Below are 72,089 nucleotides of genomic sequence, written 5' to 3' on the forward strand. Positions count from 1 at the left end.
GTTGATTTCCCAAAAATGAAATAAAGTACGATCAAGTTTTTTATCGATTTCCGCAATGTCACGCCAACTCACAACTCTTTGATGAATACGTTGGAATTTCTCATAATGTATGATTTATATTATTATGCATCAAGTTTATTTGGAAAATTAGGATGCTCGATTTTCTTCCGGATTCCTGAAGGTGATTCTTAGTTAGTCGAAATATTCTATCGTGCTAGTATAATGTTTTACAAAATCACATTTGATCTCTTTCAGTTATTTTTGTTCATGTTTAGGACGTTGTCTTCAAAAAATTCGTCAATTGATGTATAATAATCGAAGGTTTCTGTGCAAATACACAAAAAACATATTTTAGCTCAGCAAATAGATGTTATTTATAAAAAGCACAATTCAATTCAGTAATTATGTTGAAATTAATGATATAATCAACAAAGAACCTATATTTGAAAGGAAAAATCAAATATTCGTTATTCGTTGTTCACAACATCGCAATCAAGATGTTATCCCTGAATTGCTGCAACTAATCAAACGAACGCAAACGCCTACTAACGTTTATTTTTGTGATTTTCATCCACTACCGGTGTATGCGTACGCATACAAACAAGGATCCGTGGAGCTTGCTGCAATTGATGGAAAATATGGAATTTCCCAATGAAAATCTTAGAATTTTCGTGAAAACTGAATATACATTAGACGTAAATATTGCGTAGAATGCTCCAGTATATTTTTTGAATCACTTAGAGCGTATGCACAATGCATAGGTAGGTTATGAATAAAATTAGGAAAATCGTAAAATTTTCATGGAAAAGTCGGAAAATTCCATCAAACTAAAGTTCCAATGTGTGCTTTAGAGAAATAGAAACACACTGAAATACTAAAAAGAGTATGTCATCGCTTTATTTTCGAAGATATTAGCGTGGAAACGCACGGAAGGCAAAAGTTTTCCCGGTCTAAGGTAATGCATTCGGAAAATCGGGAGAATTTTCACGGAAAATTTCAACCAGATGAAAGCTGAATAAATTCTGCAGGGATGTATGTTTTTTGTTTTGAGGTTTTAGTTAATTTTCTCATCCATTTTCTCGAAAAACTAACTTTTTCCTACTGTTTTGCGACGCGAGTTACGATGGCCTTAAAGTTATTAAAAAATAATGAGATGTCTACAAAAGTCTGAGCCACGCGCGCGCTTAGCAGATAGAGACTAACTTGAAATCGAACATGGTGACCAGCACTAAAAGCTCATCGGGTTGAATCGAAGCTTTTAGACTTTTGTTGTGATCAGGGTCTGATTTGATGATGGAGTTGTGTTGCTCGACAATAGAGTTAATTTCGGTTATTGCTGCGATAGTGGTAATAACGGAGTTGGCTCGTTGAGTATGGGGCTTGATGACTCCTTCTGATAACTAACTAGATATCGGGTTCAATTCCTGATCAATCAAGGATGTTCTCGGATAGGAACATCCCTTGATTGCCTTGGGCTAATGGTAGGAAACATTCAATAAAGGGGTCTGATGTGGATGATATAACTCGACCGGACTCTGCACTGCCACTAGGCTCGTCACTTCTCACCTTAGCAGGTGGTAGTACCGATGTCTTGGTCAGGCGGGAGGAGTCTCACAGAGAATTATCGGAAATGGAAGCTATTGGGTTCAATTCCCGATTCTATCAAGTATCTTCCCGGAATTGAAATTTTCTTGATGGACCCTGGTTGTTGGCGGGATATTCGAAATGTATCTGGTTACGTTCTTTTGAAGGAAAGGCTATGTCTGCAAATTGAACCAGTCCGTTTCTTTTTGTTAACTGGTTTTGTTATGGATAAAAATATTAATTATCTTTTAGATAAATCGTTCAGCTCACACCTTTGTAGGGGTATGAGGTGGGACCGTCATCATCAGATGTGGTTGGCGCACTCTCAGAGGAGGACACCTTGGGACCCTTACGAGGAAGTCTAGGGGAGGCAAGATTTCTTCGCTTCCTGGACTCCCCCGGGTTAACAAAAGATGTTCCCTCTTGTGGATTATCAGATTCTTGCTCAACAGGAGCCAAAAGAGCAAAGGAGTTTTCGGAAAGGACAGATGGCGAAGCATTCTTTAACATTTCTGCATAAGAGCGCTTTGAGCGTTCCTTGAGGGAGCGCTTAATTTTATCCCCGCGCTGTTTGTACGCAGGGCATGATTTAAGAGCATGCGGAGGGCCCCCGCAGTAAACACACTTTTCAGTGTCTTTGTCACAAGTCATTCTTATGCTCTCCACCGCACTTGCCACATCGTTTTTTATTGCCACAATAGGTGACTGTGTGGCCCAACTGTTTGCAGTTGCTGCAGTTCATTACCCGCGGTACAAACAGGCGCACAGATAGGCGAACTCTATCCAGAAGGACGTAATTTGGAAGAGACGATCCGGCGAAAGTCACCCGAAGCGAGGCTGATGGTATTCTTTATCTCCAGCGAGCGTGTGCAATTTCTTACAGTCTAATATTTTCACCGACTTTAGTAGCGGGTTTTTAAAACAGCCAGCCCCATACTTCAGCACGTCCTCGCATGTCAAACTCGCCTCGGTTATGACCCCGTCGACCTCTACATCCACACACGGTACATACACCCTATAGTGCTGCGTAAAGCGGGTACAGGAAGCAACCCCGTTTGCCTGTGCGAGGTCGCTAACAACAATTTTTAATTTGTTCGCGCGAACCCTTGTAATCTGGGTCATGGCCGAGTAATGCTCTGTAAGATCACGTGATATTTTCAAAATATCAAATGATTTATTGGTGGTTCGGAAGTAGACCACAAATGGCCCAGTCGAGTTCTCTGGGTATGCTTTTAGGCGAGGGGGTTTGGTAGGAGGCTTATCAGGGGATGTTTCATCATCCATATTATCATCGATGGGCTGACCATCATGGGACATTTTAGCGCGAGATCAGCACTTCGCTCAAAGAACGATAAAAAGAGCAGTAACGGAATGTATCAAGGGCAAAACAGAAAATAATAGTTGAAGGGAAACTGGTACTTATCTTTTCGATGCCGATGACCTTCGCTGGGACTGGCTGACAATACCAGCACGACACACTTTGTTTTCGAAACAAAGGCCTAGCAATCACAACTGGCTTTGACACTGCCCTGAGCACTGGACACAATAAAAACTGAGCCGGGGAAGGCGACTGCGAAAGCACTAGCACACGTCTTATCCGAGCGCAAGTCGAACAACGAATACTTGCGTAACTTGTTTTTCTCATTATTTTGTTAGATTTTCCTGCGGATAACTAACAATTAAGCGAATAAAAAAGAAGTCGATTTTTTTACCCACTGCACCAGACGCCTCCTTAAGTACACGGCAAATAAGTTACGAAGAATTCAAAACAAAAATTGGAATCAGCCGAAAGATGTTTGGCCTATCCTAGTCATAGCAACAACGCTTTTGGTAAAGCATGATTTTGAGATTATTCACATTTAAAGCAAAGGCGCCACGCCCTCTGCCCACGGTGAACAGCGCCATAACTTTGCTTCTACTACTTATACCTCTATAAAAATTTAAGATATATTCTAAAGAATTTATACATTAAGATAAAAGAATAAAAAAGTTTGACTTTTTGACCGACCTCATCATATATAAACCCTTAACGCAATAGTCCGAAACCCGATAGGCTTATTACCCTACATGTAAATCAGCAAATCAATTGTAAAAATATCTTAAAAGTGCCAGGACACAACCTGTGGCTTAATTGTATCACAACGTAGTGTGCCTTGTCTGTTTTTCAAACAGGGTGATATAATCGAGATAAAACCGTTATATAATCGAGGGTGATATAAACGAGTATTGATATAAACGCATAGTGATATAATCGAAACATTACTGTAATTGAAATATACAAAACAGTCGTTCGATGCCCTGTGCGTGGTTGTTCCGCGGTGGTGCCGGGGGAGCCAAGCTCCTTCAGGTCGCATATTTCAACAGTGCATGGAATAAAGACGAGTGTGAGAAATGCTGCTCCGATCGCATGCGGAATATGTAATATTACATTTGAATATCATAAAAAAAATTTTGGAGTCACATTAAGCAAAAACATATTGATTCGATTGAAGGCATTGAACCATCATCATCGGTGTCTGTTGAATGCCCAATATCCGATCCGAGTATGGATATGGAAGTAGAAGACGGTGAAAGCCATGAAAGTTCGGGATCCATAACAAATCCCCATTTCTATGATGAACCAATATGTTTAAATGAGTTAAAGGCGCAGATGGCGGACACTGTAACATCGCTGCGAGCTAATTTGTCTCTTCCGGGAAGCGGAATCGTTCCTCGAAACTAGCATTAAACTTCTTAACAATTATCAGTGCTATGTGTTGGCTGAGCTACGACGATTTCTACAACAGATGTCGATTCCGGAAGATAATAGGAATGTGGTTGATTTCATCAACTCATTGGAGCTATCTGATCCCTTTTCTGATGTTAAAACTCTTCCTGACAATATATCGTATCTGTCCTTTAAAGCAAATGGTGCCGTTCCGATTCCGCAAAAAATAGTTCTAGGACACCGTACAGTGACTCAGATAGTCCCTCGTTCTTGCAATTCGGTAGCAAAAAAATCCGTTCGCAAGGTGGTGAAAGACGTTTTACATTATATTCCGATACATGAAATGCTCGAACTTATTATGCGAGACGAAGCTGCGCACTGTAGTGTTCTGTCAGAGATCCCCAGAAGTGATGGCGTTTTGTGTGGATTCAAAGACGGATTAATCTTTAAAAGCGATTAGTACTTTCAGAAATATCCGTTTGCTCTTCGTATTATTCTTCATCTGGATGAGGTAGAATATCTTAACCCTCTTGCTTCGCGAAAAGGCAAAAAGAAACTAACAAATGTTAGCTTTAAACTACAAAATTTCGAACCAATTGTTAACTCTTCACTTAGTCGTGTATATTTGTCTCTTGCGGTACAATCGAACGTTCTTAAAAAGTATGGCTACAAAAGAGTATTCAGCAAACTGCTGGAAGATCTCCGTTCATTAGAATCAGATGCTGGAATTAGGATCAGATTGAAAGACAACTCGCTGTACACACTACGTGCTGTTGTGGTAAACGTAGCAGGAGATACAGCAGCGCTTCATGAACTTTTCGAGATCATGGGTCCTCAATCAAAACTATTCTGCCGAGTATGTTATATTTCGCGGGATGGCTTCAGGAATGGTCCGTTTGGAAATGTTTTCCCACACAGGACATCTGAATCAATTCAATCGGATTTATTCGCTGTGCGTGAACATAGAAAAATGACCAAGGAATGTGGTGTAATAATGACTGTTGTCTACACGTTCTACGTTTCTTTCACTATGGTAAAATAAGATCAATGGACCCGATGCATGATCTCTGTGAAGGGGTTAACATGATGGTGACGTGGTTGTTGCACAAAAACTGATTTCTTGCGAGGAAATCAACGAAATGATAGATGATTTTGAATACGGCAGCACAGAAAGGGAAAATAAACCATCAGCTAATTTTACACTGATAGGTTTAAAATCGAAAGGACATGCAATCAGCCAATCTGCTTCACAATGTTGGCTCCTGTTACGAGCACTTCCTTTCATATTTGGTCATATTATATCACACAACAATATCATTAGTGTTCTCTTAAAAATAAATTATTTTTCTTTTTCCATGATACTTACTCAACTCCAGGTTAACGAATTGGAGGAGGATATTCATACTTTTTATCTATTATTTAAAGTTTGTTTCCCAACTGTAAACCCCATAAACAAAATACACCATTTATGTTACTATGCTGATATTTTTCGTATGAATGGTACCATGACAAATTGCTTCATTTTTGAGGGGAAGTTTAAAAAGAGTAAGAGACAGAGCAAAACGTGTAATAATTTCAAAAATTTAACCTATAGGATCACCAAGCGAGCTAATCTTAAGCAACTAATAGAAGATTTACCGGAAACTATTTTTTCAATATATTGGAAAAAGTATTCTTTTCGGGGAAATTTTTGCCCAGTCAGGTTTACAACGTTGATGAAACTTCGGTGGTTACGATAAAATATATTATATAATTTCACATCGTTCAAAGATTTTATTTAATTTTCTATTACAGGTTCAAACTAAGAAATCTAAAATCTTGGCACTGCGGGGACGACGGCAAGTAGGATGCACCACATCAGCCGAACGAGGTGTTCTGACCACAGCATGCATCTGTATGTCAGCCACGGGGCACTTTATACCGCCAATGTTGATCTTACCCCGGGTTCGGCTAACATCAATTGCCATGAATGGATTCAGGAAACTAGGAATTGTTCCTCTCAACAAATTTGTTTTCGAGGAAAATGATTTTGCTCCATCAGATGTTACAGATATATCATTGCCTACCAAGCTTCACTGTCCGGTAGATGATGCAGAACCATTATTCTTTGGATATAATGAAAGTGGACATGAAATTGTGTCGCACGAAGATAACGAGGACCGCAATATTGTCGCTAGTCCCAAGCAAGCATCCACAGTAGTCGAAATAACAGCGGAACAGAATTTCACAGTTTCACCTTCTTCAATTCTACCTCTCCCAAAAATAGAGGGAAGGAAAATCTCTAAAGGCAATCGAAAGCAAAAGGCAGCAGAATTAACTACAGACGTATACCTGAACCGTTTGAAAATTGCGCAGGCGAATGAAAATATTAAGCAACTATTGATTACAAAAAAACGATGCTCCAAGACAGTTACCGAAATTCCAAAGAAAATGCATCGAAAAAAAAATAACAAAGAAAACTTTAACGATGCACTTTGTGATGCCTGTGGGTGTTGTTTTAGTTCTTCTAATAGCGGAGACGGATGAAATAAATGTGCAGCTTGTGCTGCATGGTTCCACAAATGCCGTGGAGAACTATTTCATGTTTGTGCGCCGTAATACGTTTCAACATACGTTCCCTTTTTTAATCTTAAATCATAATAAAATACAAATGGTAATAAAATTTCGTTATTCTTTTGTGAAATAAATAATGATTGATAAAAAAGGGTTTCTATAAAACAATATCGGAATTAATGGTAAATATCTCATCATGCTCATTATGCCCCCTATAGCTGCTCAACTCGCCACTTTATAAAAAAAATCAACACACAAATTCGACTTTTGAAATTTTGAAAATAAACTAAATAAAAATGAAAAACCTATTTTAATCCACCTAGCGGTGCGATTGTGCCTTTCTCAATCATGAATCACGAGAATGTGTGCGTTGTTTATATTCATTAAAAGCTTTTAAATGCATATATTACATTTTATTATTATACATCACATGACAACTATATACAGGAAAATACATCATTATTCGAGTTCTAAAATTTTTAAAAAGAAAAAACAGCCACGGTAATATTGAACTGAAAAAAGGTGCAAAATCGGCAAAGTCCCAAAGAGTCGATTTTTATAAAAAAAATAATTTTCGAGATAACATAAAATCTCGACGTTTCATGCATTTTAAAGATGTTTGGCATCAAAAATACGAATTCGATTTCTGAAATTTCATGTGGTCCCCCCTTTGAAAAAAAATTTGAGTTCCGGCTTATATGGGAATTTCATATGTGACCGGACGGTTTAGTCTATATTTCCGGAACCATATAAGCGATCCGTACGAAATTTTATAGACATCTATGGGGATATTATAGCTATCATTTGGGACTAAGTTTGTGAAAATTGGCCCAACCATTTCCGGGAAACTGATGTGAGTTCGTAAATTTTGAAAGATGGCCGCTTTTCCCGGGCACTTCCGGAACCGTCTATGGTGGTTAATGTAGTCAACGAAAGTTTGGTTGGCCGTCGGTGACCTAGAACAGCAAATTTAAGTTGTTTGAGAGACATTTTAGCGAAATTTTTACCTTTTTTGCTTTCATCGGAGTATCGGTTTGAATCACAATTTGCTATGTGATCGCACGCCACAACCTGTAACTCCGGAACCGGAAGTCGAAACGGGATGAAATTAAATAGCCATTTACGGGGACGCAATACCTTTCATTTGAGGCCAAGTTTAGTAGAATCGGTCTAGCCATCTCCGAGAAACCGATGTGACTGTTATTCTGAATTTAGATACTTCCGCCGGGGCTTCCGGAACCGAGGATGGTGGCCAATGTGGCCAAATAGACTTTGAATGGATGTTAGTGACCTAATACTACAAATCGAAGCAGTTGTGGTCATATTTTGGAAAATTTTTCACCTTTATACATTCATTGCAGAATTTATTAAAATCGACATTTTCTGCGTGTTCGTACTTATCACCCTGTAATTCCGGAACCGGAAGTCGGATCCATTAGAAATTCAATAGCAGCCTATGGGAACGTTGCACCTTTCATTTGAGACTAAGTTTGTCAAAATCGGTTCAGCCATCTCTGAGAAAAATGAGTGACATTTTTGGTCACATACACACACATACACACACACATACATACATACACACATACATACACACACAGACATTTGCCGAACTCGACGAACTGAATCGAATGGTATATGTCACTCGGCCCTCCGGGTCTCCGTTAAAAAGTCGGTTTTCAGAGCAATTGCAATACCTTTCTATTGATAAAGGCAAAACATGTTTCTTTGGTCAATGTATCATCTTGGGTAAACGTTTAGCTTTCTACTCGTAGTATAATTGGTGGAATTTGTTTATTTTTTAAGCTACACTGACCTCAACACCTCAGCATGGCGATATTGCCTCACTTTCCCCCCTCACTTTAAAAACATGAAGCAATCAATGAAAATGCCACAAATCTTTTGTTATTATGACACCCTTTCATGAGAGCCTGCACGGATACGAAAAACTACCAAAAGTTGAGCTCTTTTGACTCAATCTCGGGGTATCGTGGAATAAGGTAAAATTAGATAAACCGTGTTGAAGGTAGTTTCCCTTTAACCACGGCAAAAACCACAACTCATTGACAGGTTTTTTATACTCAACCTTGCCTAAATTTAAGTTGAATCTACCTAATTTTGAGTATACCTCAAACAACTCAGAGGTACCTTATTCCATGGAAGGCCTCGACTGAGTCGAATGTCTCTCTTTGTTTTTGACAACACTAATAAGTGCGAAAGCGACGCAAAACTCAAAACTACATAAATTTAAGTTAAAAGAACTTATTCTGCGGGTTGTTTTATTTTTCCGTGTAAGTCGTAAATGTAACAAACTTATGGCGTTTTTGATTGAAAAGCTCCGGGGCAGTGGATTGCTGGATGGTTCTAGTTCCTATTCCGACTCCAGTGATAACCGATTCTAATTAGCCGCAATATCAACTATAGTCCTATAGATTCAGTCAGAATTCCAGTTGAACTTTACTCGAACTTTACTGGGTTCTAGCAGAAGAGCAGGTCACTGGATGTGTTTCATTCCCACTACTGCTAGAAAATACAACACCACACAATCATCTGCCCCAGCGTTTTTCAATGAAAAACGGCATACGTTTTTGTCTTTGTGACAGTGTACAATTAAAATACCTAAAACAAGGTAAAACAGTTCAAAAATATGTTATATTTAAAATAAATACATGTTTATTTTAGTTAGTAATTTCAATTATTTTTAACGATTTAGCGATATAAACTACAATCAAACATGATCTATCACTATACACATAACTGTCCCATGTGCTATGGGATTGCCTAGGAGCCTACTGGAGCGGCAGTATATGGCTGCAGTATCTCTATTCATTATATACTATGTTCAAATATTAATAATAAATCTAACTCAATATACCTTGAACAATTTGTTCATTAAAATAATTAATGTTAATTAATGTTAACCTTATACTGAATGAGATATTTTTATCTATTTCAGTCGGCTCTCTTCTGGTGGCATAGTGGCAACGATAAAGGACCTCATTCGGAATATATCTACGACTGAGTCCGCAACTTGATCAAGGCATTGCCTAAAAAGCTAGAAAAGTATCGGCGTATGCCCGAATGCGCGGTGGCAGATTCGGTTTCAAATTCAGTTCTGGAAAAGGCAACTCATGTCTATATTTGACAAACTTTTGATAGCCTCCAACAGACGTAGCCAGGGGTCTAAAGACTTAAAAGAATAATGGTGTTTTGCGAAGTTGCACTAGAATAATTGTATTCTAATACGAGTGATTCCTTCACAATAGAATTCTATTCTAAATCAACTTTGAAAGTAATATTCTAGTGTAACTAGGATAACCATCTACAGACATTTTAATTATTCTTCTATAGACATTAAAAAAATCGTTGCCTTGTACACTTCAAGAGACATAACGTCCGAAAAGGACGAATCACAACGTTCGGGGCATTGATACGCGACTGCACAATAAGATCCGAAAACAAATGTGCATCAATAAGTGACACATTTGCGTTCGAATCTTATGACGTACCCGTTGTGCGTCATAATGTTCCAATCGCACTTCCTTTGCGGAATTTTTTCCCGATGCTCTCGGGATGGCACGACGGATAAATCAGCTATTAAATATAGGCTGCCCTTCTTTTCTTAGTGTACACGCTGGTTCATACGCCATCCACATCAAATCTCCGACATCGCAGTAATTGATCACTAGCTAGCATCAATCAAAACAGATGATGATCAGTATTTTCTGATAAACCGCACGAGCCTATAGGTTCATATCACATTCTTCGGTGTTGTTGGCTAAATCATCCTTTTTTACAGAACCTGCGAAGTATACTAATCAATGATATAAAATTTCGTCACATCGTGTACAACAAATTGAATAAAATGATATTACCAAATGACGCAGAGCTCCGGTGGATGATTCGTATTCTATGCACATCTTTTGAACGATTGATCTGCGATAAAAAAGGGTATATATTAGTAAAAATATTAGTAACAAATAACTTTACAATTTTACAGGTACCCAACATGCGATGAACAATGCCGGCTTGCTAAAACTATTATACCTACCTTTCCGGTACCGAAGAAGCCACGAGTCAGCGATAATGCACCATCGGAGGTAATATTTTTCTATATTTATACTATGTTCACATTTACAATATACAAAACTAACATAGGGGAAAGTGAGGCAATATCGCCAAGTGGGGCGAGTTGAGCACCCTTGAATCTAGCAAAACTGAATAATATGCGCTGAAATCATTTGTCGCTCCGAGTTGCTTACTATATGTAGAAGCAATTTTATGAATAAAAGTCAAAATCTGCATGCAATGAAATTTGGAATCCACAAATATATCCATTGATGTTTGAAACCATCACGCAGAAGAATCAGACCTTTTTGAATCAACAAAACGTTTTGTTGTATCTAAAACGTGGCGAATGACTGTTTCAAACTGAAATGGACGTTTTTCAAAAGCATGTATTTGGTTTAGTTCAACAAATACTTCTGTTTACATTTTAAATACAAACATTGTTGAATCAAAATAAAATTTGTTAGATCTAACTGATCCCTTTGTTAAAAACCAACAGAATCTTTGTTTAATTTAAACTAAAATTGAGTTGTTCTCTTCTTCGGTTGATACAAAAGATTTGTATTTGTTCCTTCCAACTTGTTTGTTCGGTTAAACTTAACATGATTTTATTGTTTCAAACGAAATATTTTTTTGAAACTACTGAAAAGCCAACAAATGAATTAGTTGGTAATTTCAACTAACAGTATTGATTGAATCAAACCTGAATCTTGTTTGTCACTATATCAAACGGGAAAATTGTTATTTAAAACCATAATTTTTTTATTTTTTCTAATTTATTTTCTGCGTGATAAATTGATATAATTTAGAGCTTCTGCCAAATAACTATTTTGCATTCTGTTTTCATTTTGTTTGCGCCTGATTGCATTTTTCCAATACTAGAACTTTATTTCTAATATATATATATATATATAAGAATAAGTCACAATTTTTTTATAGTTTTTTAACGAAGAAATAGTTATTGTACTACATCACTACAAAGTGAGGCGAAATGAGCACCATTAGTAGGGGCAATATCGCCAGTCTCTTACCGAACATAACCTCTCTTTTACGCTGTCTTATTTGTAAACATTGTGGTTTTCGGCAGCAGAAAAATGGTTCGCGATTATAAGCGCATTTCACGTCGTCAAACCTGGACCAAAACAAGTTTGAAAGCGGCCATGGACGCAGTAAGAATTGGATTTTTTTCGATAAACCGTGCCGCTATCGAATATTGTATTCCACGCCAAACTTTACAACGTTATCTAAAAGATATGACGATGAACAAGATGGAATGGGTGCATTCAGGACAGTTTTTACGGTACAGCAGGAGCAGGAGTCAGTGGAACATATCTTAAGTATGGAAGAACGGTTCTATGGCATCACATCGTGCGAAATCTGAAGTCTAGCATATCAGTTAGCCGAGCGAAATGGCATCAAACATCCTCTTGATTTTTCCAGTCTATTGGCTGGGTTGGGCTGGCTCTACGGATTCCGTAAACGACATCCGGAATTGTCATTGCGCTCTCCGGAAGCGACATCGGCAGCTCGAGCACAAGGATTTAACAAAGTTTCTGTGAATGACTTTTTCAATATATTGGAAAAAGTATTCTCTTCGGGGAAATTTTTGCCCAGTCAGGTTTACAACGTTGATGAAACTTCGGTTGTTACGATAAAATGGATTATATAATTTCACATCGTTCAAAGGTTTTATTTAATTTTCTATTACAGGTTCAAACTAAGAAATCTAAAATCTTGGCACTTCGGGGACGACGGCAAGTGGGATGCACCACATCAGCCGAACGAGGTGTTCTGACCACAGCATGCATCTGTATGTCAGCCACGGGGCACTTTGTACCGCCAATGTTGATCTTTCCCCGGGTTCGGCTAACATCAATTGCCATGAATGGATTCAGGAAACTAGGAATTGTTCCTCTCAACAAATTTGTTTTCGAGGAAAATGATTTTGCTCCATCGGATGTTACAGGTACATCATTGCCTACCAAGCTTCACTGTCCGGTAGATGATGCAGCTACATTATTCTTTGGATATGATGAAAGTGGACATGAAATTGTGTCGCACGAAGATAACGAGGATCGCAATATTGTCGCTAGTCCCAAGCAAGCATCCACATTAGTCGAAATAACAGCGGAACAGAATTTCACAGTTTCACCTTCTTCAATTCTACCTCTCCCAAAAATAGAGGGAAGGAAAATCTCTAAAGGCAATCGAAAGCAAAAGGCAGCAGAATTAACTACAGACGTATACCTGAACCGTTTGAAAATTGCGCAGGCGAATAAAAATATTAAGCAACTATTGATTACAAAAAACGATGCTCCAAGACAGTTACCGAAATTCCAAAGAAAATGCATCGAAAAAAAAATAACAAAGAAAACTTTAACGATTCACTTTGTGATGCCTGTGGGTATTGTTTTAGTTCTTCTAATAGCGGAGACGGATGGAATAAATGTGCTGCATGGTTCCACAAATGCCGTGGAGAACTATTTCATGTTTGTGCGCCGTAATACGTTTCAACATACGTTCCCTTTTTTAATTTTAAATCATAATAAAATACAAATGGCAATAAAATTTCATTATTCTTTTGTGAAATAAATAATGATTGATAAAAAAGGGTTTCTATAAAACAATATCGGAATTAATGGTAAATATCTCATCATGCTTGTTCGTGCACAACGAAAATTTGTAAAAGCGCGCCACCTATATATCAGCGGCGCATGCGGATCACGAATGGCTCCATCGTTCATCGAGTTTCATCGATGCCCAAAACCGTGGTAGCAATCATCTGCAACTGGCTCCCGGTAAAGGCATATAAAAAGGGGCGCTGTCCGTGGTCGCGCCTCTTAGTCATCAGCTGTTCGGAAAACGTCAAAACGGTCAACCAACATACGGAGTAAGGTTGAGTGTGAGTGTTCGCGATTTTAACCCGAGTTATTTTTAAAGTAAATAAGCGAAATCATTATAAAGTAGTGTAGTAAAATTAAATAAATCTAAGCTAGAAGAATAAATAAGTTATAGTGAAGTATAAATAAAGTGCGTGAGTGTCATACTTACCTTTTTGCTCGTCGAAACTCCGAGTACTGCCGCTTACCTGTGAAGAGAAACTTTCATTGTGTACTACTTACCGTTCTGCTCTGCCGCTTCGGATTTCGCACCTGTAAGTTTACCTGTTCTACCTGTGCTACTCGACATCTGGTCCTTCGAGCCGGATAAACGTCGAACTCCGTTTGTCCGCCATCGTAACACTCGCTGGACGCCGTTCCATCCGCCATTCTTGACGCTTGCTGATCGCCATCGCGGCCGGTTCGCCATTCAACTCTGCAATTTTCCGCGAAAGGGACGCGGTCGGATAACAATACTGCTGTTACTGGAGGAAGACTGCTGCTTAATTTCATCATACAAGGCATTTAAGTTGCCTAATTAAGGTAATTAGGGTTTCATTACCCGTTAATTTTCCCAGTGTACAATTAAAATACCTAAAACAAGGTAAAACAGTTCAAAAATATGTTATATTTAAAATAAATACATGTTTATTTTAGTTAGTAATTTCAATTATTTTTAACGATTTAGCGATATAAACTACAATCAAACATGATCTATCACTATACACATAACTGTCCTATGTGCTATGGGATTGCCTAGGAGCCTACTGGAGCGGCAGTATATGGCTGCAGTATCTCTATTCATTATATACTATGTTCAAATATTAATAATAAATCTAACTCAATATACATTGAACAATTTGTTCATTAAAATAATTAATGTTAATTAATGTTAACCTTATACTGAATGAGATATTTTTATCTATTTCAGTGGGCTCTCTTCTGGTGGCATAGTGGCAACGATAAAGGACCTCATTCGAAATATATCTACGACTGAGTCCGCAACTTGATCAAGGCATTGCCTAAAAAGCTAGAAAAGTATCGGCGTATGCCCGAATGCGCGGTGGCAGATTCGGTTTCAAATTCAGTTCTGGAAAAGGCAACTCATGTCTATATTTGACAAACTTTTGATAGCCTCCTACAGACGTAGCCAGAGGTCTAAAGACTTAAAAGAATAATGGTGTTTTGCGAAGTTGCACTAGAATAATTGTATTCTAATACGAGTGATTCCTTCACAATAGAATTCTATTCTAAATCAACTTTGAAAGTAATATTCTAGTGTAACTAGGATAACCATCTACAGACATTTTAATTATTCTTCTATAGACATTAAAAAAATCGTTGCCTTGTACACTTCAAGAGACATAACGTCCGAAAAGGACGAATCACAACGTTCGGGGCATTGATACGCGACTGCACAATAAGATCCGAAAACAAATGTGCATCAATAAGTGACACATTTGCGTTCGAATCTTATGACGTACCCGTTGTGCGTCATAATGTTCCAATCGCACTTCCTTTGCGGAATTTTTTCCCGATGCTCTCGGGATGGCACGACGGATAAATCAGCTATTAAATATAGGCTGCCCTTCTTTTCTTAGTGTACACGCTGGTTCATACGCCATCCACATCAAATCTCCGACATCGCAGTAATTGATCACTAGCTAGCATCAATCAAAACAGATGATGATCAGTATTTTCTGATAAACCGCACGAGCCTATAGGTTCATATCACATTCTTCGGTGTTGTTGGCTAAATCATCCTTTTTTACAGAACCTGCGAAGTATACTAATCAATGATATAAAATTTCGTCACATCGTGTACAACAAATTGAATAAAATGATATTACCAAATGACGCAGAGCTCCGGTGGATGATTCGTATTCTATGCACATCTTTTGAACGATTGATCTGCGATAAAAAAGGGTATATATTAGTAAAAATATTAGTAACAAATAACTTTACAATTTTACAGGTACCCAACATGCGATGAACAATGCCGGCTTGCTAAAACTATTATACCTACCTTTCCGGTACCGAAGAAGCCACGAGTCAGCGATAATGCACCATCGGAGGTAATATTTTTCTATATTTATACTATGTTCACATTTACAATATACAAAACTAACATAGGGGAAAGTGAGGCAATATCGCCAAGTGGGGCGAGTTGAGCACCCTTGAATCTAGCAAAACTGAATAATATGCGCTGAAATCATTTGTCGCTCCGAGTTGCTTACTATATGTAGAAGCAATTTTATGAATAAAAGTCAAAATCTGCATGCAATGAAATTTGGAATCCACAAATATATCCATTGATGTTTGAAACCATCACGCAGAAGAATCAGACCTTTTTGAATCAACAAAACGTTTTGTTGTATCTAAAACGTGGCGAATGACTGTTTCAAACTGAAATGGACGTTTTTCAAAAGCATGTATTTGGTTTAGTTCAACAAATACTTCTGTTTACATTTTAAATACAAACATTGTTGAATCAAAATAAAATTTGTTAGATCTAACTGATCCCTTTGTTAAAAACCAACAGAATCTTTGTTTAATTTAAACTAAAATTGAGTTGTTCTCTTCTTCGGTTGATACAAAAGATTTGTATTTGTTCCTTCCAACTTGTTTGTTCGGTTAAACTTAACATGATTTTATTGTTTCAAACGAAATATTTTTTTGAAACTACTGAAAAGCCAACAAATGAATTAGTTGGTAATTTCAACTAACAGTATTGATTGAATCAAACCTGAATCTTGTTTGTCACTATATCAAACGGGAAAATTGTTATTTAAAACCATAATTTTTTTATTTTTTCTAATTTATTTTCTGCGTGATAAATTGATATAATTTAGAGCTTCTGCCAAATAACTATTTTGCATTCTGTTTTCATTTTGTTTGCGCCTGATTGCATTTTTCCAATACTAGAACTTTATTTCTAATATATATATATATATATAAGAATAAGTCACAATTTTTTTATAGTTTTTTAACGAAGAAATAGTTATTGTACTACATCACTACAAAGTGAGGCGAAATGAGCACCATTAGTAGGGGCAATATCGCCAGTCTCTTACCGAACATAACCTCTCTTTTACGCTGTCTTATTTGTAAACATTGTGGTTTTCGGCAGCAGAAAAATGGTTCGCGATTATAAGCGCATTTCACGTCGTCAAACCTGGACCAAAACAAGTTTGAAAGCGGCCATGGACGCAGTAAGAATTGGATTTTTTTCGATAAACCGTGCCGCTATCGAATATTGTATTCCACGCCAAACTTTACAACGTTATCTAAAAGATATGACGATGAACAAGATGGAATGGGTGCATTCAGGACAGTTTTTACGGTACAGCAGGAGCAGGAGTCAGTGGAACATATCTTAAGTATGGAAGAACGGTTCTATGGCATCACATCGTGCGAAATCTGAAGTCTAGCATATCAGTTAGCCGAGCGAAATGGCATCAAACATCCTCTTGATTTTTCCAGTCTATTGGCTGGGTTGGGCTGGCTCTACGGATTCCGTAAACGACATCCGGAATTGTCATTGCGCTCTCCGGAAGCGACATCGGCAGCTCGAGCACAAGGATTTAACAAAGTTTCTGTGAATGACTTTTTCAATATATTGGAAAAAGTATTCTCTTCGGGGAAATTTTTGCCCAGTCAGGTTTACAACGTTGATGAAACTTCGGTTGTTACGATAAAATGGATTATATAATTTCACATCGTTCAAAGGTTTTATTTAATTTTCTATTACAGGTTCAAACTAAGAAATCTAAAATCTTGGCACTTCGGGGACGACGGCAAGTGGGATGCACCACATCAGCCGAACGAGGTGTTCTGACCACAGCATGCATCTGTATGTCAGCCACGGGGCACTTTGTACCGCCAATGTTGATCTTTCCCCGGGTTCGGCTAACATCAATTGCCATGAATGGATTCAGGAAACTAGGAATTGTTCCTCTCAACAAATTTGTTTTCGAGGAAAATGATTTTGCTCCATCGGATGTTACAGGTACATCATTGCCTACCAAGCTTCACTGTCCGGTAGATGATGCAGCTACATTATTCTTTGGATATGATGAAAGTGGACATGAAATTGTGTCGCACGAAGATAACGAGGATCGCAATATTGTCGCTAGTCCCAAGCAAGCATCCACATTAGTCGAAATAACAGCGGAACAGAATTTCACAGTTTCACCTTCTTCAATTCTACCTCTCCCAAAAATAGAGGGAAGGAAAATCTCTAAAGGCAATCGAAAGCAAAAGGCAGCAGAATTAACTACAGACGTATACCTGAACCGTTTGAAAATTGCGCAGGCGAATAAAAATATTAAGCAACTATTGATTACAAAAAACGATGCTCCAAGACAGTTACCGAAATTCCAAAGAAAATGCATCGAAAAAAAAATAACAAAGAAAACTTTAACGATTCACTTTGTGATGCCTGTGGGTATTGTTTTAGTTCTTCTAATAGCGGAGACGGATGGAATAAATGTGCTGCATGGTTCCACAAATGCCGTGGAGAACTATTTCATGTTTGTGCGCCGTAATACGTTTCAACATACGTTCCCTTTTTTAATTTTAAATCATAATAAAATACAAATGGCAATAAAATTTCATTATTCTTTTGTGAAATAAATAATGATTGATAAAAAAGGGTTTCTATAAAACAATATCGGAATTAATGGTAAATATCTCATCATGCTTGTTCGTGCACAACGAAAATTTGTAAAAGCGCGCCACCTATATATCAGCGGCGCATGCGGATCACGAATGGCTCCATCGTTCATCGAGTTTCATCGATGCCCAAAACCGTGGTAGCAATCATCTGCAACTGGCTCCCGGTAAAGGCATATAAAAAGGGGCGCTGTCCGTGGTCGCGCCTCTTAGTCATCAGCTGTTCGGAAAACGTCAAAACGGTCAACCAACATACGGAGTAAGGTTGAGTGTGAGTGTTCGCGATTTTAACCCGAGTTATTTTTAAAGTAAATAAGCGAAATCATTATAAAGTAGTGTAGTAAAATTAAATAAATCTAAGCTAGAAGAATAAATAAGTTATAGTGAAGTATAAATAAAGTGCGTGAGTGTCATACTTACCTTTTTGCTCGTCGAAACTCCGAGTACTGCCGCTTACCTGTGAAGAGAAACTTTCATTGTGTACTACTTACCGTTCTGCTCTGCCGCTTCGGATTTCGCACCTGTAAGTTTACCTGTTCTACCTGTGCTACTCGACATCTGGTCCTTCGAGCCGGATAAACGTCGAACTCCGTTTGTCCGCCATCGTAACACTCGCTGGACGCCGTTCCATCCGCCATTCTTGACGCTTGCTGATCGCCATCGCGGCCGGTTCGCCATTCAACTCTGCAATTTTCCGCGAAAGGGACGCGGTCGGATAACAATACTGCTGTTACTGGAGGAAGACTGCTGCTTAATTTCATCATACAAGGCATTTAAGTTGCCTAATTAAGGTAATTAGGGTTTCATTACCCGTTAATTTTCCCAGTGTACAATTAAAATACCTAAAACAAGGTAAAACAGTTCAAAAATATGTTATATTTAAAATAAATACATGTTTATTTTAGTTAGTAATTTCAATTATTTTTAACGATTTAGCGATATAAACTACAATCAAACATGATCTATCACTATACACATAACTGTCCTATGTGCTATGGGATTGCCTAGGAGCCTACTGGAGCGGCAGTATATGGCTGCAGTATCTCTATTCATTATATACTATGTTCAAATATTAATAATAAATCTAACTCAATATACATTGAACAATTTGTTCATTAAAATAATTAATGTTAATTAATGTTAACCTTATACTGAATGAGATATTTTTATCTATTTCAGTGGGCTCTCTTCTGGTGGCATAGTGGCAACGATAAAGGACCTCATTCGAAATATATCTACGACTGAGTCCGCAACTTGATCAAGGCATTGCCTAAAAAGCTAGAAAAGTATCGGCGTATGCCCGAATGCGCGGTGGCAGATTCGGTTTCAAATTCAGTTCTGGAAAAGGCAACTCATGTCTATATTTGACAAACTTTTGATAGCCTCCTACAGACGTAGCCAGAGGTCTAAAGACTTAAAAGAATAATGGTGTTTTGCGAAGTTGCACTAGAATAATTGTATTCTAATACGAGTGATTCCTTCACAATAGAATTCTATTCTAAATCAACTTTGAAAGTAATATTCTAGTGTAACTAGGATAACCATCTACAGACATTTTAATTATTCTTCTATAGACATTAAAAAAATCGTTGCCTTGTACACTTCAAGAGACATAACGTCCGAAAAGGACGAATCACAACGTTCGGGGCATTGATACGCGACTGCACAATAAGATCCGAAAACAAATGTGCATCAATAAGTGACACATTTGCGTTCGAATCTTATGACGTACCCGTTGTGCGTCATAATGTTCCAATCGCACTTCCTTTGCGGAATTTTTTCCCGATGCTCTCGGGATGGCACGACGGATAAATCAGCTATTAAATATAGGCTGCCCTTCTTTTCTTAGTGTACACGCTGGTTCATACGCCATCCACATCAAATCTCCGACATCGCAGTAATTGATCACTAGCTAGCATCAATCAAAACAGATGATGATCAGTATTTTCTGATAAACCGCACGAGCCTATAGGTTCATATCACATTCTTCGGTGTTGTTGGCTAAATCATCCTTTTTTACAGAACCTGCGAAGTATACTAATCAATGATATAAAATTTCGTCACATCGTGTACAACAAATTGAATAAAATGATATTACCAAATGACGCAGAGCTCCGGTGGATGATTCGTATTCTATGCACATCTTTTGAACGATTGATCTGCGATAAAAAAGGGTATATATTAGTAAAAATATTAGTAACAAATAACTTTACAATTTTACAGGTACCCAACATGCGATGAACAATGCCGGCTTGCTAAAACTATTATACGTACCTTTCCGGTACCGAAGAAGCCACGAGTCAGCGATAATGCACCATCGGAGGTAATATTTTTCTATATTTATACTATGTTCACATTTACAATATACAAAACTAACATAGGGGAAAGTGAGGCAATATCGCCATGTGGGGCGAGTTGAGCACCCTTGAATCTAGCAAAACTGAATAATATGCGCTGAAATCATTTGTCGCTCCGAGTTGCTTACTATATGTAGAAGCAATTTTATGAATAAAAGTCAAAATCTGCATGCAATGAAATTTGGAATCCACAAATATATCCATTGATGTTTGAAACCATCACGCAGAAGAATCAGACCTTTTTGAATCAACAAAACGTTTTGTTGTATCAAAAACGTGGCGAATGACTGTTTCAAACTGAAGTGGACGTTTTTCAAAAGCATGTATTTGGTTTAGTTCAACAAATACTTCTGTTTACATTTTAAATACAAACATTGTTGAATCAAAATAAAATTTGTTAGATCTAACTGATCCCTTTGTTAAAAACCAACAGAATCTTTGTTTAATTTAAACTAAAATTGAGTTGTTCTCTTCTTCGGTTGATACAAAAGATTTGTATTTGTTCCTTCCAACTTGTTTGTTCGGTTAAACTTAACATGATTTTATTGTTTCAAACGAAATATTTTTTTGAAACTACTGAAAAGCCAACAAATGAATTATTTGGTAATTTCCACCAACAGTATTGATTGAATCAAACCTGAATCTTGTTTGTCACTATATCAAACGGGAAAATTGTTATTTAAAACCAAATTTTTTTTATTTTTTCTAATTTATTTTCTGCGTGATAAATTGATATAATTTAGAGCTTCTGCCAAATAACTATTTTGCATTCTGTTTTCATTTTGTTTGCGCCTGATTGCATTTTTCCAATACTAGAACTTTATTTCTAATATATATATATATATAAGAATAAGTCACATTTTTTTTTATAGTTTTTTAACGAAGAAATAGTTATTGTACTACATCACTACAAAGTGAGGCGAAATGAGCACCATTAGTAGGGGCAATATCGCCAGTCTCTTACCGAACATAACCTCTCTTTTACGCTGTCTTATTTGTAAACATTGTGGTTTTCGGCAGCAGAAAAATGGTTCGCGATTATAAGCGCATTTCACGTCGTCAAACCTGGACCAAAACAAGTTTGAAAGCGGCCATGGACGCAGTAAGAATTGGATGTTTTTCGATAAACCGTGCCGCTATCGAATATTGTATTCCACGCCAAACTTTACAACGTTATCTAAAAGATATGACGATGAACAAGATGGAATGGGTGCATTCAGGACAGTTTTTACGGTACAGCAGGAGCAGGAGTCAGTGGAACATATCTTAAGTATGGAAGAACGGTTCTATGGCATCACATCGCGCGAAATCTGAAGTCTAGCATATCAGTTAGCCGAGCGAAATGGCATCAAACATCCTTTTGATTTTTCCAGTCTATTGGCTGGGTTGGGCTGGCTCTACGGATTCCGTAAACGACATCCGGAATTGTCATTGCGCTCTCCGGAAGCGACATCGGCAGCTCGAGCACATGGATTTAACAAAGTTTCTGTGAATGACTTTTTCAATATATTGGAAAAAGTATTCTCTTCGGGGAAATTTTTGCCCAGTCAGGTTTACAACGTTGATGAAACTTCGGTTGTTACGATAAAATAGATTATATAATTTCACATCGTTCAAAGGTTTTATTTAATTTTCTATTACAGGTTCAAACTAAGAAATCTAAAATCTTGGCACTTCGGGGACGACGGCAAGTGGGATGCACCACATCAGCCGAACGAGGTGTTCTGACCACAGCATGCATCTGTATGTCAGCCACGGGGCACTTTGTACCGCCAATGTTGATCTTTCCCCGGGTTCGGCTAACATCAATTGCCATGAATGGATTCAGGAAACTAGGAATTGTTCCTCTCAACAAATTTGTTTTCGAGGAAAATGATTTTGCTCCATCGGATGTTACAGATACATCATTGCCTACCAAGCTTCACTGTCCGGTAGATGATGCAGAACCATTATTCTTTGGATATGATGAAAGTGGACATGAAATTGTGTCGCACGAAGATAACGAGGACCGCAATATTGTCGCTAGTCCCAAGCAAGCATCCACATTAGTCGAAATAACAGCGGAACAGAATTTCACAGTTTCACCTTCTTCAATTCTACCTCTCCCAAAAATAGAGGGAAGGAAAATCTCTAAAGGCAATCGAAAGCAAAAGGCAGCAGAATTAACTACAGACGTATACCTGAACCGTTTGAAAATTGCGCAGGCGAATAAAAATATTAAGCAACTATTGATTACAAAAAAACGATGCTCCAAGACAGTTACCGAAATTCCAAAGAAAATGCATCGAAAAAAAAAATAACAAAGAAAACTTTAACGATTCACTTTGTGATGCCTGTGGGTATTGTTTTAGTTCTTCTAATAGCGGAGACGGATGGAATAAATGTGCAGCTTGTGCTGCATGGTTCCACAAATGCCGTGGAGAACTATTTCATGTTTGTGCGCCGTAATACGTTTCAACATACGTTCCCTTTTTTAATTTTAAATCATAATAAAATACAAATGGCAATAAAATTTCATTATTCTTTTGTGAAATAAATAATGATTGATAAAAAAGGGTTTCTATAAAACAATATCGGAATTAATGGTAAATATCTCATCATGCTTGTTCGTGCACAACGAAAATTTGTAAAAGCGCGCCACCTATATATCAGCGGCGCATGCGGATCACGAATGGCTCCATCGTTCATCGAGTTTCATCGATGCCCAAAACCGTGGTAGCAATCATCTGCAACTGGCTCCCGGTAAAGGCATATAAAAAGGGGCGCTGTCCGTGGTCGCGCCTCTTAGTCATCAGCTGTTCGGAAAACGTCAAAACGGTCAACCAACATACGGAGTAAGGTTGAGTGCGAGTGTTCGCGATTTTAACCCGAGTTATTTTTAAAGTAAATAAGCGAAATCATTATAAAGTAGTGTAGTAAAATTAAATAAATCTAAGCTAGAAGAATAAATAAGTTATAGTGAAGTATAAATAAAGTGCGTGAGTGTCATACTTACCTTTTTGCTCGTCGAAACTCCGAGTACTGCCGCTTACCTGTGAAGAGAAACTTTCATTGTGTACTACTTACCGTTCTGCTCTGCCGCTTCGGATTTCGCACCTGTAAGTTTACCTGCTCTACCTGTGCTACTCGACATCTGGTCCTTCGAGCCGGATAAACGTCGAACTCCGTTTGTCCGCCATCGTAACACTCGCTGGACGCCGTTCCATCCGCCATTCTTGACGCTTGCTGATCGCCATCGCGGTCGGTTCGCCATTCAACTCTGCAATTGTCCGCGAAAGGGACGCGGTCGGATAACAATACTGCTGTTACTGGAGGAAGACTGCTGCTTAATTTCATCATACAAGGCATTTAAGTTGCCTAATTAAGGTAATTAGGGTTTCATTACCCGTTAATTTTCCCTTTTGAGCTGTGCGGTCTTCTGATTTTAGAACCCGTTCATTGCCTTCTGCGAGTGCTTGCGCCTGTTGCTGCTGACTGACGCGGTTCCGTTCTACACTGGTCCACCAAGTTTGCTGACAGGCAGACCGCTCGTTCCGGACGTGGTTCAATTCACCCACACGACACGGTGGAGGAAATTGGTTGCTGCTATCGGCAATAATATAGGACAATTTCGGTCGCTCGTTTCTGCTGGTGGAACGCTTGCACTAAGTGCCACTGGATTCATCTACTAGTGACGAAAGGAGGAGGACGCAGCTACTTAAAAATACAAGGCAATCGTATTACCTTTCACAGGTAATTAGGGTTCCAAAACCTTTATTCTCCTCGTTTGTGCTACGCGGTCTTTGCATTGCAGATCCGTCGCCGCACGATGTCCACCGATAGACGCATCAAGGGGCTCAAGTTGAGACAACGGAGCTTGATGACGTCATTCAACGCCATTGCGAAATTCGTCGACGACTTCGATGAAGAACGCGATGCCATCGAAGTGACAGTTCGCCTGGAGAGCATCATCAACCTCTGGGCGGACCTCAACACAGTTCAATCGGAACTGGAATCGCAAGATGGCGCGAATCTGGATGAGCAGCTAAAAATCCGGACGGAATTTGAGTCTGCCTACTACCGGACCAAGGGATTTTTGCTGGCGAAAAATAAAAATTTTGTTCCGAGTGTCTCTAGTTCTCCTTCAACTAGTCGTGGCCCTTCGTCGTCATCGCAGGTGCGCTTGCCTGACGTAAAACTACTTTAGTGGAAATTTGGATAGCTGGTTAAATTTCCACGATTTATTCGTTTCGCTGGTCCACTCGTCAGTAGAACTTTCCAACATTCAGAAATTCTACTATTTGCTTTCGTCATTATTGGGTGAAGTTGATTCAAACTATTCCACTTAGTGCGAACAATTCTATGGTGGCATGGAATTTGCTTATCGAACATTTCCAAAACCCAGCGCGCTTGAAACAATCGTATGTCGAAGCACTGTTCGAGTTCCCGTCGCTTAAAAGAGAGTCTGCTTTGGAGTTGCATTCGCTGGTGGAGAAATTCGAGGCCAAAGTCAAGGTCCTTCGGCAGCTAGGGGAGAAGGTCCAATAGTGGGACATTCTACTGCTTCGGATGCTTAGTATTCGCCTCGATCCGACAATGAGAAGAGACTGGGAGGAATTTTCGACTACGAAGGATGCCATTTGTTTCAAGGACCTGACGTCATTCATCCAACGTAAGGTCACCGTGCTGCAGAACATTCAGAGTACTACGGTAGATGTCCCCATTGCCGGCCAAGTAAAGAAGCCTTCTCAACGACCAGTCGCAAGTAACAATGCAGCACAGTTCAACGCAAGGAAGTGCATCGTCTGCAACAACCATCATCCACTCTATCAATGCGCGACGTTTTCCAAGATGAGTTCGGAGGATAAGGAGAAGGAAGTTCGTCGCAATCATCTCTGTCGGAACTGCTTGCGGAAGGGTCATCAAGCGAAGGACTGTTCGTCAACGAGTACCTGCCGCAAGTGTCGGGGCAAGCATCATACTCAGCTTTGTTCCAGTCAACAACCAACCAGCTCAGGTCAGAAGACAACCAACTACACAGATGAAAGGTCTACGCCTGCTGCATCTACCAGCAATCCACCCACTGCATCTGTGTCAGCCACCATCGAGCCTGCCAGCTTCGCTTCCGTTAGTCAAGGACGGAAGGCAATTCTACTTGCTACTGCTGTAGTCATCGTTGTCGACGACAGTGGAAGCGAGCACACAGCACGTGCGCTGCTAGATTCCGGTAGCGAATGCTGTTTCGTTACCGAATCATTCTCCCAGCGAATCAAAGCGCAACGGAAGAAGGTCCATCTTCCGATAGCTGGCATCGGTCAAGCGTCGACGCATGCTAGGCACAAATTGTCAACCACTACCTGTGCTACTCGACAATGCTCATTATGCCCCCTATAGCTGCTCAACTCGCCACTTTATAAAAAAAATCAACACACAAATTCGACTTTTGAAATTTTGAAAATAAACTAAATAAAAATGAAAAACATGTTCTTTGGTCAATGTATCATCTTGGGTAAACGTTTAGCTTTCTACTCGTAGTATATTTGGTGGAATTTGTTTATTTTTTAAGCTACACTGACCTCAACACCTCTGCATGGCGATATTGCCTCACTTTCCCCTATGCACTTTAAAAACATGAAGCAATCAATGAAAATGCCACAAATCTTTTGTTATTATGACACCCTTTCATGAGAGCCTGCACGGATACGAAAAACTACCAAAAGTTGAGCTCTTTTGACTCAATCTCGGGGTATCGTGGAATAAGGTAAAATTAGATAAACCGTGTTGAAGGTAGTTTCCCTTTAACCACGGCAAAAACCACAACTCATTGACAGGTTTTTTATACTCAACCTTGCCTAAATTTAAGTTGAATCTACCTAATTTTGAGTATACCTCAAACAACTCAGAGGTACTTTATTCCATGGAAGGCCTCGACTGAGTCGAATGTCTCTCTTTGTTTTTGACAACACTAATAAGTGCGAAAGCGACGCAAAACTCAAAACTACATAAATTTAAGTTAAAAGAACTTATTCTGCGGGTTGTTTTATTTTTCCGTGTAAGTCGTAAATGTAACAAACTTATGGCGTTTTTCATTGAAAAACTCCGGGGCAGTGGATTGCTGGGTGGCAGGGTTGCCAAAATTAAATCTGTATTTTTGTCCTAAAAAATCTTTTCATCTGTATTTGCTCCTCGAAAAATCTGTGTTTATATCTGTATCGAATCAGTTGAGTAGTTTAATCTTTTGCTGGATTATCTATCAAAAATATTAATTCCTGTGGTTTAAATCAGTCAAGCAAGGACCTGTTTACATTTTCATAAAGAAACACTACAAATCGTTCTGATATTTTACATCCAGAAACTTTAACTTTATCGAATTTGCACAATGGAAAAATAATTTTCTTCACTTAATGATTTGCGGACAAAAAATTTGATATAACAAAGTCACAGAGCAATACAATTAATGTTTCTGGAAGCAAACTTCAGCCAACCGTTTTCTGGGTGCTAACCTGAGTGAGTGACCACTCTCAAAAATGAATGTATATTTTAATATAGAGGTTATATTGTAACGACATATAATTAGCAAGGGATTGGAAGGTGAAGTATTTTTCAAATATTAAGAGCCATAGTACTCAAGGGAGAGCGAGGATTTGAAGTACCGTAAACCGGGGTGACATTGATCACTTTTCGAAGAAATCATTGCATATTTTTAGACGCAACACATTTTTTTCAAGTTTAATATTTTCAAACCATGTACTGATGTAAGGAGAACAAGATTGGATGGTTTTACATAAAATTGTCCGCTTACAGCTATTTTTCCAAAAATGATTTCAAGTTGATGTCTGTTTTTGTATTCCGGGGTGACTTTGATAACCTGCATGTTCACCCACATGAAGTTATTGATGTCAATGTTTTTCATTCAAATGTTTGTTTAAACTAATTCTGGGAAGATACTCATTGTTAAATACATGTTAATTGGTATTATACAAAGTATTCAATGTACTGTAAAATTCGAGTAACCAAAATTCGTATAATTTGTGTCCAACTAGAATAAAAGATTCGGAAAACCTTTAAAACTACTAAAATTGTTTTATTTCATTGCTTTATCAATGTACAAAATGTTTCATCCATTTTAACACGTTTGAATATTGAACAATAAAAAACCTATTTTAATCCACCTAGCGGTGCAATTGTGCCTTTCTCAATCATGAATCACGAGAATGTGTGCGTTGTTTATATTCATTAAAAGCTTTTAAATACATATATTACATTTTATTATTATACATCACATGACAACTATATACAGGAAAATAAATCATTATTCGAGTTCTAAAATTTTGAAAAAGAAAAAACAGCCACGGTAATATTGAACTGAAAAAAGGTGCAAAATCGGCAAAGTCCCAAAAAGTCGATCTTTATAAAAAAAAATTTTTCGAGATAACATAAAATCTCGACGTTTCATGCATTTTAAAGATGTTTGGCATCAAAAATACGAATTCGATTTCTGAAATTTCATGGGGTCCCCCCTTTGGAAAAAAAATTGAGTTCCGGCTTTTATGGGAATTTCATATGTGACCGGACGGTTTAGTCTATATTTCCGGAACCATATAAGCGATCCGCACGAAATTTTATAGACATCTATGGGGATATTATAGCTATCATTTGGGACTAAGTTTGTGAAAATTGGCCCAACCATTTCCGGGAAACTGATGTGAGTTCGTAAATTTTGAAAGATGGCCGCTTTTCCCGGGCACTTCCGGAACCGTCTATGGTGGCTAATGTAGTCAACGAAAGTTTGGTTGGCCGTCGGTGACCTAGAACAGCAAATTTAAGTTGTTTGAGAGACATTTTAGCGAAATTTTTACCTTTTTTGCTTTCATCGGAGTATCGGTTTGAATCACAATTTGCTATGTGATCACACGCCACAACCTGTAACTCCGGAACCGGAAGTCGGATCGGTATGAAATTAAATAGCCATTTACGGGGACGCAATACCTTTCATTTGAGGCCAAGTTTAGTCGAATCGGTCTAGCCATCTCCGAGAAACCGATGTGACTGTTATTCTGAATTTAGATACTTCCGCCGGGGCTTCCGGAACCGAGGATGGTGGCCAATGTGGCCAAATAGACTTTGAATGGATGTTAGTGACCTAATACTACAAATCGAAGCAGTTGTGGTCATATTTTGGAAAATTTTTCACCTTTATACATTCATTGCAGAATTTATTAAAATCGACATTTTCTGCATGTTCGTACTTATCACCCTGTAATTCCGGAACCGGAAGTCGGATCCATTAGAAATTCAATAGCAGCCTATGGGAACGTTGCACCTTTCATTTGAGACTAAGTTTGTCAAAATCGGTTCAGCCATCTCTGAGAAAAATGAGTGACATTTTTGATCACATACACACACACATACACACACACACATACATACATACGCACATACATACACACACACAGACATTTGCCGAACTCGACGAACTGAATCGAATGGTATATGTCACTCGGCCCTCCGGGCCTCCGTTAAAAAGTCGGTTTTCAGAGCAATTGCAATACCTTTCTATTGAGAAAGGCAAAAATGTTGCGAGTTTAAGCTTAAAAACCTGTTTTAATCCACCTAGCGGTGCAATTGTGCCTTTCTCATTTCTCTAAACTATGGCACGGAGGCTTTTTATGTTCAACATAATTGTGGAAATGTCCATTACATTCTTAGTACACTTTGCACTTATACACAATGGCATGTCAGCCACGAACTTGATGAGCTACGTGTCGACGGTGAAACACTTGAAACAAAAACCTGTTTTAATCCACCTAGCGGTGCAATTGTGCCTTTCTCATTTCTCTAAACTATGGCACGGAGGCTTTTTATGTTCAACATAATTGTGGAAATGTCCATTACATTCTTAGTACACTTTGCACTTATACACAATGGCATGCCAGCCACGAACTTGATGAGCTACGTGTCGACGGTGAAACACTTGAAACAAAAAAATATCATACTCCATTAGCCTAATCATCATTAGATCAATGTTATCTGCTTGCTAACTCATTTTGTCATGCGGGGCTGGGTATGTGAAGAGGGCGAAAGTCCCATGAACGAACGACTCCCCAGCTTAAATTGGTATGCTTTGTGATACAGTGGTGGTTTAAAGATGATGGGGTTGAAAGGGAAGGGTATGAGGGCTGGATGGGGTGGTGGTCTGAGGGGTGATTTAAGGAGATTTTTAAAGGAGGGGCGCGAACAGTAGAGGGGGGGGGGGTGTAACCCCTCTCCGTAAACCATCAACTACGCCCCTGTTAAAATCCAGAAACCCTAAACGAGTCGAAAAAAACCCGGGATTAGGTTGACGTTTTTCAGAGTGATTGCATAACCTTTCTATATGAGAAAGGCAAAAATGTGCCAAAATCCAAAAAAGTGAATCGTAGTCAAATTTTTTTTCGAGTTTGCATCAAATCTCGACGTTTCATGCACCTTGAACACATTTAGCATCAAAAATAAAAATTCTATTTTTAATTTTTCCTATAGTTTATATGAGAAATTTCTGTGTGGCCGCACTCTGAAACCCGTAATTCCGGAACCAGAATTCCGATCGATCCAAAATTCAATAGCAGCCGATGGGAAGGTTGCACTTTTCATTTGAGACTAAGTTTGGGCAAATCGGTCCAGCCATCTCTGAGAAAAATGAGTGACATTATTTGACACATACGCACATACATACACACACACACATACACACACATACACACACATACATACATACACACACACATACAGACTTTTTCCGATCTCGACGAACTGAGTCGAATGGGATATGACACTCGGCCCTCCGGGCCGGGATTAGGTTGACGTTTTTCAGAGTGATTGCATAACCTTTCTATATGAGAAAGGCAAAAATGTGCCAAAATCCAAAAAAGTGAATCGTAGTCGAATTTTTTTTCGAGTTTGCATCAAATCTCGACGTTTCATGCACCTTGAACACATTTAGCATCAAAAATAAAAATTCTATTTTTAATTTTTCCTATAGTTTATATGAGAAATTTCTGTGTGGCCGCACTCTGAAACCCGTAATTCCGGAACCAGAATTCCGATCGATCCAAAATTCAATAGCAGCCGATGGGAAGGTTGCACCTTTCATTTGAGACTAAGTTTGGGCAAATCGGTCCAGCCATCTCTGAGAAAAATGAGTGACATTATTTGACACATACGCACATACATACACACACACATACACACACATACACACACACATACACACACATACATACATACACACACACATACAGACTTTTTCCGATCTCGACGAACTGAGTCGAATGGGATATGACACTCGGCCCTCCGGGCCGGGATTAGGTTGACGTTTTTCAGAGTGATTGCATAACCTTTCTATATGAGAAAGGCAAAAAATTGAAATAATTGCCAACTAGTTTCACAAAAAAATTGTATTTAAAATAAACAAACTCTTAAAAGATTTACTTGATACATCCCACTTTAAAGGAAAATAAAATCTTGCTTGTAAGTTATTATTCTTGCTCAAATCTGAGATTTATTTGCTTTATAAAAATAGACACTTTATGAAGCTTCGTAAAAATAAGGTAAAGTCAAATTTCGGTTTTTTGTAGTTTTTGTACCCAAAAACCGAACAAAATACTCAAAAAGTATAACAAACCAGTATTTCATAATTTTAGAGTGAAAATCATTTCAAACTAAAATGATTCGGAAGACTATTCTAGTTTAATAAGCGATCTACGAAAAAAGTTTCGAGTGATCAAAGTTACCCCGATGATCAAAGTCACCCCGGTTTATAGTAAGAAAGTTTAGAAAAGCGTGGAGTAGGGTCAATGAACAAGCTTAGAGTTTCCCGGCTATTTAACTCTTTGTCTTCTGCAACGCAGGAGTCAGGATCTTTTGGCATTAAATGCGAATCACCTGAGTCTGCGGCATGTCCGGACAAGCGTAAAGTCAATTTAATGACTTATGCTGTCGGAGCCGACAAATTATATGTCGTTACAATATAACAAAAAGGAAAAAGATTGACTCACTATAAGTCGTTAATAAAAAAGGAAAAAAAATAATATGGAGGGCTAAGCTGAGAGAGACAGAGAGGAATTATTAGTGAAACTGAAAAAAATATTTCTAAAAATAGTCTTTGTAACATCATTTTTCAAAAATCTGTATATCTGTACATACACGCAAAAATCTGTATACCTGTGCATACAGATTCTTGGTCTGAAAATGGCTGAAACATCTGTATAAATACAGATTATTCTGTATTTTTGGTAACCCTGCTGGGTGGTGCTAGTTCCTATTCCGGCTCCAGTGATAGCCGATTCTAATTAGCCGCAATATTAACTATAGTCCTATAGATTCAGTCAGAATTCCAGTTGAACTTTACTCGAACTTTACTGGGTTCTAGCAGAAGAGCAGGTCACTGGATGTGTTTCATTCCTGTAGGATAGAGATGTGATACCAAATAAAGTTTGAAAAATATATGGTGTCTTTGATATGGGAATCGTAAAGAAATCAATATGCCGAATTATATTCATTATTCATTTGCGGAAGGTATTCCTTTGCTTGTCGCTCATTGGTGGAAAGAGAAAGGTCCTCTCTATATAAGCGAAAGTATTAACGCGGACTAGCTCATTCACGTTTAGGACACAGCAACCAACAGCGAGCAGCTTTCACCCGCGCTATTATCAGCCGGGCGGCACTGCAAATAGCAGCAGCGGAGCGACAGCACTCTTCAGCCGAGCAACCATCGGCCCAACACAATCACTGAACTACCGGCGGACAATGATGTCAGATTACGACAATGGCGCAGTCGGTGGCAACACCAGCTCTACCAAAAAAAGGTAAGATATTTTTTGGAGCCACTATAGGTTCTCGAAATGGTTATATATATTCCAATTGAGAAGGTGGAATGTATGCCTGAGCTTTTTAGGAAAGAATGAGTTCATAAAAAAAGAACCTGATATTATTCCAATTGGGAAGGTGGAATATATTTATGATTACCTACTTATTAATATTCCAATAGAGAAGGTGGAATATATTTTACAAGACTCGTTAATATTCCAATAGAAAAAGGTGGAATATATTCCTGAACACTTTAGAAAAGAAAGTGTTCAGCCGAAATCAATGAGTGTTCAAAACTCCAACTTAAAAAAAGCGTCGATAGAAATGGCGAAGAAAATGCTCAATAAAAAGAAATAAAATTGAATTATCTCAAAAATATATAATTTTAAAATATATTTTGAGCTGATATTAGTATTGTATCATATTTACAGAAACTCGACAAAGAAACATTCCAAGAAAATGATGGAAGAATTATCAGAAATGAAGGCAGAACTGGAAAGGATGCGCAAGGAAAAAGATGAGTTGAGTCGCACCTTGGCTAAAATGGGTCAGAATAATGATTTCTGTAAAGCACGATCGAGTACGATGCGTGAAGAGCACACCAATGGGAACGAAACACTACTCACGACAATGAGTAACATGTCTATAACCAGCCTGAATATTCCCGAGTGTGCCCCACCAGCAGGCGATACAGAACTCAACAAAAGAGTATACGATCATTGGAAAAATGTTTTAGCCGCATCAATGAACTTAATTCAAGCTACCGACGAGTCGACCCGGATTGCTTGAGCGCTTACCATACCCCGGCAGATTGTTTCCATAGTGACAAAGTGTGTCGCAATTGTGACCACCGTGGACATATTGCACGAGCATGTTCATCACAAGTGAAACCTGAATCTCACAAACGGCGCTGGACTGGAGAAGAAACTGAACCTCCAAGCAAGATTGCAGTTGTTGAAAATACGGGAGAAGACGAGGAGCAAACAAAGGTAATGAAAGTGGATAGCGAATAGCGAAGAATTATTATTACTCTTGTTTCATTGAAGTGAATTATAATACTTTGAACTAAAATAAATGAACCAGTAGAGTTGAACTTTAAGAAAACATATTTTCATTTGTATAACATACCGTGCATTTTACAGGTGCTTCACTCTTTGTCGACAGATATCAACAAAGTTGAATCTTGTGTACCTAACGATGAAAGTGCATATATAGCGGCATATGTTGCTGGGATCCAAGTTCGATTTTTCATAGACTCTGGTGCACAGGTCAACACTATCACATTCGAGTCGTTCAACACAATTCTTCAGGATGAAGTAGCGAAGCAAAATGTATACGAGTTAAAGTATGAATCGGATAAGGTACTACGAGCATATGCGTCACAAGGTAATATTAATGTGTTGGCTACCTTTTCGGCGGAACTTTTTGTTTCGGAAAAAAGGCCAACTACGATAGAAAAATTTTATGTAGTGCAGGAAGCAAGGGCTCTTCTTGGTTTCAATACGGCTACTAGATATAGTTTACTGACAGTAGGTCTAGACGTGCCAGTGGTAGGAATTAATGACTCGAGCTGGCGTTGCGAGTTTGTCGCCATACACAGTGTTAGTGGAACAAACATATCCATGTTCCCAACATTTAATGTACCGCCAGTTACGTTGAACTACGACAATTCTATGCCACCCTCGAGAAACGTTTACACACACACATTCCTGCAGCCTTCAAAGAGCTAACGAGAAAGAAATTAGCAGAATTGCTAGAATCCGGCATTATTGAAAAAGTATAGAAATACAGAATAAGTACGGATATGGACAAAAGCTTTTGCTCTTCCTTATTAGTAATCCCAAAAGGAAAATCCCATATTCGTCTTGTCGTCGACCTGCGCGGTCCGAACAAATGTATTTATAGGACTCCTTTTAAAATGCCAACATTCGAGTCAATCTTGTTGGAGTTACATGGAGCGAAATTTTTCTCCACGATTGACTTGACCAACGCGTTTTTCCATATAGCATTGGACGAAAAGTCAAGACATTTGACGAATTTCTTTGCAGGTGATGGAATTTACAGATGTTGTCGTTTACCTTTTGGGTTGACCAATGCACCTGACATTTTTCAGGAGGTAATGCAAACTATAATACTCTCTGGATGTGAAGGAACTATCAACTATCTAGATGATATATTAGTATATGGGCGAACAAAGAAGAGCATGATCAAAATTTACAAAAAGTTTTGATGAAGCTCGAAGAGCATAATGTAAAAATTAATCATGGAAAATGCTCATTTGGACAGGAAGAAGTAAAATTTCTGGGATTCAAACTATCAACTAAAGGATGGCAAGTGGAAGAGAGCAAGATCGATGCGATAAAAAATTCTCGTAAACCCGAGTCCCAAGCGGAGGTGAAAAGCTTTCTAGGTTTGATTACATTTATAGAAAGATTCATTCCGAAACGAGCGGACAAGACTCGTCATTTACGTGAATTGGCGAAGGCAGACGCATTTTATTGGAATCAAGATTTGGAGGATGAGTTTAACCAATTGAAATCTAATGCGGGGAATCTCATCAAAACTCTGGGCTATTTCAATCGTGATGACGAGACAGAATTATTCGTGGATGCTTCACCACATGGACTAGGAGCCATTCTAGTACAGTTTGATGGTAGCTCAAAACCTCGAATTATCGCATGTGCATCAAAGGCCTTATCATCAGCTGAAAGTAAATACTCACAAACTCAGAAAGAGGCCCTAGCAATGGTTTGGGGCGTTGAACGATTCTCAGTGTACCTGTTGAGCATATCCTTCATAATCCGGACGGACGCGCAATCGAACGAATTCATCTTTGGCGGGCTGCATAGAATTGGAAAAAGGGCAGTTTCGCGGGCTGAAGCATGGGCACTAAGGCTGCAGCCTTACAACTTCAAGGTTGAGCGAGTTCCGGGAGAAATGAATGTGACAGATTCATTATCCCGCTTAGTGGCAGTGTCTCAATCGACTGAACCATTCGATGACTCAAATGAAAAACACTTATTATACTTTTTGGATACCGGAACAATGGAGTTTACGTGGTATGATATAGAGAGCGCATCTGAAAAAGATTCTGATCTAGTACTAGTTCGCGAAGCTATTAGAAGTGGTCACTGGGATAAAGGTTTAAGACTATATGAATCGGAAGCAAAAAATTTGAGAGTGTTGGGAGCATTAATTTTCATCAGGGACCGAGTGATTTTGCCCTATGAACTGCGTGATAGGACGCTTGTTTCAGCTCACCAAGGTCATATGGGTGCGGCATCAATGAAGAAAATTCTGAGGAATTATTTCTGGTGGCCCGGGATGGCCAAACAAGTTGAAAGTTTCGTTAAGGGATGCGGAACGTGTTTCCGATTTTCCAAAAAATCCACCTATTCCGTTGACCAGCCGTGAATTGCCCGAAGGACCATGGGAAGTGCTACAGATAGATTTCTTTTCTTTTAAAGATTGTGGCTCGGGAGAATTTCTAGTGGTTGTAGACACCTACTCACGATACCTTCACGTAATTGAAATGAAGAAGATATATGCGGATAGTACTAATGAAGCCTTGTGTAGAATTTTTGAGGTATGGGGCTACCCCCTCGTCATCCACAGTGACAATGGGCCACCATTTCAAAGCGAAAATTTTATTAGCACGTGGGGAAATAGAGGTGTTAGGATTCGAAAATCAATCCCGTTAAGCGCTCAGTCAAATGGAGCTGTAGAACGCCAAAACAAAGGTTTAAAAGATGCTTTGACCGCTGCGAAACTTGACAACATCAATTGGAAGTTAGCTTTAGAAAAGTATGTGCATATGCATAATAAGGTTCGACCGCTTTCACGACTAGGAATAACGCCGTTCGAGTTACTTGTTGGCTGGAGATTTAGAGGGACATTCCCGTTTTTGTGGGAAACACTTCCTCGTGATCAAGTGGATCGAACAGATATACGCGAAAAGGATGCTTCTTCCAAACTCGTCAGCAAAAAGTATGCCGATTTCGTAAGAGGAGCGAAGGATTCGGATATTGCTGTTGGTGATAAAGTGCTTCTGGCTCAAACCACAAAGCAAAAAGGAGTCCCAACCTTTTCCGAAGAGTGTTACACGGTTTTGAATAGAAATGGAGCAAAGATTATTGTATGCAGCGATAGAGGTGTCCAATATTCCAGGAACGCGCAAGATGTGAAAAAAGTATCTTTCTTGCGTGAAGATAAAAGTAGTACCGAGTCATGTAGCACTAGTGAGTATTCTGCTACAGTTGAATTTCCTGAAGTACACAATGATGATTTATCAGAGAACTATGAAAGTGGAAATAGACCCAAACGTATTTCAAAGAAACCATCTCGTTTTAACGATATGGTTTTGTATACTATATTTGATTAAAGAGTAGAAGAGTACAGCATTGTAGGATAGAGATGTGATACCAAATAAAGTTTGAAAAATATATGGTGTCTTTGATATGGGAATCGTAAAGAAATCAATATTCCGAATTATATTCATTATTCATTTGCGGAAGGTATTCCTTTGCTTGTCGCTCATTGGTGGAAAGAGAAAGGTCCTCTCTATATAAGCGAAAGTATTAACGCGGACTAGCTCATTCACGTTTCGGACGCAGCGAAGGACGGACAGCAACCAAAAGCGAGCAGCTTTCATCCGCGCTACCACCAGCCAATCAGCAACCGAGCGAAAGCGATTGACTGGTACGGAGAGCCCTCTCATATATTGAGCAGCGCAATCCAAACCAGCTCATTCACGTTTCGGACGCAGCGAAGGACGGACAGCAACCAACAGCGAGCAGCTTTCATCCGCGCTACCACCAGCCAATCAGCAACCGAGCGAAAGCGATTGACTGGTACGGAGAGCCCTCTCATATATTGAGCAGCGCAATCCAAACCAGTTCATTCACGTTTCGGACGCAGCGAAGGACGGACAGCAACCAAAAGCGAGCAGCTTTCATCCGCGCTACCACCAGCCAATCAGCAACCGAGCGGAAGCGATTGACTGGTACGGAGAGCCCTCTCATATATTGAGCAGCGCAATCCAAATCAGCTCATTAGCGGGCCTTACACGTTCAATATTTTTGTCAATACTAGAGAGGATTGACAAAAGTATTGTACGTGTAATGGAAAAAAAATTATTGACGATGTGGATTTCAAACGGGACTGAAATATTGTAACAATATCGTCAATACTGGTATTGACGAAAATATTGAACGTGTAAGGGCCACTATTCACGTTTCGGACGCAGCGAAGGACGGACAGCAACCAACAGCGAGCAGCTTTCATCCGCGCTACCACCAGCCAATCAGCAACCGAGCGAAAGCGATTGAATGTTACGGAGAGCCCTCTCATATATTGAGCAGCGCAATCCAAAACAGCTCATTCACGTTTCGGGCACAGCAACCAACAGCGAGCAGCTTTCACCCGCGCTATTATCAGCCGGGCGGCACTGCAAATAGCAGCAGCGGAGCGACAGCACTCATCAGCCGAGCAACCATCGGCCCAACACAATCACTGAACTACCGGCGGACAATGATGTCAGATTACGACAATTCCCACTACTGCTAGAAAATACAACACCACACAATCATCTGCCCCAGCGTTTTTCAATGAGTTAAGGCATAAGTTTTTGTCTTTGTGACAGTGTACAATTAAAATACCGAAAACAAGGTAAAACAGTTCAAAAATATGTTATATTTAAAATAAATACATGTTTATTTTAGTTAGTAAAAACGGCATAAGTTTTTGTCTTTGTGACAGTGTACAATTAAAATACCTAAAACAAGGTAAAACAGTTGAAAAATATGTTATATTTAAAATAAATGCAAGTTTATTTTAGTAGTTTCAATTATTTTTAACGATTTAGCGATATAAACTACAATCAAACATGATCTATCACTATACACATAACTGTCCCATGTGCTATGGGATTGCCTAGGAGCCTACTGGAGCGGCAGTATATGGCTGCAGTATCTCTATTCATTATATACTATGTTCAAATATTAATAATAAATCTAACTCAATATACCTTGAACAATTTGTTCATTAAAATAATTAATGTTAATTAATGTTAACCTTATACTGAATGAGATATTTTTATCTATTTCAGTCGGCTCTCTTCTGGTGGCATAGTGGCAACGATAAAGGACCTCATTCGGAATATATCTACCACCGAGTCCGCAACTTGATCAAGGCATTGCCTAAAAAGCTAGAAAAGTATCGGCGTATACCCGAATGCGCGGTAGCAGATTCGGTTTCAAATTCAGTTCTGGAAAAGGCAACTTATGTCTATATTTGACAAACTTTTGATAGCCTCCTACAGACGTAGCCAGAGGTCTGAAGACTTAAAAGAATAAAGGTGTTTTGCGAAGTTGCACTAGAATAATTGTATTCTAATACGAGTGATTCCTTCTCAATAGAATTCTATTCTAAATCAACTTTTAAAGTAATATTCTAGTGTAACTAGGATAACCATCTACAGACATTTTAATTATTCTTCTATAGACATTAAAAAAAATTGTGGCATCGTTGCCTTGTACACTTCAAGAGACATAACGTCCGAAAAGGACGAATCACAATGTTCGGGGCATTGATACGCGACTGCACAATAAGATCCGAAAACGAATGTGCATCAATAAGTGACACATTTGCGTTCGAATCTTATGACGTACCTGTTGTGCGTCATAATGTTCCAATCGCACTTCCTTTGCGGAATTTTATCCCGATGCTCTCGGGATGGCACGACGGATAAATCAGCTATTAAATTTAGGCTGCCCTTCTTTTCTTAGTGTACACGCTGGTTCATACGCCATCCAGATCAAATCTCCGACATCGCAGTAATTGATCACTAGCTAGCATCAATCAAAACAGATGATGATCAGTATTTTCTGATAAACCGCACGAGCCTATAGGTTCATATCACATTCTTCGGTGTTGTTGGTTAAATCATCCTTTTTTACAGAACCTGCGAAGTATACTAATCAATGATATAAAATTTCGTCACATCGTGTACAACAAATTGGATAAAATGATATTACCAAATGACGCAGAGCTCCGGTGGATGATTCGTATTCTATGCACATCTTTTGAACGATTGATCTGAGATCATTGAGGGTATATATTAGTAAAAAAAATTAGCAACAAATAACTTTACAATTTTACAGGTACCCAACATGCGATGAACAATGCCGGCTTGCTAAAACTATTATACGTACCTTTCCGGTAACGAAGAAGCCACGAGTCAGCGATAATGCACCATCGGAGGTAATATTTTTCTATATTTATACTATGTTCACATGTACAATATACAAAACTAACATAGGGGAAAGTGAGGCAATATCGCCATGTGGGGCGAGCTGAGCACCCTTGAATCTAGCAAAACTGAATAATATACGCTGAAATCATTTTTCGCTCCGAGTTGCTTACTATATGTAGAAGCAATTTTATGAATAAAAGTCAAAATCTGCATGCAATGAAATTTGGAATCCACAAATATATCCATTGATGTTTGAAACCATCACGCAGAAGAATCAGACCTTTTTGAATCAACAAAACGTTTTGTTGTATCTAAAACGTGGCGAATGACTGTTTCAAACTGAAATGGGCGTTTTTCAAAAGCATGTATTTGGTTTAGTTCAACAAATACTTCTGTTTACATTTTAAGTACAAACATTGTTGAATCAAAATAAAATTTGTTAGATCTAACTGATCCCTTTGTTAAAAACCAACAGCATCTTTGTTTAATTTCAACTAAAATTGAGTTGTTCTCTTCTTCGGTTGATACAAAAGATTTGTTTTTGTTCCTTCAAACTTGTTTGTTCGGTTAAACTTAACATGATTTTATTGTTTCAAACGAAATATTTGTTGAAACTACTGAAAAGCCAACGAATGAATTAGTTGGTAATTTCAACCAACAGTATTGATTGAATCAAACCTGAATCTTGTTTGTCACTATATCAAACGGGAAAATTGTTATTTAAAACCAAAATTTGTTTATTTTTACTAATTTATTTTCTGTGTGATAAATTGATATAATTTAGAGCTTCTGCCAAATAACTATTTTGCATTCCGTTTTCATTTTGTTTGCGCCTGATTGCATTTTTCCAATACTAGAACTTTATTTCTAATATATATATATATATATATATATATATATATATATATATATATATATATATATATATATATATATATATATATATATATATATATATATATATATATATATATATATATATATATATATATATATATATATATATATATATATATATATATATATATATATACATATATATATATATATATATATATATATATATATATATATATATATATATATATATATATATATATATATATATATATATATATATATATATATATATATATATATATATATATATATATATATATATATATATATATATATATATATATATATATATATATATATATATATATATATATATAAGAATAAGTCACAATTTTTTATTGTTTTTTTTAACGAAGAAATACTTATTGTACTACATCACTATAAAGTAAGGCGAAATGAGCACCATTAGTAGGGGCAATATCGCCAGTCTCTTACCGAACATAACCTCTCTTTTACGCTGTCTTATTTGTAAACATTGTGGTTTTCGGCAGCAGAAAAATGGTACGCGATTATAAGCGCATTTCACGTCGTCAAACCTGGACCAAAACAAGTTTGAAAGCGGCCATGGACTGTACCCGTTGGTTCCAGCTACTGTTTGTGCCTTCACCACAAAACGTCCAGTTTACCCTAGAGTAACTCAATAATCCCCTTGATCCTACCCGGTAGCATAACCTGTCGGCAGTTGGTGAGTTCCCGTCTCAAGCGAGCTCAAGAGAAAGAGGGAAATAATCGCATATGTATCCACATGGCTGTGCTGTCAACAGTACGCGTGTATGGAAAGGGTATCCGCCATGTAGTTCTAGAGCCTCTACACCATCCACGGTCGGACACGATCATCGACAGGGCTGAAACACAAATTGGGAAGCTGTCAAAAATGTCAAAATAATATCTTTTTTTTCGGCAACCTTCGGGCCGGACATTTCCGCCCACGATCAAAATTAGCCTTTTTAATGCTTGGCATTAAGACAAACTTTCTTTCTATCCGTGACTCTCAAATCGGTTAGTAGTGCGCGCGGTAACTAAGTTTCTAGGTGACAAAAATGCAGATTTGGAAAGTAAGATAGTTAATTTTGTGTTCTTTGTTATAGTTTATTCCTACGTTTCGAGTAGCAGTTACGAAGTGTAAAACTAAAATTAATAGTACGGTGGATGATGTAAAAATTAATAGTACGGTCAGTTGAACAATTAAAAAACTTTTGTATAAATAAAATCTAATTTGTAAAATCTATAGCTAAAGATTGGTAGACGAGCCGAGATTCGATTGTATATACTGTGCATACATTGTAATTACGGAGAAAAAGGTAAATTTGGAATACTACAATTATATGGAAAACTAGGTTAAGAATTCGTGACGTCACCTATGCTAATGCATTGCACAGGTCCACGTAAGGGCCTTTTTCTCTTCCCTTTCTTTTTACGGAAGCTTTCCGAGTCTTCCTCAGGAGTCAGGGCCTCATGAGAGGTAGAAACTAGGCTGACAATCACGGTGGCCTATTCAATCCACCTATCGCGGACAGAAATACGCCATTTTGGATTGGCGGGAGCCAGAACAGACGCCGGAGTAGCCATCTTCCAAAATCAAGCTGCTCCTACTGTAAGCTCCATCAGGGAAAATAACCAACAGCAACTAGCGCTAGTCGAACCAGTTAAGAGCGCCCATTGCCGCTAGGGATCCACCTAAGTTGGCCCAATACACCTTCCGGCCGAAACCGTTATCGCCCGGAGTCCCATTGACCCGACGGGACATGTGTTTAACGACCGGGGCAATATACGATCCAGCCATGGCGTGCCGATGCAGCATAAAGGTATCCCTGTGACGTTACGAACCCCCCGTGTGCCATTAGAAAATAAGTGCTTGAAAGTTGAAACTATTAGAGGATAGGCAGGCTAGGGAAAATTAGGCAATAGAATGTGAAATTTAGTATCTTGCTTTCTCTTTTAATTATATACGTTCCCCGAGCCAAAAAAGGTGCTAACAAACCTCGTTGGGTTGGGAGTTATCCCCCTTAAGATTCATTGTCGATGCTTTTGAGCCACCCTATATCGTGGGGATTTGTGGTGCAACCTACGGTGTAAGGGAAAGTCCGCGGACAGGTGAGAGAGCATAAGTTTTTGTTCGGTCGTACTCTTTCTCTTGAGTGTCGTGGGTGAACGAGTTCATAGTAAACTGTTGGCAGGTAAGACGACCCTGTGAGTCCTCTCTCGAGGTAACCCGACGTAATGAAAGGGAAGTTACAAATTGGCGCCCAACATAAAATCCAAAATCAACGGTTTGCATTGCTTTTTCATCCTCGGTTACGGGGGGAAAACTAGTTTTTGCGGTGAAATCGTTCTCCAAACGATTTTCATTATCAGGACAAGTCCTGGGAATAGATTCCCATAGTTGTCGGTCTACTACCGGAAATAAATCAAAGCCCTAGAATCCCACAGCCATTTGAAAACGATCCCGGAGTTCAGTTTGAATGAACTGCAACTGTGAAGGGTTAGTACACTTGGATATCAGAGCGAGTTTGTAAAGGGCACAGACGCTGACCTGGCTGGGATTTGAAAGATATATTTTCGTTAGAGGCAGATATCTCTGGGGAATTAAAATATAAAATGGATGTAGAGCTTCAAATGCTTTACAAAAGCCTTTTGGTCCACCACCTTGAAAGAGCTGAAATAGAATATGAACTAGCAATCAGAGCAGTTCAATTCGATCTAACATTGAGTGACTCGGCCCTTCGGAGGTGATTGCGCGATCGTCTACGAGAGGAAAGAGATAGGAACGTGGAGGACATAGATTTTAATCGACTTGATCAAACAATAGATGTGGAGATCGAAGCGATTGATGTGAATTTGAAAAATATCCGTGACTATTTAGAGAACAAAGTTAGGTTCGAAGGAGTTCGCGATTCGTTGAAGACGAGGCTTGCACATTATTTTGCCCGATGCGATCGCGCACAAGATTTTGCGGAAAAAGATGAAGATCTTGTTGATCTTGACAAATTGAAAAGTTCTGTTAGGAATCTTATGAATACGTTTTTCTCGCCCTTTTCACATATTCCTGCTGTCCAGGCAGAGATGATTGCACAAATTACTAAATCTCACAGGTTTGAAAATGCAGGAAGGTCCGTCCAATAAGTTGACATCGGTAGGCCAACGTTCTCAGGTTAGCCAAACAGAAGAGACGGAATGGAGTGGTCAGGAGTTATCAGAGCCAAATAACCAGAATCAACGACCTTCAGACAAGGGTCGTAAATTGAAATCGGTCCCAAATAGCGCATTACCGGTCTATCCTTACGCGATGTACCCTTTCGGAATGCCTTTTCCGCATTGTCTTTCACCTGTCGGATCCCCTAATCAACCGAAAGCAGTCGAACAGATACTAAATCGGGTTCCTTTAGATAGAAAGGTTCCAAATTCGGTACCGCGAGCAGATAGTACGGAAACGGAAAATACCCCAGAATCAGAGTCTTCGAGTTCATCGCCATTACCACCACGTCGCAAGTTCAAATCGAAAACGCGGAAGCCATCCACCAGGAGATACCGACCCGTTTCGGATTGGAATGTGCGATATGATGGAAAAGACAATGGGCAAGGACTGATCAAATTTATTCGCGAAGTAGAGTTCCTTGCAAAATCAGAAAGAGTAAAAGACAAAGAATTATTTAGATCCGCAATTCACCTCTTTGGTGGCGCTGCCAAAATATGGTTTATGACAAGCGTCGACAACGAAGATTTTTGTACCTGGAAAGAACTTGTCCAGGAAATGAAAAAAGAGTTTTTAAGCCCAGATCATGACCACGTTAGCGAAATTCGCGCGGTGTCTCGTAAACAAGGTAACAAAGAAAAATTTCAAGATTATCTCTTTGAGATGCAAAAGATATTCAATTCCCTCACAAAACCCATTTCGGAAGGAAAAAAATTCGAATTTGTTTTTCGAAATATGAGATCAGATTATAAAGGTCATGCCATCGCGTCGAATATTAACAATCTTGCAGATTTAAAAAGATTCGGACGTCAGTTAGATGCAACGTTTTGGTATAAGTACAACCACCAAACCGAAGAAACTAGTACGCGAAACCGTGCGCAAGTCAACGAAATTCGTACGGGCGCGAAAGCAAAAAGCACACATGAAACGGATAACCGTCCCCACAAAACGCGAAACTTTTATCGCTCGCAGAAAACGGATGTTTCAGAAGACGAAAAATCAAAAAAGCAAAATACGCGAGAATCGTCAAAACCCTTAAAAGAGCCCGAGCCAAACTTAAACCCGAATGCTGAAGGTCAGAAGATTCTGTTAGAAAATTATTCTCCCCCGAAAGAGGGAATGTGTTTCAATTGTCGTTTACCGGGACATCATCAAAGGGATTGTGAACGCCCCCGTCACAAATTCTGCTTCAAATGTGGCTTCCATAATGTGCATACTAAAACGTGCCCGTATTGCGCAAAAAACGAGAAGTAGACCGTTTGGCAGGGCAAACGAGTCCAACAGTTGATAAAAATCCCTACCATTGCTTCAATTTATCTTCTAATCTCTCACACAACGGTTACCGCAAAGTAGACCATTCCGAATATATCTATTCGTCGGATTTCGAGATCAATGAACTTTTCATTTATTTCTCCAATGACGACAGACCTCATGTTAAGGTATGTGTGTATGACATTCCATTGATCGGTTTGCTTGACAGCGGAGCCAATCGATCTATTCTGGGCATCGGTGCCAATCAACTGATTAAGGCTTGCAAACTTCAAGTGCACCATACCGAAGTCGAAGTAGTTACGGCCAGCGGGCAAAACCTTGCAGTCGCTGGATATGTTAACCTACCCTTAACTTTCAACGGTACTACCAAACTCATAGAAGTGTTGGTAATACCTTCATTAAAACGACGATTAGTACTTGGTTCAGACTTCTGGAACGCCTTCGAGATAGTACCCAGCGTTCCTCAAGTTTTGACGTGCTCGATCAAGCTGTCGAAGACCGGACCTTAACCGAAGAACAACAGCTAGAACTAGAAGACGTCAAAAACCTTTTCAAAACAACTGTGGAGGGTCAACTTGAAACGACCTCATTAATAAATCACCGCATTGAGTTGAGCGAGGAAGCGAAGAAACAATCCGCTGTTCGTATCAACCCTTTCCCCACGTCGCCGAATAGACAGGCACAAAGTAATAATGAATTGGATAACATGCTTCAGTGTGGGATAATTGAACGTTCATATAGTGATTGGGCTTTGCGCTTAGTGCCAGTGGATAAATCGGATGGGTCAGTTCGCCTCTGTCTTGATGCACGAAAACTGAACGAACGCACAGTCTTACCCTCTACCACACGCCGACCGTATACTTAGCCGCCTAGGACCTAGTAGGTTTATTTCGACTATAGGCCTGTCCAAGGCATTCCTTCAAATACCCTTGCATCCAAAATCAAAAAAGTATACGGCCTTCTCCGTGCTTGGTCGAGGGTTGTTCCAGTTTACCCGTATGCCCTTTGGCTTGGTAAATAGTCCGGCGACCCTGTCACGGCTGATGGACCGAGTATTAGGGGGCAGTGAGCTGGAACCAAACGTGTTCGTCTATTTGGACGACATTATAGTCGTTAGCAACACGTTTGAAGAGCACCTTGATAAGCTTCGGGAAGTAGCTGCTAGACTCCGAGCTGCGAACCTATCAATAAATTTAACTAAATCGAAATTCTGCGTTCATGAAGTACCGTACCTGGGGTACATTCTAAGCAGTCAAGGTATTCGCCCCAACCCGGACAGAGTAGAAGCGATTGTAAATTTTGAAAGACCGAAATCTCTAAGGGCCTTGAGAAGGTTTTTAGGAATGTGCAATTACTATAGAAGGTTTATTTCCAAATATAGTGAATTTGTACGACCCTTAACGGACCTTTTGAAAGACAAACCTAAAGCGATTCGTTGGAATGACAGGTCAGAAAAAGCGTTTGTCAAGATCAAAGAGCTTTTGATTAGTGCCCCTATCTTGACCAGTCCAGATTTTAGTCAGCCCTTATCTATTCACTGCGACGCCAGTGATTCCGCGATTGCTGGTGTACTCACACAATCCTACGAAGGCACTGACAAACCCATAGCGTACTTTTCTCAGAAACTTAGCACGCCTCAGCAACGATATTGCGCAACAGAAAAGGAGGCCCTAGCAGTCCTCAAATCCCTTGAGAAATTTCGTTGCTACGTGGAAGGGTCAAAGTTTACCGTATATACTGATGCCTCCGCGCTAACATATATCTTACGTAGCAGCTGGCGCACATCTTCACGATTATGTCGTTGGAGCATCGAAATTCAACGACATGATATGGAGATTAAACACCGCCGGGGAGTCGATAATGTTATACCGGATGCTCTATCCCGAGCAATCGAAGTCCTTAGTGCTTCTCATGATAAAACGGATTGGTACCATAAAACGGTAGCCAAGGTTGAACAAGCCCCAGAGGAAATGAAAGACTACCAGTTAGAAAACGGAGTCTTGAAAAAGTTTGTTGCAAGCCCAGGAACCGATGTTGATTACCATTTTGAATGGAAAACGTGCGTCCCTCCTGATTTGCGGGAAAGTATTTTAGTTGAAGAGCACGATAGTTCTCTACATTTGGGGGTTGAGAAAACACTCGCCAAAATTAGAAAAAAAACACTTTTGGCCCCAAATGTCCAAAGACATACGCACCCACATTCGAAAATGCACGACTTGCCAACAAAGTAAACCAAGTAACTGTTCCCAATTCCCCGAAATGGGTAAACAACGCCTTACTACTAAACCTTTCCAAATAATTGCTTTAGACTTTATCCAGTCGCTGCCCAGAAGCAAACAGGGAAACTCACACCTTCTAGTAATTATGGATCTGTTCTCCAAATTCTCATTGCTGGTCCCGGTGAGAAAGATCTCTACGCCCCAAGTATGTAGAATCCTCGAAGAATGTTGGTTTAGACGTTATTCAACCCCCGAAAACATTATCACTGATAATGCTTCGACTTTCCTATCGAAGGAGTTCAAAAGCCTCCTTGCGAAATACCATATTCAACATTGGACAAATTCCCGGCACCATAGCCAGGCTAATCCCGTCGAACGTCTTAACAGAACAATTAACGCATGCATTAGAACTTACGTGCGCAAGGATCAAACATTGTGGGATACACGGGTATCCGAAATAGAATACATGTTGAATAACACTCCGCATTCGGCAACTGGATTCACCCCGTACAAAATCCTTTTTGGCCACGAAATAGTCGGATCTGGATCTGAACACCGAGTAGACAAGGATACAGAGGAAATATCTGAGGAGGAGCGAATGAAAACAAAGCAACAAATTGATAAATTTATTCAGGACTTGGTCCACAATAATTTGGAAAAACAGTACGAGAAAAATAAGAAATTATACAACCTGCGTTTCAAAAATCCTGCTCCCATTTACTCCGTGGGTCAAAAGGTGCTGAAGAGGAACTTCCGTCTGTCTTCAGCCGCAGACAAGTTCAATGCCAAATTGGGTCCTTGCTACGTTCCATGTCTGGTACTAGCCAGAGTTGGCACCAGCTCCTATGAATTAGCCGACGAATTCGGCAAAGCGATTGGTGTCTTCTCTGCTGCTGATCTCAAACCGCAATCCTGAAAAATAAAAAATAAATAAAAAATGAAAGTAGGGAAAGATACTCCTGGATCAGAAAAAAACTTATCGCATTAGGTTCCCTCAAATATCCTCCGGCAGCTGCAGAGTCGAGAGGTACATCCTGTAAGAAAAAAAAACAGGACGTAAACCAAGTTTCGGAATATGTTCCAAAAGTACATGTTCGTTTAAAACGACTAAGACCTTTTGTTTTGCAATACCGCCTGACCGATGGTGAACAATTGACTTACCTTTTCGAATCATTCTCGCAACAAAATTGTCCTGAAAACGATGAATGGAAACAAAACTGATTAGGGATAACTTATTCTATTGCAAATTTTGTTGTTTGAGCGCTCCAAAAGGGAATTTTTCGGAAAATTGACTCGATTACTTACCAACATTGTCCTCGATGACGCGAGCTGATATTGGTTGTCAGAATGTATAAAACAAACTATAGTTTTGGCGTTTAGTTACTCACGCTCAGGGTTATTAGGTTCCCAAGAGAATAAAACTGCCACCCAGAGAAAAGAAGAAATGCTGTGCTCCATGCTCTCGCGCAAAGGAAAGCATTGGAAGGTATACAGCCAAACAAAATATAAGCGCAACTTAAGATAGTATTATTTGCATTTACTTTACGCAAATGCAACATAATATGACCATCGGTTTCGGATGTCCGAACTTCGCCTTCAAAATGAATTAAAATTCATTTTGAATAGGGATGGTAGGGTAATGTAACCGTTGGTTCCAGCTACTGTTTGTGCCTTCACCACAAAACGTCCAGTTTACCCTAGAGTAACTCAATAATCCCCTTGATCCTACCCGGTAGCATAACCTGTCGGCAGTTGGTGAGTTCCCGTCTCAAGCGAGCTCAAGAGAAAGAGGGAAATAATCGCATATGTACCCACATGGCTGTGCTGTCAACAGTACGCGTGTATGGAAAGGGTATCCGCCATGTAGTTCTAGAGCCTCTACACCATCCACGGTCGGACACGATCACCGACAGGGCTGAAACACAAATTGGGAAGCTGTCAAAAATGTCAAAATAATATCTTTTTTTTCGGCAACCTTCGGGCCGGACATTTCCGCCCACGATCAAAATTAGCCTTTTTAATGCTTGGCATTAAGACAAACTTTCTTTCTGTCCGTGACTCTCAACTCGGTTAGTAGTGCGCGCGGTAACTAAGTTTCTAGGTGACAAAAATGCAGATTTGGAAAGTAAGATAGTTAATTTTGTGTTCTTTGTTATAGTTTATTCCTACGTTTCGAGTAGCAGTTACGAAGTGTAAAACTAAAATTAATAGTACGGTGGATGATGTAAAAATTAATAGTACGGTCAGTTAAACAATTAAAAAACTTTTGTATAAATAAAATCTAATTTGTAAAATCTATAGCTAAAGATTGGTAGACGAGCCGAGATTCGATTGTATATACTGTGCATACATTGTAATTACGGAGAAAAAGGTAAATTTGGAATACTACAATTATATGGAAAACTAGGTTAAGAATTCGTGACGTCACCTATGCTAATGCATGGCACAGGTCCACGTAAGGGCCTTTTTCTCTTCCCTTTCTTTTTACGGAAGCTTTCCGAGTCTTCCTCAGGAGACAGGGCCTCAGGAGAGGTAGAAACTAGGCTGACAATCACGGTGGCCTATTCAATCCACCTATCGCGGACAGAAATACGCCATTTTGGATTGGCGGGAGCCAGAACAGACGCCGGAGTAGCCATCTTCCAAAATCAAGCTGCTCCTACTGTAAGCTCCATCAGGGAAAGTAACCAACAGCAACTAGCGCTAGTCGAACCAGTTAAGAGCGCCCATTGCCGCTAGGGATCCACCTAAGTTGGTCCAATACACCTTCCGGCCGAAACCGTTATCGCCCGGAGTCCCATTGACCCGACGGGACATGTGTTTAACGACCGGGGCAATATACGATCCAGCCATGGCGTGCCGATGCAGCATAAAGGTATCCCTGTGACGTTACGAACCCCCCCGTGTGCCTTTAGAAAATAAGTGCTTGAAAGTTGAAACTATTAGAGGATAGGCAGGCTAGGGAAAATTAGGCAATAGAATGTGAAATTTAGTATCTTGCTTTCTCTTTTAATTATATACGTTCCCCGAGCCAAAAAAGGTGCTAACAGACCTCGTTGGGTTGGGAGTTATCCCCCTTAAGATTCTTTGTCGATGCTTTTGAGCCACCCTATATCGTGGGGATTTGTGGTGCAACCTACGGTGTAAGGGAAAGTCCGCGGACAGATGAGAGAGCATAAGTTTTTGTTCGGTCGTACTCTTTCTCTTGAGTGTCGTGGGTGAACGAGTTCATAGTAAACTGTTGGCAGGTAAGACGACCCTGTGAGTCCTCTCTCGAGGTAACCCGACGTAACGAAAGGGAAGTTACAGGACGCAGTAAGAATTGGATGTTTTTCGATAAACCGTGCCGCTATCGAATATTGTATTCTACGCCAAACTTTACAACGTTATCTAAAAGATATGACGATGAACAAGATGGAATGGGTGCATTCAGGACAGTTTTTACGGTACAGCAGGAGCAGGAGTCAGTGGAACATATCTTAAGTATGGAAGAACGGTTCTATGGCATCACATCGCGCGAAATCCGAAGTCTAGCATATCAGTTAGCCGAGTGAAATGGCATCAAACATCCTTTTGATTTTTCCAGTCGATTGGCTGGATTGGGCTGGCTCTACGAATTCCGTAAACGACATCCGGAATTGTCATTGCGCTCTCCGGAAGCGACATCGGCAGCTCGAGCACAAGGATTTAACAAATTTTCTGTGAATGACTTTTTCAATATATTGGAAAAAGTATTCTCTTCCAGCCATGGCGTGCCGATGCAGCATAAAGGTATCCCTGTGACGTTACGAACCCCCCCGTGTGCCTTTAGAAAATAAGTGCTTGAAAGTTGAAACTATTAGAGGATAGGCAGGCTAGGGAAAATTAGGCAATAGAATGTGAAATTTAGTATCTTGCTTTCTCTTTTAATTATATACGTTCCCCGAGCCAAAAAAGGTGCTAACAGACCTCGTTGGGTTGGGAGTTATCCCCCTTAAGATTCTTTGTCGATGCTTTTGAGCCACCCTATATCGTGGGGATTTGTGGTGCAACCTACGGTGTAAGGGAAAGTCCGCGGACAGATGAGAGAGCATAAGTTTTTGTTCGGTCGTACTCTTTCTCTTGAGTGTCGTGGGTGAACGAGTTCATAGTAAACTGTTGGCAGGTAAGACGACCCTGTGAGTCCTCTCTCGAGGTAACCCGACGTAACGAAAGGGAAGTTACAGGACGCAGTAAGAATTGGATGTTTTTCGATAAACCGTGCCGCTATCGAATATTGTATTCTACGCCAAACTTTACAACGTTATCTAAAAGATATGACGATGAACAAGATGGAATGGGTGCATTCAGGACAGTTTTTACGGTACAGCAGGAGCAGGAGTCAGTGGAACATATCTTAAGTATGGAAGAACGGTTCTATGGCATCACATCGCGCGAAATCCGAAGTCTAGCATATCAGTTAGCCGAGTGAAATGGCATCAAACATCCTTTTGATTTTTCCAGTCGATTGGCTGGATTGGGCTGGCTCTACGAATTCCGTAAACGACATCCGGAATTGTCATTGCGCTCTCCGGAAGCGACATCGGCAGCTCGAGCACAAGGATTTAACAAATTTTCTGTGAATGACTTTTTCAATATATTGGAAAAAGTATTCTCTTCGGGGAAATTTTTGCCCAGTCAGGTTTACAACGTTGATGAAACTTCGGTGGTTACGATAAAATAGATTATATAATTTCACATCGTTCAAAGGTTTTATTTAATTTTCTATTACAGGTTCAAACTAAGAAATCTAAAATCTTGGCACTGCGGGGACGACGGCAAGTGGGATGCACCACATCAGCCGAACGAGGTGTTCTGACCACAGCATGCATCTGTATGTCAGCCACGGGGCACTTTGTACCGCCAATGTTGATCTTACCCCGGGTTCGGCTAACATCAATTGCCATGAATAGATTCAGGAAACTAGAAATTGTTCCTCTCAACAAATTTTTTTTCGAGGAGAATGATTTTGCTCCATCGGATGTTACAGATACATCATTGCCTACCAAGCTTCACTGTCCGGTAGATGATGCAGAACCATTATTCTTTGGATATGATGAAAGTGGACATGGAATTGTGTCGCACGAAGATAACGAGGACTGCAATATTGTCGCTAGTCCCAAGCAAGCATCCACAGTAGTCGAAATAACAGCGGAACAGAATTTCACAGTTTCACCTTCTTCAATTCTACCTCTCCCAAAAATAGAGGGAAGGAAAATCTCTAAAGGCAATCGAAAGCAAAAGGCAGAAGAATTAACTACAGACGTATACCTGAACCATTTGAAAATTGCGCAGGCGAATAAAGATATTAAGCAACTATTGATTACAAAAAAACGATGCTCCAAGACAGTTACCGAAATTCCAAAGAAAATGCATCGAAGAAAAAAATAACAAAAAAACGATGCTCCAAGACAGTTACCGAAATTCCAAAGAAAATGCATCGAAGAAAAAAAAAAAACAAAGAAAACTTTAACGATTCACTTTGTGATGCCTGTGGGTGTTGTTTTAGTTCTTCTAATAGCGGAGACGGATGGAATAAATGTGCAGCTTGTGCTGCATGGTTCCACAAATGCCGTGGAGAACTATTTCATGTTTGTGCGCCGTAATACGTTTCAACATACGTTCCCTTTTTTAATTTTAAATCATAATAAAATACAAATGGTAATAAAATTTCATTATTCTTTTGTGAAATAAATAATGATTGATAAAAAAAGGGTTTCTAAAAAACAATATCGGAATTAATGGTAAATATCTCATCATGCTCATTATGCCCCCAATAGCTGCTCAACTCGCCCCTTTATAAAAAAATCAACACACAAATTCGACTTTTGAAATTTTGAAAATAAACTAAATAAAAATGAAAAACATGTTTTTTGGTCAATGTATCATCTTGGGTAATCGTTTAGCTGTCTACTCGTAGTATAATTGGTGGAATTTGTTTATTTTTTAAGCTACACTGACCTCAGCATGGCGATATTGCCTCACTTTCCCCTATGCACTTTAAGCGGACCCTACACGAGCAGAAATATTGACAATAAATCATATATTGATCAATATATTGATTGTGTAAGGTCATCTTGAAAATATTGATTCTGTAGAATTTAAATGGGATTGATGGATTGAAGCAGTTTTGTCAATATATTTATTGACAATATTTCTGTCTCGTGTAGGGTCCGCTTTAAAAACATGAAGCAATCAATGAAAATGCCACAAATCTTTTGTTATTATGACACCCTTTCATAAGAGCCTGCACAGTTACGAAAAACTACCAAAAGTTGAGCTCTTTTGACTCAATATCTTGGAGTATCGTGGAATAAGGTAAAATTAGATAAGCCGTGTTGAAGGTAGTTTCCCTTTAACCACGGCAAAAACCACAACTCATTGACAGGTTTTTTATACTCAACCTTGCTTAAATTTAAGTTGAATCTACCTAATTTTGAGTATACCTCAAACAACTCAAAAATACCTTATTCTATGGAAGGGCTCGACTGAGTCGAATGTCTCTCTTTGTTTTTGACAACACTAATAAGTGCGAAAGCGACGCAAAACTCAAAACTACATAAATTTAAGTTAAAAAAACTTATTCTGCGGGTTGTTTTATTTTTCCGTGTAAGTCGTAAATGTAACAAACTTATGGCGTTTTTGATTGAAAAACTCCGGGGCAGTGGATTGCTGGGTGGTTCTAGTTCCTATTCCGGCTCCAGTGATAAACGATTCTTATTAGCCGCAATAACAACTATAGTCCTATAGATTCAGTCAGAATTCCAGTTGAACTTTACTCGAACTTTACTGGGTTCTAGCAGAAGAGCAGGTCACTGGATGTGTTTCATTCCCACTACTGCTAGAAAATACAACACCACACAATCATCTGCCCCAGCGTTTTTCAATGAAAAACGGCATAAGTTTTTGTCTTTGTGACAGTGTACAATTAAAATACCTAAAACAAGGTAAAACAGTTCAAAAATACCTTATTCTATGGAAGGCCTCGACTGAGTCGAATGTCTCTCTTTGTTTTTGACAACACTAATAAGTGCGAAAGCGACGCAAAACTCAAAACTACATAAATTTAAGTTAAAAAAACTTATTCTGCGGGTTGTTTTATTTTTCCGTGTAAGTCGTAAATGTAACAAACTTATGGCGTGTTATATTTAAAATAAATACATGTTTATTATAGTAGTTTCAATTATTTTTAACGATTTAGCGATATAAACTACAATCAAACATGATCTATCACTATACACATAACTGTCCCATGTGCTATGGGATTGCCTACCCAACAAACATTAGGAGCTAAACTATAAGACTACGTGTTGATTTAAAGCAGATTAAAGGTTATATAAGCTGAATAAAACTTTCGCTGAACTATTTAAACATTAACAGTTTATTCAGCCTATTTAAAATCCAGTATTCGCCAGTTCCAACTAGGCTGAACTATACTGCTAATAAATGTAATAGCGACAATATTAAAGCTTTTATTCAACCATCTTAATTAGACTGAATTGCGAGTTGAATAAACGATGCTGTTACCAAAAGTATTACCTTTAATCATTAAGCTGCACTACATGTCTTCAAGAGGTTGTTTCTACCTTTACATTTGCCGTTATACCACCTTTGACTTTCAGCTGAATTATGTGTTTAACAAAGGTAATTGTAACTACTACAAAAATTGGCGCGATTAGCAAATCATGAGGAATGGCAACCGACCTGGGTTCGAGTCCCAATACACACACAATATTTTTTTTACTATTATGTGAAGGATTTTTTTTATTATTTCGGTATATTCCAATTGAGATGTTTTGCATATATTACAGTTAAGGAGCAATAGATCAATAAATGAATAAAGAAATAAAGAAAGTTTATTTAGTTTTTTTTTATATCTACTGAGTTTTCACCACGGGAAATACACGATTTACAGTTTTTCAATGTACAAGCTTACCAAATCACTCGCGCCCTCGTTTATGTAAATTTACCTTTTAATTCGAAACGGTCTGTTTACTTGTGAAACATGAATATTCTCATATTGAACACAATAGAAACTTTTTGTTCCAATGTTGCTATAAATTTTAGACACCAGCATTGTTACCATGATTTTTTCTATCCATCGACTTGCAAACAAAGGTACAATGAAATGATTATTCACGCTGGCGGACTTAATTGATATAAATAAATAAACTATTGAATTCGAACAGCGACTTCCGCTTACCAAAAAAAATCACAATGGAACGAAAATCATTTGGCAGGGAGTGGTAAATAAATTGAGGAGATTGCCACCTTAGAATTATAAATGACTTCAATCCATCATTCAGTTACCACTACTTTCATATAACACCCATTTTTACTTATCTAAATATTTTGTGACAACCATGAATCCTCACCTTGGAAACAAAAACGACTATAACCATCATTTTTGAAATAAATAAATTATCTAATTTAAAATTCCCGAATGTTCTAAAAATTATTAAATAAAAAAAATTGAAATAAAAATATTATCGTAGGTTGGGATTCGAACCCAAGTCAACTAGGTTCACTCAAATCTATAGAAGGCTACTGTAGCCTTTGTATAGACTCTATTCAGCAGCCTAGACTTGTCGGTACATCGGTGAACTCTTAAGCATTCGATGTATGCAAGATTGGTGCAGACAGTAAGGTAAGTGCTTAGTATTCAACAGGTTGCTGGTTCGGATCCAGGTACGTGATATGATATCCAACAAGGTAATACAATTTTTCTCTAACTGTAACGTAACACTAATAAAAGAATATGGCTTCCAAAGAGGATTGATGGCGTGTTTAACTTGAAATGAATGTCTTTTTTAACCATTTTCCTATGATAATTCTCTCAGCTGAATAGCGGGATTGAAAAGGTTTATTGATAAAACTGAACTGTGGTTTTCTTCAGGCTGTATACGTGCTGAAGAATTGTTCTTTCATGTGTCTTAATCAGACCAGCTGATTAAATTCTCCAAATCCCGGATGTTTAAGGGTGGAATAAACGATATATGATTACACGTATACTTCCAATGTTCAGCTAGAGCTGAATAAAGCAACTGTTAAAACGTTTATAAAACCACGAAATGTTTGTTGGGTAGGAGCCTACTGGAGCGGCAGTATATGGCTGCAGTATCTCTATTCATTATATACTATGTTCAAATATTAATAATAAATCTAACTCAATATACCTTGAACAATTTTTTCATTAAAATAATTAATGTTAATTAATGTTAACCTTATACTGAATGAGATATTTTTATCTATTTCAGTCGGCTCTCTTCTGGTGGCATAGTGGCAACGATAAAGGACCTCATTCGGAATATATCTACCACCGAGTCCGCAACTTGATCAAGGCATTGCCTAAAGAGCTAGAAAAGTATCGGCGTATGCCCGAATGCGCGGTGGCAGATTCGGTTTCAAATTCAGTTCTGGAAAAGGCAACTCAACTTTCAACAATCATGGCTTCCGTGGAAAACTACCCAGAGATCAAACAGGGTATGGACGAATGCTTCCCTTTGCACCAATTACTTCTTAAAGAAAGAAAAGGTACCAAAGCGATCATCCAAACACTTCCACGCATAACATCGTTCAAAGAGAGGATAGTAATTTTTTGACTATACTTTCAAATGCAATATGTCTATTGCTATTGCACTAATTTGAATAATATTTTTCAGATCCATGATGCGTTCTACTGATTGAATCCTGTTGTTGCAAAGGATATAGATTTCACACCCATTCTGTCCCAAGGGTTGCTTCTAGTTCCGAATAGTTTCAGGGAAGTTGAAGATGGTATGTTATTTTTTGTCGAAAACTACATATTAAGAAGACTGATGTCTCTTTCCTTCCCTCATACAAACGAGAAGCGACAGCGGTTACAGCGCCTCTATTGGAGGAAGGTAGCAAGCTTAATGTAAAAGTGTATATTTGTGTCTGCATCGCTATGGGAAGTACCACCTTTATCCGCAAGTGGCGTTGTTGTTATGGTCTCCAGATTCCGGACAGAGTTGCCAGTCTTCTTGATATGCAGTCTTCGATTTTCTGTTTTTCGCCGTTATTTCCAAGGTTCTTAGAGCAGCCCTCTGTCAAGAACGACGTCTCTGTACAGCCAGCATCACTGCCATGAAAGGCAAAACATTGATTTTGAACCGAATGATTAGAAGCTGTATTTAGTTACAAAATGTCGATTTTCTGAATGATATGAAATTAAATCATCCCACAAGATGCAAAACGTCGTGTGGAATGCTTGAATATCGAGCATAGTGCCGAACATAATTCTTTGTTTGGGGCTTTATAGCTATAACGCCCCATATATGTCGGTCGCTGTCAAACTCCATATGATGGTATAGGGTTGCCAGGAGGCTGGCTTAGAGTTCTAAGATGATTCGTCTTTGGCAGTAAGTAGGTGAGGAGTGTGGTAAGCGTGCAGCAGGCTGCGGGGAAGAAAAATGACAGCGAACAACATATGGAGAGAACTAGTAAACAATGTTGTTAGCTGTCGTTTCTAAAACCAACATGGCTGATCGGTATTTTTGAGCACCTACCCCACATTACCACGGCAGGTGGCAAGCTAACGGGAGGCGAGATGCCCCATCTTCCAACACTAATCGCCTTAATACATGCAGGCAAGTGACGGACGAACAAAATGCAGGCTCAGATGCAACAACCAGGCGGATGGCTGCGTTCTTTGCTATGTATGTTGGCCCCGCCATTCGCTTGCCTTTTGCCGGCGGGTGGTACCTTCAGGTGGAACATCCCGCCTCTCATAGAGTAATAAATTATTCAATGTTGTTGTAAATCGATGAAACATGTATACGCTGTCTGAAAACGTCATAATTTGACGTTTAAGGTTCAAATTACCTTTTTTAAGCATGTGTTAGAATTGAACGCTTGGTAGTGTGCATAGAAAAATTTGTGTTCAGCTTTGCCACCGGATTATCCATTTAAACCTTTTTAAAACTCTAAAAGAAGAATATCAGTCGATTTATTAGATCATCACGATTCAATTCATGCAAAATACCTGCTGGAAAAACCATCGACTTAGCTAAATGGTGCTTTTGAAAAAGTGGCTGTGGTTTTTTCATTGCGCAGTTGTGTTGCGTACCCCAGCTCGGTGTGGTAGTGTGATAAAAAATCACAGCCACTTTTTCAAAAGCACCATCCAGCTAAGCCGATGGTTTTTCCAGCAGGTATTTTGCATGAATTGAATCGTGATGATCTAATAAATCGACTGATATTCTTCTTTTAGAGTTTTGAAAAGGTTTAAATGGATAATCTGGTGGCAAAGCTGAACACAATTTTTCTTACGCATACTACCAAGCCTTGAGGTAACTTGAGCCTTAAAACAGCGTATACTCCTTTCGTCGGATTAGAATTGTTATTGTTTACGAAAAATTGTAATTGCTTTACAAAATACAAATAATGTTAATCAAACTGAAACAAGTCCTCATCGTTTGTATAATGTGTGGATTTCTACATAATTTATTGTTTTGGGATTTCGAACTGTTCAGTTTTTCAATTTGAAAATGGTTTAATTGTGTGATTTCTCAGTTGTGCTTGGTAACAGTGACGCAATGCTCTGCCAAGTGATGTTATGATGTTATGTAAGCGGCAGCGAAGACGGATAGCGCACTAAAATGCATTGTACGATGCCACGGCACTGATATTTTGTGTAAATGGTATGTTTAGGCACAATCACAGCGCGTTCTGTGGATACCAAGTTACTGCAGATCAAATCGCTGCCGCTCAGTCAGCTTAAAGTACGTTTCACACGATACATCAGGCTTCCATAACCGGTACGAAACGTCAAGATTAGTTACATGCTTTTAAATGGAAGCATTTACAGGGGGTGGGCATAGCGTAGTTGGTCAATCGATTACCTTGTACGCAGCGCACCGGGGTTCGAGTCCCGACCCCGCACATAGGGTTAGAAATTTTTCATAAGAGACTTTTCTAACCCGAAGAAGCGAATGACCTTAAGGTTAAAACCTCTATAATCGAAAAAAAAGAAGCATTCACACACATCAACGGCACGAACGTGACGTACGGCATGTGTGAACGAGCTCAAGAGAAAAGTATTAAACTTATCCTGACGGAACGGTGACGTTCCGTTGACATTGACGGAAGCTGATGTATCGTCTGAATCGTCCTTAAAACTAGCTATAGCCCATGCCAGGTCAAACCATTCGGAATTTGATTCGGAATCCTGAATGAATTCAATATTGATTCCAGCTTAAATACAACAACCGACTCCGAAACATGCTGAGTCAGAATAGGTTGTTGCATTTGAGCTGAGCCGAAATCCATAATGAATCGATTCAAGATTCCGAACTGATTATGAAATTGGTATTTCTAGATATGTTTGAGTAAACCGAGCAATCAAGTGTATATCAGGATTGCTTGCACATCCGACGGCGGGTTTGACAATGCCTTTTCAGACAGATTCTCAGCGGTTTTGAGCCGCTTCGGATCCATCGCCTCGACTATCTGGTCAAGCCACACCACAGTAGCTTTGCTGCATATCATTACTTGGCAGAGCACTACCCACAGAAAAATTAAGCATATTTAAACCAAAATCATGTGTTATTGAATCCAATTATTTATTGTTTATTACTTTAAACAACACACTTATTGGTCTGAAAACATTTTTTATTAGCGCAGCAACAAATTTTTGCTTTCAATAAAAACAGTTTCAATTTCAATGTATTTAAAAACTGAACTGTTCCAAATTCTAAAACAAAATAAATTATGTTGACATCCAAAGGATCAAAAGCAGAAATACAAAACTTCTGGAACATAAAATTTATAAATTTTAAAAAGCAATGATTCAAATAACAAAAAAGTATAAATTTATGAATTCTACTTATCTTGAAAATTTTCAAATCAAAATTAAATAAATTATACTGGCAGAAAAATTTATAGCATGTGAACCAAAAAATATGTGTTATTGAATTCAATCATTTATTGTTTATTACTTCAACCAGCAAACTTATTGGTATAAAACTATTTTTTGTTTTAACAATAATAAATTTTTACTTTCAATAAATCCATTTTTAATTTCAATAAATTTGTTTCAATTTCAATAAAATAATTACTTTTAAATAATATTTATTATAGAAACAATAAATAAATTTTTGGACACTCTACCAATAATTTTATTTTTTGAACTGAAACCAAATTTTTATTGAATCTACAATTTTTTCTACTCGTAGAAAAATTTAAAAAAATGAAAATTCAGTTATTCAAAAAATTGAACTTCGGATAAAATAATCCAATGATTCAAAACTTCTATAAATAATATATTCTGGAACTTCAATATACTAAAATTAAAAAATTGAATTTCACTATTTTAAATCTAAAAACGTTTTTAATCCACCTAACAGTGTGATGAGACATTTCTTATAACTCTTATCACTCTTCGGATATTATATCGTTTGAGAACATTTAGAACTTGATGCTTCGCGATGTTTTTGATAACACATACTACATGGGATAGTGGCAGGACTCAGAGAATCGCTCAAATCAGCATAGCACAACATCAGTGCTAGAAATCTCAAACCAAATCAATGGGAAAGCGAAAAAATGGCCCATAAAATAGACATACCAACGGATTATTGTTAATGCTCTGTTAATAAAATATCTATATTGTGGTGGGAAAACTGAATTTTCCTAAAGGGGTTATATATTGTACTGAGCCAAAAAAATCGAATTTTTTTTTTGAATCGATTTGAAGTTCATACTTTACTCAAATTTCCAAAGCGACTGAGAACTAAAAAATCAACGCTTTTTCTTGAAAAGGGCGATACTAGCAGTGATACCATTCAAAGAAAATCAACAGTGTATATTTCCAGATTTGGTTTTATTTCCTATTTAAGAACTATTGTGTTTTTTTACATCCTAGATTGCATGATTCAGTGATCGAAACCCAAAACTTCATAAAGTATTTGAAATTATTAAATCAAAATTTGTTTCTGCTATTGAAATTGACCAAATGATAGTATCGCTCCTTTGGCGATTGTTTACTTTTTCGGTCCCACCTATCAGCTTTAAAGTATCGCCCTTACGTTTTTTACAATAACTACCGTTCTACACCACCGATTTCGTCCGTGTTTTTTCAATAGAGATCATTGTTACTATTTACAGCTGGTATCAGCTTGATAATCCTAAACAAATACGAAAATAACAGTTTCGCCTCTATACTGCTAGCAAAAAAAGTATCGCCCTGTTTGTTTGCATGGAGCGTGGAGGGCGAAACTTTAAATAAACAAACAAAAATTTAGGACTGGTGGTATCCAACGGGGAAAAAAACGATCGGAAATGGTGAGTGAAGCTAAGCTAAGATCACCGTCGCCAGTGGGATAATCATATGTTCTTTCTGGGATGTCACCATACCCAGGGATAGCATAAGGGTTAGTGTATTGGGCCGGAGTCTCAAAGGTTGCGAGTTCGAGTCTCGCCTCTGGGTGGGGAATTTTTTTCACATGATTGCTTAGCTTCACTCACCATTTCCGATCGTTTTTTCCCCGTTGGATACCACCAGTCCTAAATAAGGAATTGGCACTTAAGCCAAAAGACCAAAAAAAATTGAATTATTAGTTCAAACAAAAATACAGTTTCGCCCCGTTGTATTTTTTGCTGTAGTTTAAGAAAGCAAGATCGTAGATCCAAAGCCCTATGTTTACATTTGTCAGTATCGCCCTTTTCACAAAAAAGCGTTGAAATGAAATCGCAGCTCCTGATATCACGCTATCTCTGAAGTGCATGCGCGCATAGTTTCAAATTTTACTTCGACATCGACTTTTTCTAAAGGTGACTTCCCAGTAGTATCCTTGATTTGAATTATTATCGCTAATCCTAATGCCAAAGAACAAATAAAAACCACACGAAAACGAACCGTTTGGGAAAATCATCATCATTACTGGAATTTTCATTTTCACGAAACTTTTCGATAACCTTCCGTCACTTGCGTTAATGCACTGGGAGCACAGTGCTCTGAAAATCTAGCGAAATCGTCTTAGGGAACCAGCGGGTCTAATTCAGAGCTATCTGCGCGGCGAGTTAAATCTGTAAAGAATACTAAAAATTAATTTCTATTCCATAATTTTCAGTTCAGCAATTCGAGAGATCGTGCTCACCGCAAGCCATGAAAAATAGACTAAGTTGTGAAGCGATGGTCACTATTTATTAAAAAATCACGGTTAAATAAAAAATAAAACTATTAAAAAAATTCAAATAGTTTATAATTTTCACAAACTTATTAGGAAAAATTGTTTAATAAGCTTTCGTATTGTATAGGAAAAAAGCTGAAAATTTCAGTATTTTCTCTATCTGCAACATATAAACCCTTAAGTATACCAATTAATTGATATACGAATTGGAATAGGTTCGCCACATTTTGGAAGAAGTCTATAAAATAACCCCTTGAAAACTACCTAAAAATTGTTGTAGTTCGATGCAATAAAAAAATATCCAAAAAAGAAATATACCTATTAATGTGAAACACAGCGAATAATACATACAATAAAGACCCATTTTTATCAGTCTCATATTTTTTTTCTTTATAATAAACTGAAGCTGTAAAATATTCTTCTCGTCCCTTGATGTAGTCTGATAACTATTTCTGATTATGATGAACTTTTTATTTTCGCATATCTTCATGATAAGGAAAACATGCTCAAGAAAGGATTTACTCGAATTCAGTCTTGTTCGTCTGCTAGAGCCCATCAAACATATGTTCATATTTGGCTGATTAAATCGGGGTTTCAATGTGATATAATTGATAGTCAGCTTTCGAAGAAGTTTCTTTTGAACGAGTGTAGAACGACTTTGTTTCTACTTATTTGAAAGCAGCGGCGTAGCCAGAAATTCGGTTTGGTGAAAATCGATCATACTGTCCAAACGGCATAATTCCGAAACCGTAATTTTTGAAGTTTTAAAATTATGCAGAATTATTTTTCAGAAAATAGCAACAGAGTTCGTGTCTTTAGCGAATTTGTTGAGACTTTATTGTAGTCATGGATATTAACCTGAGAAAATTCACCATAAATACTTCTTGGACGATATACCGTAAAAATTATTTTATCAAATGATGCGCTGTTTAACGTTTGTAAAACTCATCGAAGATACTAACCCTCCGAAATTGGCGGTTTCAAAATGATGCTATCTTGACCTTAAATTACTGTTTTTAAACATTTGACCTATACATATAAATGGTCATACAACAAAAATCAAATGCTCATCAAAATCAATCAGAACCTGCTAGAATCGAATGGAAATCGTCATTTTTCATAAATTTCTCTCTACATTCGGAAACTGTTATCCTCGTTATTAATCATATTACGTTTTCGTCCCAACTCGACGCATTCCCAAAATATAAACCTGTTTTAATCCACCTAATGGTGCAATTGTGCTTTTCTCATTTGTCCAGACTACGATTCCATGGCTGGTTATGTTCAATACAATGGTGGAAATGAATATTACATGTTCAGTACGATTTGCACATACATACAATGGATCGACAGCCACGATCTTGAGATACTATGTGATACTGAAACATCGCTTGAAACCAGCGGCGGATCATGGAGAAAGATCCGGGAGGTCCAGGACCTGCCGAAAATTTTCAACTTGTTAAGAAATTTTAAACTACTTTTAATTTTAAAGTAGCAACCCCTTACTGCATACACCCTCCGGGCCGGTATGATTGACGATTTTTGGAGTGATTGCATAACCTTTCTATATGAGAAAGGCAAAAATGTACCAAAGTCCAAAGAAGTCAATTTTTGTCAAACATCTCAATGTTTCATGCATTTTAAAGTCATTTTGCATCAAAAATACAAATTTGATTTTGATAATTTTTTATTTCAGTTTATATCGGAATTTGCTGTGTGATTGCACTCTTCAACTCGTAACTCCGGAACCGGAAGTCCAATCAATAAAAAATTCAATAGCAGCCGATGGGAAGGTTGTACCTTTCATTTGAGACTAAGTTTTGTGCAAATCGCTCCAGCCATCTTTGAGAAACAGAGGTCACATTTTTTTCCACATACACACATACATACACACACAGACATTTTCCGATCTCGACGAACTCAGTCGATTGGCATATGACACACGGCTCTCCGGGTCGGGATTATTGGGCGTAAATCAACGATCCCGGACTGGGTACAAGGTGGACAATTCTCCGACGGAACAAGTAACACTTCGACCGGGACTTTTCGGATTCCGCGTGTAACGATGGCAAAACAAAAGAGCGTACACTTTTTGCGTCTTCTATTTACGGGCGTAACTTTAGGACTGATTATGACAAAGCAAAGTTCATGAAATTCATAGGTATACACTTTTCGCCTCGTTTCTTCGCAACTCGTCGAGACACAGATACGAGGAAAAGATATCGCACTTTCTACACTCCTCCTCGATATCGTCAGCGACTATTGAACTCGGTTAAACCCAACATTTCCGAAAACTGTTTCTGTTTTAAACACCCCAATGGTTTCGTAAGTATATCGGCGATCATAGATACCGACGGACAGTACTCAATAACCACAATTCCTTTCTCTGACAAATCTTTAGCAAAATGCAAACGAGTGTCAATGTATTTAGATCGTCTGGACGAACGATCGATATCGATGAAATCAATACAACTGATGTTATCCTCCAGCACAGTAGTCGGTCCCTTCTGCTTCTCGAAATCTTCAAGTAGCATCCGCAGCCACAGCACTTCTCTGCAAGCTTCGGATAATGCTATGTATTCGGCTTCCATACTTGATAGAGACACGCACGTCTGCTTGCGACTGACCCATCCAATTGTCGCTTGTCCAAGCTGGAATAAGTATCCGGTGTTAGACTTGCGATCATCCGTATCGCTACTCCAATCGGCGTCGCTGTAGCCGACTAGTTTGAGTCGCTCTTCTCTTTTACTGATTAGTTTCAGCACATAGCCTTTTGTAGTAACAAGATATCAAACCACCCTTTTCAGTTCTACCCAATCTACTTCCGTTGGAGCGCTCACTCTTCGGCTGAGAATCGAAATACTGGCAGACACATCCGGTCGCGTGTTGACAGCCACGCAAAGCAGCGCACCAATTAAACATTGGTATTGCTTGTTATCGGGCATCAGCTTGCTGCCGTCCCTGCTGCGATAGTAGCCTGTATCTAGCGGAATTTTTGATCCTTTAGCGTGATCAAGGTTGAATCTGTTTGCAATCTTTGAAATGTAACCTTGTTGATCCATCGAATAGTAGCCATTTATATCTTTCGTGATTCGAATTCCCAGGAAGCAACTAACGTTCCCTGGCGACGACAGCGTTAATTTTTTCTTCAGCTCATACTCTACTTTCGTTATGGCTTCTTCCGACACACAGGCAACGAGAATATCGTCCACATATATTAGAATATAGATCAAACTCTCTGGAGTACGTTTTGTGAATAAGCAGGGATCTGCTGGTGATTGCCTGAAGCCCATCGCCTGAAGAATTCCACAAATCGTTTCATTCCACACTCGCGCACCTTGTTTCAGTCCGTAAAGACTGCGTTGAAGTTTGCACACTAGGTTCTCTTTACCGCTTTGCTGGAAACCTTTCGGTTGCTGCATATACAGCTCCTCCTTTAAACGGCCGTGTAAATATGCACTTTTAACGTCAAGATGACGAACCACCATCTGCTGATGGCCAGCAACAGTTAGCGAAACCTTCAATGTAGTCTGAGTAGCAACTGGCGCGAAAACAGAATCGTAATCCACTCCAAACTGTTGTGAGTAGCCCTGCGCCACTAAGCGAGCCTTGTACCTAGTAATATTCCCTGCACTGTCCTCCTTTTTCTTGAATACCCACTTGCTGCCGATTGGTTTTCGGCCAGTTGGCAGTTCAACGAGTGTCCATGTATCGTTCTGCATCAAGGTATCATACTCCTCCTTCATCGCAGCATGCCATAAATCCTGCTCTGGTCCTTGGATGGCTTCATCGTAGTCAGCTGAATCGCCTTCAACCACTAGAGCCACATCAACTATGTAATCCTGTAGCCTACGTGGAAAGATACCTCTAGTCGACCGTTTTTCACCGGCAGTCGAACTTTCTGGTCCCGCGGCTCCACCAACAAGGTCTTGCTCCTCGCAGCCGTAGTATTCCTCATCTGAATCGTGATCGGTCTGCTCCGTAGCGCTATGCTCTTCCTGAACGCACTGTTCCTCCTGAGCACCTATCTCCTCCTGAGCCGCATCAACTTCTGGCCATTCTAGATCAGCCTTCATTTCTCCTAATTCGTGAACTTGTCGCTTTATCATGTGGGGATTACCATGCTGCTCAATGAAGGGCGCATCACGACTGATCGTGATATTATTCGTTTCAGGATCTAAGAATCTAAATGCCTTACGATCCTCACAATACCCCACGAAAGTTAATTTTTGCGCTTTGTTGTCAAATTTCGTTCCCTTAACGTCTGGGATATGTACGTAGGCCGGACAGCCAAACACTCTAAAGTGGCCCAACTTCGGCGCCTTTCCGAACCATTTCTCGAATGGTGTCTTGTCAACCACACGTGAAAGGAAGTCGGTTTTGAACGTAAGCGGCGGTCATAACCGCTTCGCCCCAGTATTGCTTCCCGAGTCCTGCGTCAAGCAACATACACGTTGCCATCTCCTGCAACGTACGATTTTTCCGCTCAGCTACACCATTCTGCTGGGGGCTGTATGCAGTAGTGTACTGAGGTAGAATTCCTTCCTTCTCATAAAACACCTTCAACACGCGGTTGACGTATTCTCCACCCCCGTCGGATCGGATGACACATGGGGCTCTTCCAAAACGCGTCGCGTGAGCTACATATCGCTTAATGCAGTCTGCTACATCGGATTTTTGTCGCAGCAAACATACAACAGTATAGCGACTGAAATCATCGATGAGCGTCATTAAATACTTGCAGCCGCCTGGGGTCACGTTAGCCACAGGTCCACATACGTCGGTATGAACAAGGTCGAGTATTCTACTGGCTCTGCTATCGGAAGTTTTAGGGAAACAAGTGCGTGGGAGCTTACCTTTCAGGCAGTCTTCGCAAACCTGCCGCAAACCGCAATCATCTATCTTGAAGCCGATACTGAGGTTACCTGCTTTTAGCTTTTCCAGTACGGCCGGATCTCGGTGCCCGAATCGTCGGTGCCACATATGTTGGCAGTTCGGCAGATGATGCAACTCCTTGCCAATCTTCGCATATTCCACAGTTTTCAGCACAAACAAATTTCCGTTCAGGTCTCCCAATGCGACAATTTTACCGGTGGCGCTCACTACCGAACATGCTGACCCGACAAAGTTCACTTGAAATCCTTTCTGCGTCAGCTTTCGTACTGAAATCAAACCACTGTCTAGCGCCGGTATAAAAAGCACTTCCACCATTTTCACCTCTAGCACTTTACCGCCTTCGACGACGCATTTCACGAATCCTTCTCCGGTTCCGTGCGACTTCGACACAGAGCCATCTGCAAGTACGACTTGCACCTGTTTGCTTTCATCCAAATCGGTAAAAAACGCCCGATCGTTGGTCATGTGGCTCGAACAGCCACTATCGATATACCAACAACCCTTTCGACGGCCATTTCCGATGGTGAAACATATTGGAACGTCTTTTTCAGCCGTTAATTTGGCCTTCACATCACTTTTCTTCACTTTTTGTGTTTCTGCTTTTGCACTAACTGATTCCCCCGAACTTTTCGTCTGCTGCTGCAACCACTGCCGGCAATCCTTCCGCAAATGTCCAGGCTTCTGACAGTGAAAACACAGTCGTTTCTTCTGCTCTTTTTGCTGGAACTTCAAAACTTTTTCGCCCGATATCGAACCCCGCTCGTTTCGCCTTTGAAATTCATCCAATAACTTTTGCTTAACGAGCGTCATCGTCAGATCTGCTTCTGGTCGCGATTCTAAAGCCGTAACGAGACCGCCGTACGAATCCGGTAGACTACGCAATATCATGGCAATCTGCAGTGATTCTTCGAGCGCTTGCCCCGCACACGCCAAACGAATAAAGAGCTCCTCCAAATCAAACAGATGTTTCTCCAAATCTTCACCGTCAGCCAAATTTAAGCTGCAAATCTTCTTAAGTAAAGACACACGCGACGTCACAGTAGTTTTTTTCGTGATATAGCTTCAAACAATCCCACACTTCTTTTGCGGATTTAGCATCCTTTACCAAATTAAGCTGACTGTCCTCCACATATAACACTATTATCGCGTGACACTTCGAATCATCTTTCTGCCACAGGTCCGTGACTGGCTCGGGTTTCGCATTTGCAACAACATACCAACGGTCTTCTCGCTTCAAAAGCATTTCCATTCGCGTCTTCCATATCGAATAATTTTGATTATTCAAACGGGTAAACAAATATTTCTCAGACATCGTTCCCTATTCTTGAAACGGGCTGCGATAAAACACTTTTACTTCTGGCCGACAGCTCTCGTCTAACCACACAATCAACCGAATGAATACGCGCACACACCTCGCTGCAGCTTCGTGCGAAGCTCGAGAAAAAAAACCGTTATTTGTGCAACCGCACACAGGCTGGGCTCACGAAGATGCTATCACACCAATACACCGACAGCAATTCGAGCTACGCTACTACCTAGCAGCAGTCAGCCTAAAAATTGTGAACAAAATGGCCTCGCTTAAATCACACTCGAGCCAACAATTTTGCCAAACGTAAAATTCACTACACTCGATTTTCACCATCGGTCTGGGCCCATAACCTATTGGGCGTAAATCAACGATCCCGGACTGGATACAAGGTGGACAATTCTCCGACGGAACAAGTAACACTTCGACCGGGTCCGGGACTTTTCGGATTCCGCGTGTAACGATGGCAAAACAAAAGAGCGTACACTTTTTGCGTCTTCTATTTACGGGCGTAACTTTAGGACTGATGATGACAAAGCAAAGTTCATGAAATTCATAGGTATACACTTTTCGCCTCGTTTCTTCGCAACTCGTCGAGACACAGATACGAGGAAAAGATATCGCACTTTCTACAGGGATTAGATTGACGAATTTTAGAGTGAATGAGAAAGGCAAAAACATTTTTAGCAAATGTTGAAAGTTATGCATTTTTTTGGTGAGCAGTTCTATGTTTCATAGACATTTAATCAATTTTAACTTCGCTTCCTATTAAATAAAGACCCTTATTACAGTACATTTCTACAAAAACGAGCTCAATTTGAAAATAAATCTGAGGATTATGATTGATTACAGAACTCTGGAATTTTCTATTGGAATGTTTTCAGGCAGGAATTTGATATTGATGCTATTAGACAACTGTGAAATCAAGACCAATAGATCAGTTACATATCAGGACCCCATTCCGACAATTTATCAAAAGTCCTCATAATGTTTACAACAACAGGTTATCAATGTACGGATCAGATAATTGTTATTGTAATAGGGGAGACTGAGGAGACTTGATCCCCTTTTTTATTTTTCAGTCCAACTCCGTGGAATGATAAAAAACTATGTATTTTTTGTAGTTTTATATTGTTTCTAGGGATGACTAATAATCATAAAAAAATTACATGGAAATATTATACTGGACATGAGCTATGAGCATTTTTGGAAAACAACAAAAAAATGGAACATATAAATTGTTGATCTATATTGTCAATTTCGGCAGATAATTTTAAAAAAAAACTGCAAAAAACGCCATTTTTACGCATTCAAACATTTATATCTTGGAAACTAAACATCAGAATCCAAAACAAATTAATAGCGTTCATACTGTTTTTTAGTTCTTTCATTTAAAATTGGTTTGGATAAGATCGGTTCAGCCATTGCTGAGAAACACGAATGAGAATTTGTCCGTTACATACACACACACACAGACACACACAGACATTGTCCCAAATCGTCGAGCTGAGTCGATTGGTATATAAGACTCGGCCCTCCGGGCCTCGGAAAAAATCTTGAAAGTTTGAGCGAATTCTATACATTTCTTTTATAAGAAATGTAAAACGCTTTTAATCCACCTAATGTGACATTTCTTATAAATCTTAGAACTCCCTCTTCGGATATTATATCGGTCAAGATAGTATGGGACAACACTAGAGACAACATCATTGCGAGATATTTTGAAAGTCAAATCAAATCCAAGATAAAGCGACATAAACGCCTTTTAAAGTAGGCGAACAATCGACTTATTACTAATGCTTTGTGCACCAAATATCTAAGATTTTCAATCAATGAATGGAAAAGCTGAATTTCCCGTATGGAGATACAAATTTTGTGCTGGACAAATACGAAAATACAAGAACTTAAAATTAAAAACAAAAAGCACAAAAATAAAAAATTACATAAATTCATGAATACAAAAATATAAAAATACAATAACGCAGGAACTCAAAATACAAAAAAAAAACAATTATACAAGAGCACAAAAATACCAAAATTCAAGAATGCAAAATTCAAAAATACAAAGAAAAAGATGGGTGGATAATGTCTAGGACATAACCGGAGTGTCGTGACTACTCGTTTGACTTGTAATTCAAATCGAATGATACTCAATGAAATATGTGGGAATGTTTCAAGTTATTCTTTATAATAATTATGGTGGTTTTGAAAAGAACCTTTGTTGTTGGCGTCTGCGTTGATAGGGGATGCGCTGGATTCTAAGCTCGTTGAGACATTCATTGATGAAATGAACAATTTTCTTGCTTTGAAATATCAATGTTAAAATCTCTCGAAACAACCATCGGAATCTTTTTCGTACAGAAATGAACACGCTTAGCGAAAAACTAGGGGCGGGTAATGTCCGGGACATAACCGCGATGATCATATTCTTAAAATTCTGCTTGTATCTCTTTCAAATGGCTAAATTTTACGCATTAAGTTCGATTCACCGGGCTCAGCGAAATTTTCCTGGGGATCCCGTTCGTTAGTATATTCAGCAAAACAATTTTATTACCGAGTTCTCCGCGTTGAATACAGGTCAATAATTTCATATAATAATTTCAACAAGCAGACAATGTACATGTATGACAGGTGGGAGTGTTCTGAAGTGGTTTTAGTGGATGTAACAACATAAAATCATGTATTGGACATTTTACAATGATTCTCCTTAACCCTGCAAAACCACGGGGTTGGCAGCAGAGGGTTAAGTTGTTTGGAAGAGATGACAGTTAATATATGATAACTAAAAATATAAAATTGTTCTATAAATTGCAAAGTTATTGCCGCGTTGACCTGAAAATTTGTCATTTCATTCATAAAGGAACAATCATTGAAATTATGTCAATTTATGCTTTGCAAGATTTGAAATAACTTCGAAGTGTGGTCCCGACACCCCTGTTATGTCATATACATTACCAACCCATCTTTTCATCATTCGTTCTGGTGTAGCTTTCGCTTAGTGGCAGAGTTTCCACATTCACTGATTTTCTTGGAAGGATTTGCAAAAACCTTCGAGTTTGTAGATTAGAAAAACATTTTATTATGATTCACTGGTAAAAGTACAGAATTAACCAGCGCAAACTTAGTACTAGTTAATAAAAGAAACTTTCTAAATAAATTCTTTTTCCATTTTGCATTCGTCCTAATAAGAACGCTTTGTAGATAACTATGTTGATACAAGACGAGAATCTTTTGAA

The 72,089-nt window shown here is 38.9% G+C and overlaps 1 protein-coding gene across 1 annotated transcript; it reads left to right on the top strand.

Annotated features, from left to right (window-relative positions):
* Positions 1-25,394: 25,394 nt before the first annotated feature.
* Positions 25,395-26,192, top strand: LOC131680155 (uncharacterized). Its single transcript, XM_058960877.1, has one exon. It carries the CDS (start codon positions 25,395-25,397, stop codon positions 26,190-26,192), a length of 798 nt encoding a protein of 265 aa, XP_058816860.1.
* The last annotated feature ends 45,897 nt before the right edge of the window (positions 26,193-72,089 follow it).

Source organism: Topomyia yanbarensis, chromosome 2, assembly GCF_030247195.1.
Source record: "Topomyia yanbarensis strain Yona2022 chromosome 2, ASM3024719v1, whole genome shotgun sequence".
Lineage (NCBI taxonomy): Eukaryota > Metazoa > Arthropoda > Insecta > Diptera > Culicidae > Topomyia > Topomyia yanbarensis.

Excerpts from the sequence above, each read along its gene's own strand:
- LOC131680155 (XM_058960877.1), top strand. The coding sequence starts at position 25,395 with ATGAGAAGAGACTGGGAGGAATTTTCGACTACGAAGGATGCCATTTGT.